Below are 72089 nucleotides of genomic sequence, written 5' to 3' on the forward strand. Positions count from 1 at the left end.
TTGGACGTTCGCCCCGAAGACTAAAATGTCATCGCTGTAGTTCAGCGTGTTCGGGATGTGATGGATTGTTTGTCTAATAGCCTCTTGAAATATCTCGGCGGCTGATGAGATGCCAAAATTCAGCCTCTTATATCTGAACAGCCCTAGGTGCGTTGCAAACGTTGTGATATATCGGGAGCTTTCGTGGAGCTCCAACTGGTGGTAGCCTTTGTTGAGGTCCAGTTTAGAAAACACCCTCGCCCCATTTAGGGCAGCTATCATGTCACTTAAATGGGGTCCTGGATGACGCTCTCTCTCGATGGCGGTGTTGGGCATCCGCATGTCCACACAGAGTCGGACCTTCCCTGGTGTTCCTTTCTTCGGTACGACCACTACCGGAGATACCCACGGCGTGGTGCCTTCTGTCCGTTCGATGATGTCGGCTTCCAGCAGATCTTGTAGCTCATCTTCCACCGCTTGCTGGAGGTGGAAAGGTACTTTCCGTGGATGCTGGGCAACTGGGCGGACCTGGTCATTTATGTGGAGGCGAATCTGGCCTCTGTTAATTTTGCCGAGCCCGGAGAACAGCTTCGGGAATTTGTGGATGGTGTCGTTGTCACTGTTGACACGGTAGAGTATCTCTACCAGTTTTAACCGTTCAGCTGTTGGCAGGCTGAGGAGACAGTCTGCTTCCGGCCCCTCGATGACATGTATCACGGCTGGAATAGATGTTGTTTGATGCCTCAGTGTCGATGAGAACTTCCCAAGACATGGGAGCGGCTTCCTGGACATCCAGGTGTAGACGCGGACATGTGCTGGATTGAGCCGAGGCCGAGGGTTCATCTTCTTATACTCTGTCACGGGGATGTAGTTGAGGGATGCCCCACTGTCCATCACAAACTTCGTGGGATGCGTGCCTATGCTGATGTCCAGTCGGGGGTATTTTTTTAGTTGGTCTGGATCGGCAATCATGTTTGCATATTCCACGGAATATTCCTGTTCACTTGATGGTGACTCAGAGTCTCTAGACGGTGATCTTCTGGACCACCTTGAGGACCGTGACTCCCTGCTAGACTGGGAGGATTTGGATGATGACTTCCGACGGTCATGTACCGCTCGTGCATGATGGCGGCGCGTCTCGCCTCTTGGCAACCTTGTTGAATCTTTGTCTTTTTCACGGCGGTACTCCCCGCACATGGTCTCAAAGTGATTGTTCCGGCCACACTTGTGGCACTGCTGCCCCAGGGCGGGGCATGCTCCGATGTGTGGGAAGTCGTACCCGCATCTGTAGCACCTTCGCACTGGCGTCTTTTTCCCATGATCCTGACGCCTGCTCCTCCTCCCCGAGTCTGGCCGTCGATGTCCAGGGCGGCGGTGTCTCGACGGCGGCCGGGCGTGTCGCTCCCGCTCTCTTGATCCCCAGCGGGGGCGTTCGGTGCGTACTTGACAGGCTAGCTCCTTGCGTTCCATGCGTCCTGCCTCCATTGTCTTGGCCTGTTCCTCTGTCTGATCGTGTAGCCTCGTGAGTTCTTCTATTTCATCTAAGGTGTGGCTCTTCTTCAGTAATTTCCTGCGAAGTGACTCTGACTGACAGCCGTCAATCACACGCAGCCGTATGGCATCATCCGTCGAGAAAGCTTCGAAGTTGCAGTGGCGCGCCAATCGCCGTAGCCGCGTTATGTACGAGCCCATGACCTCATCTTTCTCCTGTCGCGCTCTCTGAAACACGTACCGTTCGTAGTCCACATTCTTCTTATGCAAAAACTTCTTATCCAGGGCTTCTCGCACTCTAGCATACGTTCCCGCGTCTGCGGCGGGGAGTTCTTTTATCATCTTGCTGATGTCCTTTCCCACGAGATTTCGAAGTGCGATCAGTTGATCTTCATCCCCTATCACTTTTGAGCCTTTGATATAGTCCTCAAAATCTTCTATCCATTCTTCCCAGCGAGGGCCCATGCTACTCGAGCGCCAGGGGCTCCGGAGGGCGCAGATGCGACAGTCCCACGACGATCGGCTTCGCTTCTGGGCGGGCTGGGGATCCTGGTTGCGACATCGTGTGTCACGTGAAGTGAACTCTGCTTCAGCACGGTAGATGCTCTGTTATGTCTTTATTGAATTGTTATTTTCTGAGGTGTCTGTCCCTTGTATGCTTGTGTGCTTTGTTCTCTTTTATTTTTTATTTTTTCGTTTGCTCGTGCTTGTTTAAATTTTGGTGATGCCTGACTTCAAAATGGCCGCCCGGGTCTATTTGCATGGGACGTCTTGTACCCCGCCTGACTTCAAGATGGCCGCCGGCCGGATAACGTGCATGGGCTTCACACGTGCTGCCGTGCTTTCAGTTCATTCATTCCCGGTCTGCGCACTGCTCAGGCGGCCTCCTCCCATCATCCGTCTCACTCAGGGCTTCACAACAGGCAGGTGAGTGAGAGAGTCTTCACGCTGCTCTAACCTGGAGACGCGCGTGTCAGCGTCGTCGCTTTCTTTCCTGCCCTTCGAACGCCGGCCCTCTTCCGATGCAGGGCACGTTCCGCGATCTCGCTCCTCACGCTGCTGGGCTCTTCACACGCTCAGGGTGCGTCCCGTGGGTGACGATGCTTCTGCTGGTTTCCTCGCGTCCAGTCCTTCGCCAGTCTCGTCAGCGTGCCAGTGTTCTGGGAGAGCATTTAGCTCCATCCCACTCTCGTCGCCAGCTGTCGTGTCTTCGCTGTGCCAAATGACGACAGACACGATAGGTTTCTTTAGGCTCTTTATTTCTGACCTTACATCAGCGTGGCCCTACTCTCACTGCCCTCACTCTGCCCCGCTCCGCCTCTTCCTGCCGGGCAGTCCTCCTCCTACTCCTCCCACTACGCTCCACCCTCGTAACCACTAGACCACCTCATCTCTACACCACCCTCTTAGACACAGCTCATACCCTTCTGACCCCCTCTCCTACCTTACATTATATACGGTCAGTTTCGTTTTATTCTTTTGTTTTTCTGGGAACGGGAAGATCAAGTGATTTGCCTAGAATCACAGGAAGTTGAGTGTCCCTGCCGAGACTCACTACATTTACTTTTACATACCCACTGTCTCTGGAACATGTATAATTCATAATGCAGATCACATACCTTTCCCCATTACACTGATTCCTAGTGAGACTGCATGTCATCAGACAGGTTCCAGGTGGTTTGACACTCTATGGGGCTTTGGTACGTCTGTGCTTCCAACTACGCCGAGGGAGCTCGCTCACCTTTCTCAGTGAGTAGACTTGAAGTCATCGAGGGAATGACTGGTGAGCTGGTGGGGGGGCTCACCCTCCATAGGCTCTTACGATCCACCAAGATTTGGGAAAGGCTCCCTGTGTAAGGGCTAGGGCATGTTCCTACTTGTGAACACGTTCTCGGATGTACTGTCTCTGTATAATGAAGGGGGGCGTACCTATAGCAAGGGTGTTTAAAGAGTTACTCCACTTTTCACTTTTTTGCAGTCATCCACCGAGCAAGGAAATTTATAAAATATGTGGATTCCTCACAGATCAAATCTGATTTTTTTGCAGAACAGTTTTGAGCCAAAGATAAATAAAAACAAACATTGCCAAAACCTATAGCTCTGGTGCTGGGCACCAGCCTTTTGGCTTTGTCAATGCTTGTTTTTTTATGGATCTTGCACATCTTCATAGTTGGAGAATCTGGTGGCCATCACCCATGTGCTCAGAAACAGTCAGTACTACCATATTAGTTCCTGGCACTTAAGGGAACTGCTTGGTGTGTAGATGAGCTCTTCGTTGACGATTGAATACTCTCCCTCATAGTGAAGTTAGCCAGTGCAAAAATTGGCCTGAACCATCGCCCGTGCTCTATGTTGTAGTGGGCAGAAGAAAAACAGGATTGACACAACAGACCATTGAATGAAGAGGGATAGCTGAGAGCTCATATAAGTAATTAGAACATTGGCTTGTTCAGCCCTCTTGTATTGTACATACTGTATAGTAATGCAATCAATTATGGTAATGTAATCACTTATTGTAATGATGTTTACCATTGTTCCTGTGTTTCCTCTGCACTAGCGGTCAGATTGGTTCCTCCTAGAACGTTATGTTCTGAAGGATTTCAAGCTGAGCGCCTTTTCATTGTGAGTGATGCTGACCAGCGAGAGGAAGTAAATAAAGTGTCCTCTCAACAGACGTTTGCTGTTTATTTAATTGCCTGCATTACAACAACTTTTTGGCGACAAGTGAAGGGATCCTGAACCTCCGCTTTCAACATCCGTCAGGCTACTGTCATTGTTGCTGGTTGGGTATGCAGTCGCCGAGAACTGTTTGCAGAATCTGGTTGCAGCGAGGCGAGTATGATCACAGTGATGCAAATTGTGTGTTTAGGCGATGCTGCAACTGCTGACTTTGGCCTTCCCCTGCTTGAAGGAGGAGCCAGGGACCATGAAGTGAGAGGCAGGCTTGTCAGAAAGGATTTTGAAAAGGCCGCCTCCTACGCCCTCATTTTCCAGATGCTCCATGTTCAGTACGGCGGTTCAAACCTCGTTTTCTCATGGAGGCCGCCAATTTAATTTGCATTGCTTGGCCATTGATCCATGCATTCCAGCCACAATGCAGCCATTTTGAATTATATAATTTACCTCGACAATGCCGGTTTGGGTAGAGACTGTTGCTAATGGACCTGCCTCATTTCAGGAAGCAGTGGAGATAGTTACATTGGGAGAAAACATTGACATTTCTAAAATATGCTGGATCAAACAAGAATGGTTGCCACTTTATACCATGAGTTACCATACCTGCTTCAGATTTTCAGCAGAGGAGATATGTTTTGATATTACTGGTGCAAAACTGGTGCAAAACTGAACACTTTATTGAGCAAAGTACATTTACCTGTCAACTTTTGCATGCTGCAGCTTTCTGCTGCATCTCTAGTTACATTCATTATCACAGGTGAAGAGCAAACCTTGAATTCTTGCTCTTTATTTGTTAACAAAGCCAGTCAACACGAATACAGTTACTATTGTCAAACTCTTTACTTATTGCATGAGCATGACAACAACATCATGCAATTTGATCTACTTTTGATCAAATTATTACTGACGAAGGGAGATCCACCAGTTGAGTGTAAAAGGTGGAAGGAAGAGTTTACTACCTCTCTTACAGCCATAGATGCCTACAAGATGCCTGCTGAAAGGAAAAAGTGCATCTTACTCTACCTACTAGGCTCAGAAGGTCAAGAATTCTTTAGATCGGGGCCGTGGCTAGCGCTCGAGGGAAATGGCGGCGATTCCCTGACTCTCCTCGGCAGCGATGATGACGGCGAACCTGACGCGGCACTCACCATCACCAGGAGCTTCGGGATGATGGCCTGACTTCGCCCGACGAGCAGGCACACGGAGGGATACTTCTTGACAGCGCTGACAGGCATGTAGGTGCTATTTTGCTCTCGCTTCCCTCTGAGCGGTTCCGTGAACGAAGCGGCCGCCATCTTAGATACGCGACCGACGGCAAATTCTCCTTCAGTGCGATACCAGCTGTTTTTTCATCCTTCAAATTCAGCTATGGCTAATTTTTAACTTCGGAACTGTTTTTGCCTACTTGCTTTATGTGCAACAAAAACTGCATGGATGCCTGCGTTGTCTCTATGGAGCGCTTCGGATATTCCTCATCAGAGAGGGTTTTACTGGACATCTTGAGGTAGTCTGTCATAATGAGGGGACAACCTCCACTCTACTAAGTAAGTGATTAATATCACTAGTTTTCTGTTTAAAATAGTTACTGGAGCACAGGCTTTGAAGATTTGAGAATATAAATAACTCTTACTTGGTGCTTTCTTCACATGAAAGGTTGATAGCTCTGTGGCTGGACTGTTTTGTGACACTATTTCCCGGACGAGACCTCGGGTTTCCTCCTCATTTTCTCAAATTCAGCTATTTTTGAGATGTTGGTATAGGAGTTGCTCTGCTGCCAATTAAACAAGCATTGGCAAGGTCGATGATGGTGAAGCTTCTCGTGTTGCGTCACAATGTTTATAATTGATAAGGAGATTTTGTTCTGGCAGCCATTTTGGGTGTTACCTCCCATGACACTTGCGCAATGGTCTTCTTCAGCATTTGAGTAACCAGCCTCTCAACTTATCTCTAAATTTTTCATCTATGCTGCAACCTCAATTGCTATCTATTTTCGATTTCTCCACTCATTGCCTCTGATGTTGGCTCCTCTGAAACAGCTCCAAGAGTAAGGGTTGAGTAGCTCTGACGGAGTGTAGTACATATACAGCAGTACTTGCAGGGCTTCTTCCGTTCAGGATAATATCTGCTTGATATTCTCACAGGATACGTCATCCTACCTGGCTGCTCATTCTTTACTCACGTACTACATACGTCGGACTCTTCATGGGTAAAATACAGAATTTAAACCTGGCTACTTCAACTCAATTACCTGTGAACTCAGATTCGGACTCTCCTCCTCAGGACATGGAGGACGTCAGAGCTTCAAAATCAGACTCAATACGAGGAGCCATCCCAAAAGCTCGCAATAAAGGGAAGTTGGCGTCCTCTCTAGTTTCCTCTAAGTGTCTGAAAAAGGATCCACCGTCCCCAGAGAGTAACTCCTCATCCTCTCCCATGGATCTCATTTTGGAAGAACTTCGGGCGTTCAAACCCTTTATGGAGGCTACCACAAAGAACATGCAGGCTATGCAGGAAAAATGGTCGTCTCTGGAGTCTCGTGTTCAATCTTTGGAAGCGGCTACGGAGTCACTGCAATTCTCTTGCTCCCATGTTCCGTCAATGGAGTCGGAAATACTTCTACTTAAACGCCAGACGGAGGATTTGGAAAACAGGAATCGTAGGAACAATTTACGCCTTTATGGTCATCCAGAACTTACAGAGGGGTCAAATCCTACCGTCTTCTTCCAATCCTTCCTTGCCAAGATCTTAGATGCCCCAGCCATATCCTCCATCAACATCCAAAGGGCTCATCGCCTTGGACCGAGGGTCGCTAGTAAGCCTAGAGGAGTCATCATGTTATTCCTGCAATTTACTGACCTCCTGCAGGTCCTTTCAGCTGCCAAGCTCAAGAAGCAAATCATGTGGGCAGGTCATCGCCTCTATCTTTCACAAGATGTCTCCAAGGCCACTGCAGATCGAAGGAAGAAGTTCTTGGACATGCGACCTCAACTACGGGCCCTGAAAGCTAGATATGGACTACTACATCCTTGTCTCTTCAAGGTCACATATAAAGATAAAACAACCACATATGAAGACCCTGCTGCCTTGCAGGCGTTTCTCCGACGGCACAGCCCAGATGTTATGGGTGTATCCAGACCTGCTTGACGGATCTTGCTACTTCTTTTGGAAATTGCTGTTTCGTGATTCTGTTGTCTCTCCTCTATTGCTGATGTCGAAAATCCCCTACTGACCGTTTCACGCTCATGTGTTCCCTATGTAGTTTCAATTGTTTTCTGTTTCCCTATGACATGTCTATCTCCTACAATTGTATCTCTCCCTTGTTTTTTACAGACATCTCCTTCCTCCCTCCTATCTTGATGTGCCATGCTATTTTCGATATGCTGCGTTTTTGGTCCTATGTTCGTTGTGGTTTAATTCTGCTCTGGATGTTGTCGTCGTCGTTGTCTCCCGGCGCCACCACCCCATCCTCGTTCTTGTGCTTTTCGTTCAGTAAGTATGTTTTTCAGTCGTTCGTCTCGAACATGTACTGTCTTTTTGTTGGTTTTTGTCCTTTTTTCTACATTTGACCTCTTATCTTTTGCTCTTTCTTCTCTCTTTTTTCCTTCTCTCTCCTCACTTTTCCCCTTTTTACTTCTTCCTTTCCTTGGTTTCAATATTTTATTCATGGTGGTTCCTCATTTCTTTTCCTTTTCCTTTCGTCTTCCTTACTCTCTTTCCTCCTACCCTCTCTCTCTCTTTAATTGGTTATGGTTCTCTCAGTTTTCTCAAGTTATTTTTTCTGCATTATTATGCATGTTGCTATTAGCTATTTTTCTTTGTTGTTCCATTCCGTGTTACATCGTGGAACGGTAAAGGTTTAAATAGTCCCATTGAAAGGCAAAGGGTTTTATCACATTTAGCGAGACTTAAATCTGATGTTGCCCTCCTTCAGGAGACTCATCTCTCTGAAACGGAGGCTCTGAAACTCAAGCGCTGCTGGGTGGGTCATGTTTTTTGTTCCCCCACAGTTTCCAAGAAAAATGGTGTTGTGATTTTATTACATAAAAGGTTAAATGTTTCTTCAATTTCCCATGAATGTGATGTTGATGGTCGTTGGGTTATTGTTACACTGCTTATAGATAATATTCCTATCACTCTGTTTAATGTGAATGCTCCAACTGGGATCGACAGATCATTTTGGCCCTCTATTTCAACTAAGCTGTCCTCCATTTCTGGAGATTACATACTTTTCGGGGGAGATTGTAATCAAGTTGTTGATCCCTTCCTCGATCGTCATTCCAATGTTAAATTTGTTCCTTCTAGGATGCACTCTCAATTTGTTAACACCTTTCAAAATAAGGCCTTGGTAGATATCTGGAGATTGTGTAATCCTGATATTACAGAATACAGTCTTTACTCCCCTCCCCATCAGTCACAATCCCGCATTGATTCTATCTTCCTTAGTAAATCCCTATCCCAACACGCTATACGTTCTAACATTGGTTCCATCCTAATCTCGGACCATGCTCCGATTCATGTGGACCTTGACCTACTTCTTGTTTCCCCTCACTCTGGTAGATGGCGTTTCAACAATGCTTTGCTTTTGGAACCTACTTTTTGTTCAGAATTTACTGCCTTTGCCACAGAATTTTTCCTTTTCAATCACACCCCTGATTCCTCTTTTGTAATTGTTTGGGATTCGTTTAAAGCAGCTTCTAGGGGTTTTATTATTAATTTTGTAGCCCGCCAGAAGAAACTTCGTGAAGCCAAATCCAAATGCATTTTAGCTGATATTAAGGCTTTAGAACTTGATTATCATGCTTCTAAATCTGAGGCTTCTCTTAAAAATCTTATAGATGCGAAAATTTCCTTCAACAAGTTCACAACTGATGCCGCCTCTAACCTTTTGCTAAAATGTAATTCCAGGTATTATGGGGGTAAAACAAAATGGGGAAAATTTTGGCCAATTACTTAAAGATAAGAAAGGAGCGTACGAAGATTAAGTCCATTAAGACTTCCACCGGGAACTCTTACTTTAAAGATAAAGACATTCTTTCTTAGTTTGTTAAATTTTATGATAATCTTTATACCCCCGAGCACATCCCGGAGACTACGGATCTTCTTTCATATTTTCATTCGCTTCCTTCCCCCCCGGCCTCTTCCGTTGATTTTGCTGCCCTAGAACAGGACATTTCGCTCTCTGAAATTTCCCATGCTGTTTCTAAATTGCGACACGGTAAGTCTCCAGGCCCTGATGGTTTCACTATTGAATTTTACAGTCACTTCGCCTCCCTTCTTCTCCCTAAACTATTACTATTATTCCAATCTTTCCTTACAGCTGGTTCCTCCAGTGGTTCCTTCCAACAGGCTTTAATCTGTTTGATTCCCAAAGAGGATAAGGACCACTCGTTTTGCAAAAATTATAGACCAATTTCTCTGGTCAATACGTATTATAAAATTTTGGCTAAAATTTTGGCTTTGCGCATGGACCCCCTTTTACCTGATCTCATCGGCCCTGAACAGTCCGGTTTTGTCAAGGGCCGTCTCTCTTCTGACAATTCCCGCGTTTTTCTTAATATACTTAGTAAAGCCTCCTCTTTGCCACTCCCTTTTGCGGCTATTTCCTTGGATGCAGAGAAGGCCTTTGATAGGATTGGATGGGATTTTATGTTTCAGGCCTTGCGTTGGATTGGCTTTTCTCCCAAATTCATCTCTATTATTTCCTTACTCTATTCTAACCCCCAAGCTTCCATTTTTGTCAACGGGATGACCTTGGATTATTTCTCGTTACATGGGGGGTGCGACAAGGCTGTCCTCTTTCCCCTTTACTTTTTGTTTTAGCCTTGGAACCCTTTCTTACCAAAATTCGTCTGGACAACAGTATTGCTGGTTTTGAATTTGGTTCACGTCAGGTTAAACTTTCGGTCTATGCTGATGATATTCTTTTTTATTGCTCTGATCCTGTTTCCTCTATTCCCTCCTTTCTCCAACAAGTATCCTCCTTCTCCGCGGTCTCTGGCTATCGTCTAAATGCTGATAAATGCGAGATTCTACCTTTAAACCCTATTTGTCAAAAGCATCTTTTCTCTCAAATGGGCTTCTCCTGGCAACCATCTAAGATCAAATATTTGGGTATTTGGTTCGCTCCTCTCTTGCCGGACACGCTCAAATTTAATTTTGATTATGTCTTCAAGAAAATGGATACAGCTATTCAACGTTGGAATCCGCTCTTTTTGTCCTGGTGGGGTCGGCTCAATTCTATAAAAATAATGTTAGCCCCTCTTCTTCTTTATACCATCTCTATGCTTCCGATACATATTCCAGTTTCCTTCTTTAAACGGATTGATTCTTTGTTGTTGAAATTCTTATAAAATGGCAAGCGGTCTCGGATAGCTTTGGCTTCATTGCGCAAAGATAAAACCCAGTCTGGTGTGCGCTTTCCGGATTTTAGGGAATATCATAGAGCTTTCTCTTTGAAGCAATCGACCCGTTGGTTCTCCTCTGATCTTTCGCACCACCCGCCCGTTTGGCTAAGTATGGAATCTTCCTTTCTATCCCCCTTTACCTTTCGCGAGTTCCTATCCTTTACGTCTTCTTTAGTTAGTTTTCGCATGCCTGTTATTTCCCATTCCCGTATTCTTCTTCTCCCTTACTTAATATCATCTTATCCCTTCCTTCTTTCCATTCACGAACAACCGATTTGGCACAACTCTCTTTCAAAATTTGTAATCGCACCATATTTTGGAAGACTTGGCATTCTCGAGGACTGTGTTGGATCTCTCAACTAATTTCCCAAGATACTCCTCTTACATTCCAAGAACTCCAATCCTCCTTCTCCTTACCCTCTTCTGCTCGTTCGCAATACAATGTCCTTCTCCCAGTCTTGATCTTATATCTTCGCTCTTTTGCACCATCTACTGATATTCCTTTAGAACGCAAAGCTACGTCTTTATTATTGGAGACATCTCCCTCAGCCTCCGCTATTTATAACTCTTTTCGTTTCTCCACTGATAGACTAAAATCTAAAATTGAGAACGCTTGGGAATTGGATCTTTGGCCAATACCTTTTTGGGACAAAATATGGGCTAAGCTTCATAAGGCTTTTAGAGCTGCTAATACTACCCAAACCTTATATTTAATTTATAACAGAACTTTATGTACTCCACATGCTTTATCCCGTTTTTCACCTGATACATCCCCTATTTGTTGGTCATGTTCCTGTCCCGTTGCAGATCTCAAACACATGTTGTTTGAATGTCCTCCTATCTCCAAATTCTGGCACCTAGTTTGGACGCAAATACAAAAGATATTCCGACTTCAAACTCCCTTTTCCCCTTCATAAGTTTTTCTAGGTTCCCTATCACCAAGACTCCCACAATCTCCTTCCCATTATCTACTACTTGACCTTCTAGTCGCTGTGGCTTTCCATACCATTACTTCTAATTGGAAACAGGCTGCAAATGTCTCCTACCAATCTTGGTGGAACGTAGTTTGCTTCCATCATCGCTTAGATACTAATTACTTATCCCCCGTTTCCCTAGCAATTAAACGCGACCTGATTTGGCTCCCTTTGGTATCCTACCTCTCCTCCTTTGCTCCTGCGCACGCCTCTCCAGACCCTAACACAGTGGAGGTGCGTAAGCCACCATGATTTTCTTGTGTCCATAATGCCTTTTTTGTTATGAGATTACGTTCTACTGTATTATATGGTAATTTTTTATTACTATACGTAGGCTTTGTTCATGTCAGCTTCATGCTTGTTATATTTGCTTTTCATGAGAGTTTCTATTGAATTGCTTATACTTTGTATATGTTTATCATGATGACTACCCCCTTTTCCCTCCCTTCTTTCCCTTCCCTTCTTTATTTTCTTCAATAAACTCAAACTTAAGAAAAAGAAATCTTTAGATCGCAACCCAAAGTACAATCGCTGAATGAGGATTCAGATGCATTCGAGAAGGCTATGCTGAGACTAGAAATAAGGTTCAATCCTACTAGAAGTACCACTTCTCCACCAGGAGGTAAAGGGAAAATGAGTGTTTCAATGAATTCTTGACAGTTTTGAGCAGCCTTTCCACCACCTGCAAATTTGGTACGAAGACCGCTGAAATGATCAGGGTCCAACTGATAGTGAATACCAATATAAGGAAGATTCAAGAACATTCGTGGGTTATGGGTGAACCGTCGCCAGAAGAAGTGGTTAAATTACCAAAAGCCACTCAGCAATCTATGTCCTGGGTTAAGGAAGTTAATGAAGTCAAAGAACAGAAGAAGGATGTAGAAGCATGTTTTATTAAGGAGAAGAAATTTGGCAACCAAAGCCACCTACACAAAGAGAATAGGGCAGGATCCAAAATGGAATGTTACAGATGTGGAAGCCTATCTCATGTCGCTAACTTCAAAGGATGCCCTGCCATGAACAAGGAGTGAAGGGCCTGTCATCGACGGGGCCACTTTGCAAAGGTATGCAGAGAAGCAAAACAGGGCAATACTAAGGTTGCCCAAATATCTGAAGAAGAAATCTGTGAAATTAATGCAAGAAGGGAGAAAGAAAACACTAATCGAGTATTGATGATTAGACCAGATGAAAACAATGACAATGAGAATTTAAAACCTCCCAGATGCGTACTCTAACTGATGGAGGCAGAGTTGACATTCCTAACTGAATCAAGATCACCAGTATAATAGCTAGAGACATTATGGAGGCAACTTGATCAACAGATCACATATCATTGCTCCCAGCTGATATCCAAGCAGTGACGTTCGATGGACACAGGATAAGTCTGATTGGACATTTCTGCACCAAAGTGTCCTTCAAGAGTAGATCAGCAGAAGCAAAACTATACTTCGCCCATACAGGAGACCAAAGTCTCTTGAAGATAATATTGAATCCTTCTGCTGCTGAACTAGTCATGGTCATCAATGAAGATGATCCAGGAATGCAATTTCATCCATTGTTTCCAGAAGTTATCTGTGATAGGATTGGAAAACAAAAGGATGATATCAACGAAGAAATAGAATTCTAGATTAGAAATACTAAGTAGTCCTTGTAATTCACCTATTATGGGGATTAAGAAACCAAGTGGAAAATAAAGAATAGTACAAGATCTGAGGAAAATTATTAAGTTTGTAGTACCCTGTTGTCCAATAGTGCCAAACCCAGCAGTGATTCTTTATCAAATTCCTTGTGATGAAGAATGGTACACAGTGATTGATCTTGATCAAGCATTTTTCCCGATACCTTTACATCCGGATAGCCAATATTTATTTGCTTTCCGGTTCGGAGACCGTGTCTTGGCATGCAGTATACAGAGAGCCCTTTGATTTTTAATCAGATCTTGAAAAAGTGTTTGGAGTCATTGATCATGCAAGAAAATTCAGTGTTAGTGTAGTACATTGATGACCTACTGGTGGCATCAAAAACAAGAGAGGCCTGTGTGACAGATACTATTGCCTTACTGAATCATTTGGCAGAAGGTGGGCATAAAGTGCAGCAGCAAAATTACAGTTTTGTCAAAAAGAAGTACAATATTTGGGACTCAAAATTGAGAAACGAGTTAGAAAAGTAACGCAAGACTGAATAAATGTGATTTTGTAAATGAGTTCTCCTAGAACTCAAAAGGAAGTTTGAATGTTTTTGGGAATGGTTGGATACTGCAGACAATGGATCAGTGGGTTTTCACTGATGGCAAAACCTTTACAGAGGTTGACACATAAGGATGTGGTTGATCCTATTGAGTTGGATGAGGAGAGTATGACAGCTTTTATTGAATTACGCAATAGTCTTTGTCAAGCACCTGCATTGAGAATGCCAGATTACACAAATATTTGGCATTATTATGCTGTGAGAGAGATAGATGTGCACTTTCGGTCCTAACACAAAAACATGGAATGGCACGTCGTCCAGTAGCATATTTTTCTACTTTGGATTCAGTGGCTGCAGCATTACCAGACTGTTTGAAAGCAGTGGCTGCTACTTGTGTGAGCCTTGAGCAGAGTGAAGCAATTGTTATGGGACATTGAGTGAAGGTATATGTGCCACACTCAGTTGAGATTCTTTTAACAAGATCACGAACTCAACATATGACGTGTAGTCGTCTGACTAGATATGAGAGAGTGATTTTGGGTGCTGAAAATGTGATGGTGACAAGGTGTACAACATTGATTCCAGCAACATTGTTGCCAAGTTCAAATTGTGAAGAAGTGAAGGATGAAGCAGATCATTATTGTTTGGGTGTGACAGAATTATGCACAAAATCAATGCCTGACATAAAAGATACACCACTAGAAGAATCAGATAGTGTGATGTTTGTGGATGGATCCTGTCTGAGAGATGAAAAAGGTGTATTGAGTGCTGCTTATGCAGTATGTACAGTGTCTATAGTTCTTGAAGCATCCTGTCTAAAAGGGGTAAATTCTGCTCACATTTCTGAACTAATTGCTTTGACAAAAGTATGTAAAATTGGCAAAAATCTGAGAGTAACCAAATTCACTGATAGTCAATAAGGTTTTTCGATGTTGCATGATTTTGGTCAGTTGTGGATGTAACAAGGATAATTGACTTCTTCAGGATCCCCAATCCGGAATAGTAAAAATGTGAAGGATTTATTGAATGCATTACAAATGCCCAAAAAGATTGCTGTGGTTAAATGTTCAGCACACAAGTAAGGAAATGGTGAATTATCGCATCAATTATAATATGCTATTTCTTAAGCGCACGTTCACTAAGGCTTCGCAGCACTGACTTAAACAGTAAAATTGTTGCAAAACGTCTCTTCGGGTCCTGTCATGTCTTAGCACAGATGCAGGTGGGGGGAGCAGACTGGGAGGTGGAGGGTGTGGACTTATGGGAATTCATCCCAACCTGCATAGCCAAATAGGAGGTTCTCTCTCGTCTGGGGACTTGGGAGACATTGGGTGAATCCTACAGGCAGCACCCGTCCCGAGCCCTGCAGGGGGCTCCACTCATCGCGTTTGTTTCAGAATTCAGGACATCCTACAAGTTACTGAAAGTAAACACCTCATAGGGGTGAGCGTCTGTTTGGGACAGTTCATAATGACCTCGGCCCTCCACCTCCCCGGTCCTACAGAGCAGCATCCTTGGGTCCATAAAGGGCATGCACCCAGAAGGGAGAACACCTTGGTTTATACAGAGACTCCAGTAATTAACATTGTGTGTCACCATGTGCAAAAACATGGCACAGTTTACCTAGCATGGACAATGCAATTATTTGAGAGGATGTGGCATTACCACCAGAGCTGCCGACTCTGGATATGGCAAACCAGGTTCCAGTCTTGGCATTGGCTCAATAACCTGCGATCCTTGGTCAATCAGTTAGGTCCGGATTTCGAGTCTGTTGGTCTGAGGACTGCCAGACTCACTGTGGCGCAGCGGTCCGACCGTCATATTACGACTTCGGCATGTGGACCTCCATTGCACCGCCGCAGCCGCCAGGGAACCGCGGTTCCCTGGCAGTGGCACGGCGGTTAGGGCTATGTAATATGCAGGTGGTGCCACTGCGGCACCACCATGCATATTACTAGTTTCAGGAGCAATGGTGGTCTTTACTCCATGAAAAGGCTAGTGGTCCTGAAAAAAGAAGGCCCTACAGGGACCCCTGTTCCCCATGTGCATGGGGATTCAAGCAGTGGGGCACAACATGTGTTCCCCAGTGTGCATGCACCCCAGTTCCTGCACGGCATGGACTTTTCAGTTCATGCCATGCAGGATTTGTTTGTGAAGTTCCCATTGCGGTGCCCATGTTTAGAGGCACCACTTCTGGGAACTTTAAAAAACAGCCTGCCAAACAGGAGGAAACTCATAATCTGGCGGTGGTCAACCATGGCAATGGCACAGCAGGAGCATGTCTGTGGCATACCGCCCACTCTTGCTGCACCAAAAGTCGTAATCGGGCCCTCTATCACCTCTATCACCTCGTGCCTAAAAACGAACCTGCCTTTGTGTAATGTAACCGGAGCTCATGTAAAGCAGATGCCTCAAAGGCTATGAGATAAAATGTACAAGGTGAGGTGTTCAGCCTGGAAAAGGCACAAGTCTCCTGGTGATTGGTGAGCCAAAGGTTGTGAGTGAGAGAAGCCTTGAGTGAGGCACCCAGGCCTTAGGCTATGACTAGCAAGTAGGCGAATAATGAAGTTGTAATGATGAGAAAAAGTGTGACTCAGTTCTTCAGTGGTTCAGATGTGGTGTCAGGAATCCAGAAATGACAACAGGAATCTCATGGAATGGACAATCATGTTTATTCCTTACTAGATCACCAACAATTAGCTCTCAATTTACAAGTCTCTTGTGAGAAAAAGCAGCATTCTAAGAATAGAACCAGGGCAGGGGCAATTGAAGGGAGATACCAAAGGGGACCTTAAGGAAGGTGAAAGGATATAAGGGACAATAAATCAGATTTTTGAAACAAGAAAACATTACTTCTCAAGAGTACAACAAACATTTTCCCTTACGCAGGCCCTTTCACATGGGGCAAGCCCCATGTGAAAGGGCCTGCGTCATGCTTACGCCTGCCATGAGGCAGGCGTAAGGTTTTGATGCATTGGCGTCCTAGAAGTGGCGCAGCGAAATCTCATAGATTTCACTGCGCCACTCCTACGACCCTTTCTTGCGGGGGAAGTGACGCATCTGACTAGATGCGTCACTTTTTTAAATATGGCGCAACATAGCGCATTATTTACGCAGCCGCTGCCTCACTAAAAGTGACGCAACGGCAGCGCAAAAGTGATGCAGGCCTTCATAAATAAGGCCCTCAGTATGTAAGGGAAAGGAGACAATGCAATTACCAAATAAAGCCATGAAGGAGTGCCACCAGAAACCATCACCAGTGCATCATATACTGCCATAACCTGTGTCATGCCATTTTACCTATAGTGAACTAAATACTTTCAAAGCAGGCAGCAGATTATTACCAATATTTTCCACTAACCTGATCCAGGAATTGTCTAAAAAGCTAGAACCGTGTTCTTCCAACTTGTCTAAAGAAAAAACAGCCACATTTTGCAACAAACCTTATCTGCTTATATGAGTTAATGGCTCACAGATACTATTGACTGTCATGCTATAAATACCTCTATATATGGGAATTATGATCAGCACTCTGCCCCCACTTCAAATATGTACCTTCCCTGCACTCAAAAGAATTGCTCTTATCCTATTACAGCTTCATGAGAAGCAGGGATTACACAGACAGTCGACCCATAACCCAAACATCACTTCCTCACATACTAGAAGCAAAGATTCAATGTAAATAAAGTAATGACGCGACCCACCTACTGAAACAAGGAGGACCAGAAGTATTCCCTCAGTTCTCTGAACCCAATGGTGCCTTCACACACCACAAATCTTGATGTAAATACTTATTTATATATTGGGTATTAATACATCAGGTTTAGCACGTGCGCCTTGTCATGGTCCCACTGCCCCCAAGTAGCAGTGGCTCTACATACTGTCAACCCAGCCTCAACCAGAAAGCAATTTTACCCTAAAAAGATGACTCAACTACACAAAAGCGTTAACATGAGACCCTCAAATTCATTATAGCCAAACATATTAAAGATGAAGGCTTACCAGGTAAATGAAACCTGTCACCATACTACCTCCCTGAGTCCGTTGATGGCATGCTCATGCTAACAGCCCACTTACAATTACACTTACTTCTCTCTTGTGTGTCAGCTTGCACAAACTCGGCAAATAATAACCCTAGTGTCATCAAATAGGTTAGTTAAATACCCCACAGTGATTGTAGGTGTTAAACAGGTGTAGGCCTACTCACAGATAACATGACCATCACAGGTGAAATGGTCAGCATCTTAGAACTATGTTTGTCTACTGTATACCAATCCATGACCTATTGGTCCACCATCAGAGGCCCAAACTGTGAATGCATAGTCACCTAATGTCTCAACACTTATTTCCCTATAATGAAGTAGCCATCATAGCCTCAGCTTTAATTCCTCCAAACTAAAGTGGACACGTGCACTGCCCAGGTGACACCACACCAGCTGACATACTTTATGATCGCCATATTGTAATAGTGTTTTATTGGTGTATAACTGTACATGAACTGCATTAAGGCATTGTTGGTTAGAGCGGAACTTCAGCTCTAGCTGTAAACACCTTTCCTTGTTGAAGAATGCGAAGAAGGCTAATCAAGTCCTTCGACAGCCTTATCTGCCTGAGGACAATACGGCCACTGTGGCAAAGACACTGTTCCAACAGCTGTCTCGTTATTGTACACTGCTTCAGTTGTTCTAATAATGTATGTCGGTGTGAGGAAAACCAAATAAATGGCTTCTGAAAGGGCCGGTTTGGTTCTAAGATTAGTTTATTTAGCCAAAGAGAAGGGAGGGTTTCTCAAACCAATGAACCTTTCTCAAGTAATGCTCAATGGGTTGTGGGCCGGGTTCGCTGTCTTATGTTGGTGCACTAAGGTTTTAGTATCAGAAGGTCCAGAGAATCCTTTCTCAGGCCATATTCTGCAGCAGAAATCCACAGGACATATCATTGGTGCTCATACAGAGGACCCTATCTTTAAGCAATTAAGTTTTTGCCAATTCTTACTAATGATGGAGACATCTCTCGTAATATTGGTCTCTTCCATCAGTTCACGCTGGTGCTCCCTCTCTCCTGTGGGTTTGTCAGGCACTTGAGTAATTAAAGGTAACTACATATTAATTTCAGTTTTAAAGGTTATGTTTTGAATCTGGCAGTGGTGCAGAAATCTATCCCAACAGGAGTAAATTTCACCCCACCTCTTACTCGACACCTCTTGGCTAAGGGTTTTCCTAACACAGGAGTTGGGGTAAATGTCACTGTAAATACTCATGCTGCATGCTCTTTCAAATGTTTCACTCATCAGTGGAGTTTGATGCTGTGGATCCCTATACGGAGAGCTTTCATTCATAAAGAGCTGCTGCATTATTTGCTAAGTATAATCCCTACCATGACGTGGAAGTATCACTGGAATATCAAAACAAATATCAAAAACACCAACCGTGGTTTGGTGGATATCTACTGCATCTAGTTCAGAGTATCAGAGCTGGTCCTTTGAGCAATGAAGGGGCTACCTGGCACACATTAGCCGTGTATACACCATACCCAAGTCCAGATTTACAACATTTACTAACCCAGATAGTAGCCATGTATAGGCAACGCTGATAGTTTGTTTTACAATCAACTGTGATCGGGTATTTATTCCCGTCACTGCAAAACAAGTGCATCCGCCACGTGGAAGCCCCTCACCATACCTGGTGAGACCCCAGATGTCCCACATAATTCCATAAAGAATAAAGGTGCTGCTCTCAAGGGTCTTACCACGCGAGAAGGCCACAGAGCCACAGACAAATTTTAGAAGCCCTCCAGCTACCACCACCCACGGTAGGACGACAGTGGCACGTGCATCTGTTGGGTCCACAGACATGGTGATTGCAAAAGCGGCCAAAATGCTGCCTGCGTGGCCAAGCACCTCTCCATCAGCATACTTAGAATAGCCGAGGTAAGGAACATGCAGGTCTTTTTCTTGACGTAACTTGAACATGCTAATAGGTGTGAACAGTCTCTTAACAATCCCCTACCCTGTTGGAATTGGTGGCCGCTTTCATGTTGTAAAGTTTAATGAGTGTCATAAGTGCTGAAGTGACGTAAATAGCCACATTCACTCCTTGGGGTCCACCTTGGAAGAAACCAGTGGGACGCAAAGCCAAAGCGATGGAGTAGGTCACAAAAAACAGCAGATACAGCCCATCCACTAGGTTCCTACCAGTCATGAATACAGCCAAGACCATAAATAGAAGCAAAAAGACCGCCAGTAATGGGACAGGGAAAATGGGTTCAGTTGCCTGCCAGAACCGGTAGAGCAAGGAATACCTTTCAGCGAACCGTAGGATGGAGATGAAGCCAAAGAAGATGGCCGCCAGGGTATCCAAGGATCGAAACGACAGGATGTAGACCCCAATCTGGAAGAGCCCCACCATCCATAGCCAATGCACCTGCCCCACAAAGAGACTGGTGGTCACTCCCAGGACCCTGCATCCAAAGACGCTGGCGGACACCATATTCAAGGTCAGCCCAATGATGACCAGGTCGTTGCTGCTGGAGGCCATGGGTGAGCCATGGGTGATGGCTTTAGTTGTAGCCAGGTCTGTACCAGGGAGGATGACCATCTTACCAGTAAGTATATGAAGGAGCCTCCCTCCACCACAGTATGCCCCAACGAGACAGACGATGAGGTGGTTAGATGCCACAGCCGAGGCACCAAAGCTACTGTCGTAGTATGTGGCGGTTTCATGGGCAGAGTAGAGCAAGATGGCCAACGCCATCATGGCGAGGGCAGCCTCCTTCTGAAGGATGGCCACCAGACTGATGATGATCAGTCCCAGGATGAAGGCTGCAAGACCCGGGACCATGGCATTATGAAGATCAAGGGACCCACTGATGACCCCCTGACCGTCCATGATATGGATCACTCCCTTAGAGCACCATAGCGCTGAGACCATCAGGCAGAAGGACACAAACAAGGGGACTGGACCACGGCTCCTCCGGACTCTTGCAGGAGAGAAGAAGGGAGAAGTAAATAAAGGAAGGAAGAAAATTGGAGACCCAAGTAGATGACAAGGTAGAGATTGGAAAGAGAGTGAAATGTATGGAAGGAAGAAGTTAGTATAGGAAAGATGGATTTAAAGAGAAAGAAATCTGAATGGAGGGAAAATTAAAGGAATTAAAGAGATTGGGTGAGAGGAGACAGAGACTGAGAGATGGGATACATACATTTAAGTAACAAGCATTGAAAATGCAATAGTTCTCGCCTTTGATTAAGTTAAAGCCATTTGCTTTGCTAATGGTATTGTGTAGCAAAGCAAATGGCTTTAACTTAATGAAAGGCGAGACCTATTGCATTTTTAATGCTTGCTAAGTGAGTGACCAGGTTCCAGTCTGTTTAGATTAGGTAAAACCAACTGACGAGTATCCCTTTGGCAATTAGAGTAAAATTTTGTCTAACTGTCCTAGATCACCCTCCTTTACATTATATTCAACTACCAACCTTGGTAATGCGTAACGGGGCACAGTGTGGTGCAGTCCAGGGTTAGTGTAGTGAGCAGTACACATACTTCATGGCACATTAACTGACATTCCGCAATATAGATGCAACCCGTTATGAGACTTACAGTAATACGTTTGACATCATTCTGAACACCATTGTACGATTATAATCAGATCCTCCGTTTTTAAATCTTGGTTCTCTGCAACTCACCATTATTGCATTTGCCATCACCCCCCCTCATGTATTACAACCTCCTTCTTTGAAACTATACCCCTGCAACCTAGCAATATGTGATCTCCTCTCGCCTATCCACGTACCCCACCAACCATTACATGAACTCACATTCCTCACTAATGGTCACGACTCCCTCTAATTAATCTACCACAGAGAAAATTGAGTAAATGTTTGGAATGGATTACTTGACACCAGAGAATTCAAATAACCAGTACCAGGCAATATCTAGGGCGACTAGTATTATGTGCCTGGGGAGGACCAAATTATGTGGAAGGGTGAAAAAATTATGTAGAAATTATGCGGCATACTGTAGAACATTTTATGATAGTATTAGTTTATTACTTTGACATGTTTACACATGATAACACTGTCTGTAAAAATATGTAATCTTGTTTGTACCAGGTTAACTTCCAAATACAGCAGTAAGCCAGTGAAAGATGGCCTGTCGATCTTTGTGATGGGCCTTCCACTGTGCAAGAACACAGAGTGATTAAACAAATGCATTCTGGGGTTTATGAGCTTGTGTTGCTTCCGTTGAAGTAAGTGGACTAGCACACTAGAAAGCAATGATTTGGAGGTTTGGAAACAGCGTCGTTGCAAGAGTGACCCATGTTAAGACTGTACTCATCAGACAGTCTCCTTTTTCCACATGCGGGCCTATGTTTACAAACTAAAATTACAAGTCCCAGTATGCTTAAGGCTGTTGACTTAAAACTCAATCAATCTCATAGTGTGTGGCGACATGGTCGCTAGAACAGTCAAATCCATTGTTTAAAATTTGTCTACGTAAGTGCCTTCTGTCCTATAAAACCACAAGGGGTTATTGCATGAAGATGAGAGAGGAAAGGAAGCATTGTCACCTTTTTTCAGTGCTGGACTTTTAATGTATTACCCTTTGTGTTCTGGGAATTGTGAGGAACCTAACCTTTAAGGGCCAAGCGGCGCAGAGTACGCCTGAAATCCTCAAGTTCTCCTGACTTGCAATACAGAGACACTGGACACTCCGTCTGGCGTAAAAGATAGAGTTTTATTAGCTGCAGCTAGTACAGTTGTCCGTGAAGTCACACAGGGATGGGTTCACAAGAGACTGCTCCTGACCTCCGTGGCGCACAAACTTTTATACAGTGAAATACAATGGATACAATGGATAACCCAAACACATATAGAATTTGAGACATCGACAAATGTTACCAACAATGGTTTAAGCTAAAAACTGACTCGGGTTCCAGGTGATGTTTGTTGCTGGCCCCTTTAAGCAAATTGCAAAGAAATCCACATGATACAGTTTACAAGGAAAGAAAACATGGTTGTATGTTCTAGAAGGACAGTCGTGAGACCAGAGAATGCATGAGATGTGTAGCGAAGGGCAGTAGATAAGATAAGCGGGAGGAAAGAATGGTGTGAGCTAACAGATAGTTCGGGCGGGGATTATCCGGCTCAGACATGAATTAGTGTATTCGGCCAGACCCTGACACTAGTTAATAAACACGGGACGAAAAGCTACCTGACACGCAAGGGCAGAAATGACAAAAACATCTTGTTTAACAGCTGCCTGAGTGAGGGCAACCTAAGATGGCGGAAAACACAAGATGGAGTCTGGGTACGATCGAGAAACGACAAATTTCAGAACCTCAGACCCTCCTTTAGCCATTACTCAGGCAATAACACAATGACTGGGCTCATGTTAGTCTGAGTCGGAGTCGATATCAATTGCCATAAGGTCGTTTAACTGTTGCTGGACCATCATCTTAATATTCTCTGTTTGTTGGGTTACAGGCTTTGATACACATAAGGTAGCGAACAGACCTCAGATAGCAGGACCACAGTGTATGCACAAGCAACAAGAGAATATGATGGCCAGAATTGCTCCAAGGAATGTTAGTATCTTCCATCCCCAGGTAGATAATAATCTCCATAACCATCCCATGAGGGACCAATCTCCTTCGTCCTGATGGATCGATGCGGAGATGGTATGTCATTTTGAGATGGCCTAATATACAGTCGGGGCGTCATCAGGAATGTATATACAGCAGCTTGATCCAATTAATTTACAGACTCCTCCTCGGTCTGCTAGGATCACATCTAGCGCAATTCTGTTTTGTAACGTCATGAGACGGTCCGCTCGGAGTTCTGCAGTGATGTTACTTAAGGCACCTGCAGTAACATCGATGGTTGTCTCAACCACGCGAACTAATCGCCTAATGTTTCCGCTGTTAATCATTGGTCCCCAGAAGGGAATGAATCCTTTGAAGAAATCTCCTCCCTCCTGGCCAGCTGTGTCTTTGGCATCAAATACGCCTCTACCATATCTGTGTCTGTGATGGTCTGAGGTAGGCCTGGGCGGTAAATTCCGTTCCGTTCGCGGAATTTGCGGAATTTGGGTAATTTTGCGTTCTGCGGAGAACGCGAAATTGCCCAAAATTACGCTTTCTGCGTCTTCATGAAATTTTTGCTTGTTCGCGTTCTCAAAATGCGTGTTCGCGAGATATTTCTCCCCGAGCACGCAAACAGCGATTGTGAACAGGAAAAAAGCATCGCGAACAAGCAATTCCGCGTGTTCGCGGAATTTCTGCGTGTTCGCGGAGATTTTTTACCGTTTCGCTGAGATTTGCGTAACGCGATTACGCAAATTCCGCCCACCCCGAGTCTGAGGGTGCAGTATACGTTGGGGGAAGCAAGAATGCTATGTAACATGTTCCCGAAAAGTCAGAGGGGAGCCATGTATATGCTTTGTCATAGCAGACAAAATAGGTTCCTTGTGATGGGATCAATGGAGGGTTATTTTGAGGCGTGAATACATATATCTGGGAACAGTTTTGTTGAGTGTCATTCTCCTTGCTATTGATTCGGAGGCAAAAGTTGCCTTGGTGGGGTACAGTCCATGCTGGGGAAGACTTCTCTTGTTTGGTCTTGTTATTAAGACTGGAAATGTAATGAGTTACATTCCAACCTTCGTAGGCTTTCTTTTCATCAAAAGGAATCTTACTCTTCCCTAGAATTTTAGCCATGGTCACTATACCCTTTATCAAAGTACCGTGGCTAAAATCCATTCCATTCTCAAATGTACCTATCGGATATCGAAGTCTGTTGTGGTAGGCAGCCGAAAACATGGTCAGGTAAGCCCATGCTGAACCTTCATATGAGAAAGGCAATACTAAATAGGGCATCCCTTTATGGGCAGTGTGAGGCATGAGTCCACATTCCCAACAGTCAGATATGTTGACAACTAACTGGTGTTGGTGTAACAGCTGGATAAACAAATTATTTTGATACTCCATCCTTCTTATTTGTTCATGTGCGGAAAGGGCACTTATCTTGTGTTGAATTTTAGTGGGACGAGAAGGTACAGAAGTAGATAAAGGAACAGTTTTTAGTTGTAACACATGGACAATCCAACCTATACATGCTAATAAAACACATAGAATCAGCAACACACACAAGGTTACGCCAAAACGACTACGTAATAATTTACAATATTTGGTTTGCATATTCTGTCTCCTATCTACCTGACGTGATGTACCATCCATCCTGGCTAGAAAAATTTGTCGCTCGCAGCAATCTTCCCCAATCACTTGGCTATTTGATAATCCTGAACCTAGCGGATCTTGACCATAAACCAGGTTCAGTCCAAGACTCCTACCGAGAGCCTGCGATGGGGACAGATGGCACAAATACTATCTAAAAAGGAAAAATAGTTCATTGGTGGCAAAAATAACAAATGTTCAAGTCTTTGCTTCAGGCCTGGTCCTCAGGTTGTATCGTTTCTTTGTTGGAATCGTTTGGTCCTGAAAGATTATTTCCGGATGAGTAGTGTTCACTTGTAGATGTAATGGAATGGTTCTTCGAAGAGTGTCATCACTTTCTTCCTCAGTCTGGGTGTCTTCCAGCCGTGCGTTACTAAATGGTACGAACCGGGGAGTCTTGTCTCCTTCAGACTCACTTATGCCACCGCGGACCCACTGGTCAAAAGGCAAGGGCAAGGGTACCTTTTTGCAATGCACGGCGTGGACCCAGTTTTTCTTGCCTTCTATCCTTACTGCTGTCCGCGTAGCCAGTAGAACCTGGCGAGGAGGTGACCAGCGAGGATCAAGATTTTTCTTTCGTTGAAAGTTCTTGGTGCAGACCCGGTCTCCCGGTTTGATAGAGTGACCTGGGTTTGTTGAGGCCTCTGGCAGAGCACTTTGAACCTGTTGGCGAAGAATACTTAATTTAGCAGTCAAGTCATGAAGGTAATCAATAAGCATAGGGTACGGTATGTCTGAGTACTTCCTAGGACGAGGAACTCCCCAAATATTGGCGGGGCGTCCGAATATCACTTCATATGGACTAAGTCCCATATGAGAGTGTACAGTAGTTCTGGTGGATAGTAAGGCCAGTGGTAAAGCGTCAGGCCAGGCAAGACCTGTGCTGGCCTGAATCTTTGCCAATTTCAGTTTGAGAATGCCATTGTAGCACTCTACCAAACCCGCTGATTGTGGATGGTTTGCCGCATGGAATTTTTGTCTAATACCAAGACCCGTACATACTTTCTGCATGATTTTGCCTACAAATTCACTTCCATTGTCACTCCAGACAATTCGCGGCAAACCGAATCTAGGAAAAAACTCTTTCAGTAATACTTTAGCAGTTGATACAGCTGTGTTATCTTTTAAGGGGTAAGCCTCTATCCATCTAGAGAATGCACATACTACCACCAGAACATACTTGAGATTGTTGCATCGATCCATGTGTATATAATCAATCTGTAATACTTCAAAGGGGTACGTAGGGGGAGAGAAATGGCCTGCAGTAGTTGGAGTACCCTTCCCTGGGTTATGCATTAAGCATATAATGCAATGTTTTACCACATTGTCTGCACATTTTGGAATTCCTTCATTTTGCCAAACTGGAGCCAGAAGTTTGCATATGCCTTTAGCACTAATGTGAGCTGGTCCATGAGCCATAGTCACTACAGGTAATACATATGCATCTGGCAACATCCATCGTTGATGCTCTGACAATTCTGTCCAACATCCATTCGAATCCAACATTCCCGTACTTTCTTTCCACTTACTCAATTCTTTCTCTGTAGCCTCTTCCTGAATCGTTCTTACGCTCTCAATTGTGTCCTCACACATTCCTCTTTCTGGGATCTGATTTGCAGGGCCTGCAACGTACATGTGACTTGTGATGTTCCTAGCTGTGTTTTTCGCTACCTCGTCTGCGAAAGCATTCCCGCGACCAATGTCATCTGTGACTCTTTTATGTGCACTACACTTGATGATGGCAATTTGGGTAGGTAATGTGAGAGAGTCAAGAAGATCGGTGACCAACTGGCCATGCTGAATCTTCGTTCCATGGGAAGTAAAGAATCCTCTTTCCTTCCATAAACGACCAAAACTGTGTGCCACGCCAAAGGCATATTGGATGTCTGTGTAAACATTCACTCTTTTCCCTTTCGACAGCACACATGCTCTAGTCAAGGCTATCAAATCTGCAGCCTGGGCTGAATTGTATCTGATACATGCTGTCTCCACTACTGTATGTAATGTGGTGACTGCATAAGCTGAGGTAGTCTCGCCATTGGGTAATTTGAAACAGGAACCGTCAACCCACAAGGTTCCATCCGGATCCTCGAGCGCAGTATCCTTTAAATCTATTCTTCCTTTTGTTTCTTCTTCTGTGCGAAGAAAGCAATCATGATGATCCCGAGGATCTCTTTCATCTGGGAGTGGTAACAAAGTAGCTGGATTCAAGGTGTTACATTGCTTTATACGTATGTGGCTTACCAAGAGAGTCAACTCGTAACCAGACAACCGAGCCCTCGTGAGATGTTGTGTTTTAGTTCTATTCAATAAAGTGTCCACAGCATGTGGTACCATGACAGTGAGAGTGTGGTCCAATACTACTCCAGCTGATTGACGAATAGAGATTGCTGTCGCCGCCGTAGCTCTGAGACAACTAGGTAACGCTTTAGCTACCGGGTCTAACGTAGCAGAAAAGTAGGCACATGGCCTCTGTTTGTCTCCAAATTGTTGTGTCAAAACTAACAATGCACAACCTTCTCTCTCATGGACATAGAGCGTGAAACATTTACTGTAATCAGGGGTACCTAACACAGGAGCAGAACACAGGGCTGATCGTAAGTCAGAAAAACTCTTCTGACATTCATCAGTCCATGGGAGTGGATGGGGCGTGTCTTTCTGTGTAAGTGCTAATAAAGGTTTGGCTAATAAAGAGAAATTAGGTATCCATTGTCTGCAGTAGGAAGTAATGCCCAAGAAAGCACGTACTTCTCTCTGGGTCGATGGTACCGACATGTGCGTAATTGCTTCAATGCGTTCGGGGGTCAGTCGCATTCCCTCCTTTGATAAGAGATGACCTAAGTATGTAACTTCTTGGCACACGTACTGTAATTTAGAAGGTGATACCTTATGATTGAGATCAGACAAATGCCGCAACAATGCCACAGTCACATCTTTACACACATCCTTTGAATCAGTCGCAATCAACAAATCATCCACATACTGAATAAGAGTGGCTCCGGGAGGCAAAGGGAATGTATCAAGCTGTGACTTAAGAGCTTGACTATAAATGGATGGACTTTCACAATAGCCTTGTGGTGCTCTCTTGAATCGGAAGCTTCGGCCTCCTAAACAAAATCCAAAAATATCTCTGCTCTCTTTAGCAATAGGAATGCTGAAGAAAGCGTTCTTTAAGTCAATCACGGTGAACCAAGCTGCTGAAGCTGGTATCATCATCAGTAAGGCTGTAATGTCTGGGACAACAGGGAACTGTGGTGAAACAATTTTGTTCACCTCTTGAAGATCAATCACAAATCTATAGACTGGTGGTTGAGAAGGATCATTTCGCTTAAGAATCGTAAGAATAGGGCTGTTACACACATTTCCTCTCGTTTCTTCCACCACACCCTTCTGGACCAAATCTTGAACAATAGCCAATAATGCTTTTTCACCTTCATTGGAAATCTTATACTGAGCTATACGTGGCAGTTTAACATTAGGCTTGAGAGTGACAACATATGGTGGAATCGCAAGACGACCCACATCATTCGCACCCGTAGCCCAAAGACTTTCAGGAAGAGATAGTAATTCAGGTGGAAACTTATCTCTAGACAAATGCATTGACGATGTTAGTTTCTTACCTAGTGTAAGATACACACCAGAAGGGGAGCAGTGTAACGTGGCATGTAACTTTTCAACAGATCCAAACCCAATAGATTCTCACCACAACCAGTTGTAAGGATAAGTGATGCTTCCAGGTCATATGGACCAATCGAAACAGGTAAAGGGCAAGAGACTGGGTTACGAACTGGGGCGCCGGAAAATCCTACAGACGTGTTTATTAAGCCAGACAAAGGTGCCCCAGGGAGTTTAGAATAAATAATAGAACTTCTCATTGCACCAGTATCTAAAAGAAATGGCTCTGAAATACTCATTGCATTGACAGTGACATAAGGACCATTCTGATCTACTGGAATTGATACTACTCCCTTACTTTGTCTATGGCTGGCCTATTCATTTTGGAAACTTTCGTCGCCACCTTCAACATAATAGTCACTATAATATTGTGTAGACTGGACTCTCTGTTGGTCAAAAGATTTCACAGCGTTAAGAGAGGGAAAGGAACGCTTCTCTTGGAGGGACGAACCTCTACCTCTACCCCTGGAGACTGACTGGAAATGACCACGGCCTCGTGGGACAAACACTCCATTATTACGTTGGAGCAAAACTGGACAATTACTCTTAAAGTGTCCCTCTTCCTTACAGTAAGCACATTGGTTTGGACCTAGCATAGATCGGGGTACATAATGTTCGGGCTTCTGAAACACTTTCTGAAACTGTGGGGGCTGAGAAGACTGGTGCTGAGCAGGACGTGGAGGATAAGCCTGCTGTAAAAGAACCTTTGTTTTTAAATCTTTATTTTTCTTCTCCTGCTTATCTTTCTCTTCCTTGTCTCTGTTTTCATAATATTGTGCTGTAGCCAATATTTTAGCAGTAGAAGAAACAGCCCATGCACTCTCGGAACTTTTTAATTTATTCGATAATTCGGGAAGCAAGTTAAATACGAACTTGTCCACAAATAAGCGTTGTCCACCTTCCGTGCTCATATCCTGACCACTATGATCCAGAAAGGTCTCCTCAAAATGAGTGAAGAAATCGGAGACGCTCTCGTCTTTCTTTTGCTTACAGGCGGTTAACTTATCCCAATTTACTCGTACTGCAGGCATAAGAGTCTTCATTAAATCAATGATTCTACCAGGAAGTGCTGTAATCAGATTGTCAGGCTTTGCGCCGCCAACTTATGCTGTGTCAGCAGCTCTAATAGCTGCCCAAACACCACCTAATTCGGCAGCATGTTCTTCCCTACGAATTTTCGCCCATATTGCTTGTGGAACAACATTCCCAAATAACATATCAATGTCAGCTAAGTTCATAACGCAAGCCTCAACTGTCTGGGATAGCTCCTTATAATAGCCAGCAGGATTTTTACGTGGGTCTGGAAGTGTTTGTTTAAGGGCTAAAACTTCGGCTCTTTTCCAAGGTTCATGTACCCATATACGCTGGAAATGAGCAGCTACCGGCTGAGAACCACCTACTGCCTCTCTCCATACTGGGGGAACTTCACGCATTGGATAATGTTTAGTTTTGTCAATAAGATCAGTTTCGGGGAGTTTTAGAGAGAGAAATTAAGTCCTAAATTCAATCAGCATAATCACCGCTTTCTCAACGTCTGCTCCTACTATAAAACCTTTATCAAAATCGGCTTGGAGCTTCATCAGTTCCATAGGAGCCGTGTCTAATTCCATATCGTCCCAACCCTTAATGAGAGTGTCGCACATTATGTCAAAAACATATCTTTGAATGGGCTCTGTCCATTGACAAAAGGTGCTCAAAATATCCCGTGCACTATATATTGGACCTTTCTCAATCCATTTACGGGCGAGGGAACCTAATACTGCTTTTTCTTCCGTAAGAGGAAGCTGACAACGAGATTGTCGTCTAGAAGAAGACGGAGACAGATTCAGGGCTCCAATTAAGGGAGAAAAGAAACTTGTGACAGCATTTGTGAGTCTCCTCGGTGTACCTGGAGAGTTTCTCACCAGAACAGGGGATAGAGAGTAATTTAAAGGAGATGGAATAACAGGAGAAGGAGAAAACAAAGGCTGGGGAGGAAGAGAAGTATTATTTGGCTGAGCTGGTCGCTGAGCAGCTGCTGGCTGAGCCATAGGAGGTGCATTAGGAGTTTGCACATAGGGTGGAGGAGAATTCAACAAACAAGACATTAAAGGGTCTTCCTCTATATCTTTACTCTTCTCTGAAGGGGAAGTAGGCAACACCGGATAGCATCTATCTACTGCCAGGCGATGTTGTCTTTCTGATACCTCCCTAGCAGAGTCTACTTCGTTATTTCTTAACTGCTGGGCAGCCTGTAAAATCGACATATTTGTATCTTTTTGATCTCTTCTTGCTTGTTTCATTTCTTTCTGTTTGGCTTCCTTTCGCCAAAGGCGGAACGAGTCAAACATTGCCGGCCGGGCTTTTCTTCTAAACCAAGTGGTTTCTAAATTGTCTAATATATTGGACTCAAAACTGCCATTTTGTGGCCACTGCAAAACACCATCTCTTCTGGTATATCGGACCCATGTTTTGTTAAAAGTAATGGGGCCAATACCATGTTTTGAATAGAGCTCATAAGTGGGAGTTCCAACCGGAGGAATCGGACAAGAGTCCTCGAGCTGGGAGTTCCTAGTACAACCTAAGCAACAAAATCGACGAAACTTACTTAGACCAGGCATCGTTATTTCTCTGGACTGTTCTACAAACTTCAAAAAAAAGGGGGGGGGGGGTGTCAATTCTTAACAAAACAGCACAAACGTACTCACCCTTGGCTTCAATTATTGCAACAATTGAAATACAAAAAGGAAACTCAAAAGACCCAAAAAGCAAAATTTGTGGGAGCGACCCACCAATCAAATACTTAACTAAGTATCCTCTTACGCCAACCGGAAGTCCGTCTATCGTCTCGCTCTACCAAATCTTCACAAAAACTGGGGCCAAGGCAGGACGGCAGTCAGGGCAGCAGTCACAGCAGCCGTCTGAAAGGAGAAGCCACGCCGCAAAATCCTTCGGTCCACTTCCAACATACAGGGGTCAATCACGTGGGGCGCCTCCTCCGGATTTTCCTTGTGGGGCCCCTCACGATCCTCTGGCTGCACCGCTACCACTGAAGCCGTCCCTTCGTGGTCGCCATTTGAGGAACCTGACCTTTAAGGGTCAAGCGGCGCAGAGTACGCCTGAAATTCTCTAGTTCTCCTGTCTTGCAATACAGAGACACTGGACACTCCGTCTGGCGTAAAAGATCGAGTTTTATTAGCTGCAGCTAGTACAGTTGTCTGTGAAGTCACACAGGGATGGGTTCACAAGAGACTGCTCCTGACCTCCGTGGCGCACAAGCTTTTATACAGTGAAATACAATTTATACAATGGATAACCCAAACACATATAGAATTTGAGACATCGACAAATGTTACCAACAATGGTTTAAGCTAAAAACTGACTTGTGTTCCAGGTGATGTTTGTTGCTGGCCCCTTTAAGCAAATTGCAAAGAGAATCCACATGATACAGTTTACAAGGAAAGAAAACATGGTTGTATGTTCTAGAAGGACAGTCGTGAGACCAGAGAATGCATGAGATGTGTAGCGAAGGGCAGTAGATAAGATAAGCGGGAGGAAAGAATGGTGTGAGCTAACAGATAGTTCGGGCGGGGATTATCCGGCTCAGACATGAATTAGTGTATTCGGCCAGACCCTGACACTAGTTAATAAACACGGGACGAAAAGCTACCTGACACGCAAGGGCAGAAATGACAAAAACATCTTGTTTACCAGCTGCCTGAGTGAGGGCAACCTAAGATGGCGGAAAACACAAGATGGAGTCTGGGTACGATCGAGAAACGACAAATTTCAGAACCTCAATTGTAGTGTAGGAGAGTAGGATCTGCTTCACACTTTTTGCTGGTGTTTCACTGGTTTTCTACCTTAGTCTGGCTGTGGCCCTGCTAATCAGGACCACAGCCTAGCTGCTTCCTCTCTAAAATAGTTTCCATGTACATTAGGTACATATCTAATTGGATTCTGGAGTGCCTTATAAGCCCCTAGTATATGGTATACTATGTACCTAGGGCATAGGTACCTCAGAGGCCTCCCAGGGACTGCAACATATATTATGCCACCCCTGGGAAGCACTCCAAAATGGCACCACAGGTCTGCTACTGCAGCCTGGGTAAGGGTGTGCTTGCACCCTTACAGTGGTATAGGCTACCTATATCCACACATATATACAGACACATATAAACCTATAAGCCCCTCCTATGGCAGGCCTTGACAATCCTGAAGGCAGAGTGCTTGGTTTTATGTGAGAGGGTGCCCAAGCATGAGCTGAGCCCCTCTGCAGCTTTCAGAAATACTTCATTATGGCTGTTCTGTGATACAGCCATACTATATATTCTTAAGTGCATTATAACCTCGCGGTAAATGCTAACTTTGGAATGGTTGCATCAAAACATGTTGTGTTTGGTGACAAACGCTTTGGAATACTACCCCACCCCCAGCCAGTTCTGGCGGCGGGGGTAGCATTCCACCCTTCTAGAGGGAGAGACATGTTCACACTGGCTAAACCCGGTAGGACTTTGCTGAGCCCGGGCATCACAATTGGATGCCTCTGCCACAGACACGGGTCTGGCCTCCTGCTGCTGACTGAAACTCCGGCAGGGGAGGCCTGGACAATAGGTTTTCTGTCGAAGGGAGGTGTGACCACCTCCCCAGACAGGCAGATGTGTATTGGGGCTGGGTGGGAGCACTCTCTGGTGCTTGGAAGTCCTGCACTGGGGGCACGTTTGCTGTCCCTGTGCATAGCCCAGTTCAAACCGGTTGCAGGGGCTACCTGCCCCTGATCTGGCGTGAAACTGGACAAAGTAAATGGGTGTAACCACCCCTCTTTCCAGGCCCACCCATAGGTGGGGCCTTAGAGGTAGTCCATCCCCTCAACTTACTATAAGTATAGGAATCCAGCCCCTAGGACTTTAGATTACCCTGGACGAAACTCTGCTACAGATATCCTGGACCTTCGACGTTCTATCCTGACTAGAAGACTGAAGAAATCTCCCTTGGGGTCAAGGAGTGACTTCCCTGCTTGGCAGGCACCAAAGAAACATCTGACTGGTCTGCATCGCTGAAGCTCCCGCCGGATGCCGGTGTCTTTGCATCACCAGAGGTGGATTTCCAGACTTCCCCGAGGCTACCCTGAGTCCACAGCAAAGCCGAGGCCCGTGGATATCGTGGGTGACGTGGAACCGTGACCCCAGGACACCGTGAACTTTTGCAGCAACACTATCTTCCTGGTCCTCCTTGAAGTTGTGCTTTAGGCTCTGAGTAGCCCCAGCCTGGCTCACCTTCTGCACCGAAGATTGTTGGCCTCCACTCCACGAGTGATCCGTGGGCCAGCTTCAAGTGCGACCGCTCAAGGCTCCTTCGCGATCACTAGCCCGTTGGCTAGCAGGTCCCCACGAAGGCAACTCCATTTCTGCTTAGGCTTTCCTGGTTGCTCCAGATGTGCCCTGACTTACCCTTGCTGGGTGAGTCCCTCAGACCTTCTGGTCGCCAACACCGCAGTACTCGACAGACTTTGTGGGACAGATTGAACCCGGCTTGTGGACTTCGTCAACACCTCCTGGACCTCGTGGCTGAAGAGTCAAGACACCCATCAACTCACCTGAAGCACCCGACATCTGTGGGCATTGGTCCATCCTGCCCTAAGTCACTGGCAAGTGACCCAGACTCTGTCCCCTCTGCTTTCAGGTTCCTTCCATCCTAGATCCGGCCTTGGATCTCTGCGGACACTTTTCCTCTTCACGGCAGCAGCAGTTCTTTGCAGGCTCCCATTGAAATCGACAACGCGACCCGACACCAAAAGACACCTATGCACCCGGTTTTCCTGGGTGACGTAACGCGAGTACTCCAGTGCTCTCGTGGGTGCTAGCCCTAGAACTTCTTAAGTACAAAAGGGTTTGGTCCTGACTCGATTAGAAGTGTCCCTAATCTTTAAATTTCCAACCGCGACATTGCCCATAGAAGATAACGGGAACCCGCGGTTGTGTTTACAAACTGCATACAGTCCCCGTGGGTCCCCTGTGTCACTACCTTGGGTGGTTCCTTGGGGTCCCAGCGATTGTAGAGGCTATAAGCCTAGTGTCTATTCCAGTCGTGGTTCTTATACCACTTTTTTGGTATATGGTTTGGTGCGCCCCTAGGGCCCAAACGTGTATTTGTGCTATTACTGATAATTACTGAGTTGTAAACTAAGTACTTCGAACTCCAGTCTCATAAAGAGACTAAAGGGTGTGTTTTATTCTAAATACATATTTTGAATATATACCTGGCGTGGTTGTCTTTTCATTTGATCATTCAAGAGATTATAGACAGGTAAAACAAGCTGCTTTACATTCCTTCAAGACTTAGCCTGAAGGCTGCACTCCATAGCTACCACTAGGATAGCTTTCAATAAAGGTTGTCTTTAACCTATCACCATAAGGGGTTGTTTGGACTGATACAAGGTGCCCACTAGAACTAGTGGACAGCATATATATCAGGCTACCTTCTCACATGTAGTCTTGGGTTTCTTCCTTTGAACCAGCTGGAGTAACTTCAAAGTAAGAAGAGCCCAGGTCTAGAGACATGGATTCCTGCGGTGACAAGCTTAATGGAAGGCTGACCACACTGCCCAGTTACACACATACGGTACCGACACCAATTAAAACCACGTGTAGCTTTAACAATACAGAAGTAGACAGTGGAGCAAAGATCACATGAATACGAGGCCTGTTATTAATTCTGGGGAGCGGGAAGGAAATGTCACCTTGGTTTCGAGTAGCACGGGGCCGCGTTCCTCCGGAACAAGCGTGACAGGCAATGGAAGTGAACGGGCAGATTGGCACATCAGAAAAAGAAAATTCACTATAAATTGAATTTCACTCTATCAGCGCTCTCTCAAAGAGAGATCGGAAGATGCATTCTCACTTCAGACACTTGGGCACAATGGTGAGCACTCGGCACAGTGACGGGACAGGGGAGACAACTCGATGGTAGGTTTGGTCTCTGGCCCCACCTTAGAAGGGGGCTATTTTAAACGTGCGCCTGTGTCGCAAGTTTGCGACGAGGCGCCGAGGGAAGCGTCACCGTCGGTCTGTAGGGATGCCCGCTCTCTGAGGAATAGAGGTCAGATTGTCAACAAGCGCGGCCCGTCATAGGACGGACAGAAGATGTGGACGCGGGGACTGCCTTTACTGGCGGCGAAAAAAAAAGTCCCCAGTGTATCACGCCACCAGTAAAGCATCCAATCCCCGCGTGCACATCTTCTGTCTCGTTTGTCTCCCCGTGTGCATGCTGGAATCAGGTGTGCAACACCCTATGGACTCAAAGGGCTTCAGCCCCCCCCCCCCCCCGTCGTGTGTGGCAGCCCGGGATGAGACAGCTTCCCGGGCACACACACAGACCCGCCCGAGCACTTCACAGGTCTTTAAAAGACCATTTGCATGTTAATGAGGCCTTGTTGTTGTTTCACCCCTTCTAAGTCCCCTGCAGCTCCACTCTGCCTATTGCTTAAAGATTCAGCCCCCCCTCCCCCCCGAAATCAGCTCCACTCTGCCTATTGCTTAAAGATTCAGTCCCCCCGAAATTTTTTCTGTAAAATCTCAGCCAGAGACGGGGTCAGGCTTTATTAGTTCCTAGACTGCACTTGTTTTGCCCGCCATTAACCCACAGAACAGGCCGCAGGTTTTTCGACATGTTTACTTTCCTATCATTTTCCGTAAGAAAGGGTCTCTTCTCACTCATGACCCCGAGGCCCTCCCACAGGGTGGGCGAGGGAAGACTTCCTCTCTGGGCATCTCCACCTAGCATTAGTTTCAAGCACTACATTCCCATATCGAGTTGTCATAAGCGCATTGAAGCAATCATTATGTATTTAGGCACTATGTCGCACAAAGTCTCAGCCGTGTGCCTCCCTCCCCAATTCCCCTGAACCCCACGCATGTGATCTCACCTGTATATCCCAGCAGAGCTGTCAATATGACCAGCAGGACCCCCAGGGATTGTGCTGGGGATGAGGGCGTGGCTCTGGAGGAGCTGTATGACGTCACTGACAGCAGGAGGGAGCCTGGAAGAACAGCAAAGACAGCCATTATGCAGCGATAAATAAAACACACGCCCGCCAGGGTCCCTCTTTAGGAGGGAATTTGGAAACACAACAGAGACAGACATGAAATGAGAACTTTCACTCACCCCAGCCTCTCTCCAATCTTGGGAGGAGCCGGATACACACCAAAGACATCAGTGACACAAACACACCTGTTCCTTTTAGATCTCGGCAGCACGCCCGTTAACCCAGGAAACACCTGTTCACCTCATTATTCCAATATTAAATATTGATCGGTTACAGGTGAGGAACTGTGGAAAAGCGGCCTACATGGCTGTATTCAGACATGAGCTGAGCTATAGGGGACCCAAGACTTCCCGAGACGCTTCTGCCTCCGAAGGCCGGTAGAGCTGAAACAGTCAGTCACACTGAGTTGTGAAGATAGCATGTCACTGACTCTCGCCAGCTCTACCGGCACCCGTAACCCATCCTAAACCATTCTCTTAGGCCTCAGAAAGCAACTCAACACTAATATGATTCCCCAACACCTCATCTAAAGAGAACCCATGACTCTCCATTCACAAAGCGCTTGCCTGCCTCAATCGGATTTTAGCGCTATTTAAACGAAGCAGTCTGGGTCCTACCTACAGAGATGGACAGGATCCCAATGGAATAGTGAAGGGGCTCTGGTGCCTTTCCTGGCTCCGGCATCCTGCGGCTGGAGTAAACCTAAAGGGCGGGCTGAATCCGCAGTGAGTCTGGAGTATGGGCTGAATCCGCAGAGTCTGAAGTGTGGGCTGAATCCACAGAGAGTTTGAAGTATGGGCTGAATCCGCAGAGAGTCTGAAGTATGGGCTGAATCCGAAGTGAGCCTTAAGTATGGGCTGATCCTGCAGTGAGTCTGGAGTGTGGGCTGAATCCGAAGAGAGTCTGAAGTATGGGCTGAATCCGAAGTGAGTCTTAAGTATGGGCTGAATCCGCAGTGAGTCTGGAGTGTGGGCTGAATCCGCAGTGAGTCTGGAGTGTGGGCTGAATTCGCAGAGTCTGAAGTATGGGCTGAATCCGCAGAGAGTCTGAAGTATGGGCTGAATCCGCAGTGAGTCTGGAGTGTGGGCTGAATCCGAAGAGAGTCTGGAGTGTGGGCTGAATCCGCAGTGAGTCTGAAGTGTGGGCTGAATCCGCAGTGAGTCTGAAGTGTGGGCTGAATCCAAAGTGAGTCTGGAGTATGGGCTGAATCCGAAGTGAGTCTGGAGTGTGGGCTGAATCCGCAGTGAGTCTGAAGTGTGGGGTGAATCCAAAGTGAGTCTAAGTGTGGGCTGAATCCGAAGTGAGTCTGGAGTGGGGGCTGAATCCGTAGTGAGTCTGGAGTGTGGGCTGAATCCGCAGTGAGTCTGAAGTATGGGCTGCATCCGAAGTGAGTCTGGAGTGTGGGCTGAATCCGTAGTGAGTCTGGAGTGTGGGCTGATTCTGAAGTGAGTCTGGAGTGTGGGCTGAATCCGAAGTGAGTCTGTGTTGAATCCGCAGTGAGTCTGGGCTGATGAGTCTGGAGTGTGGGCCGAACCCTGAGTAAGTCCGTAGTATGTGCTGAATCCACAGTGTGGGCTGATGAGTCTGGAGTGTGTGGGCAGATCCTGGAGTAAATCCGTAGTATGGGCTGAACCCGGAGTGAGTCCGGAGTGTAGGTGAATCTGGAGCCCGTCAGGCTGGGGCAGCTGGAGTGCGCACGGGTCAGTCACCGCTGGTGTCTCACTCCACACCCGGCCCCAGCAGCTCTTTATGTTTCTACATCTCACCAGCATTCTGAGGCCTTGGGTCACTAATTGCCATCAGACGTGTGCAACACCCGGTCCGACCATCTCTACTACCGTTCTCCGTGCACCTTTTATGTCATGGCGCTGTGAGGTAGCATTAACGTGCTATGTGCGCTTCTCAAAAACCCAAAGAGCTGCATTGTCACTGCTAGGTAATGGGTGCCAACTTTGTGCACATTATTATTAGCATTATCACTGCTAGGGTGACCAACTGGCATGGTTGCAAATTCAGGATGGTGAATGTAAAAATTCAGGACAAAGGGTCAAAATTCAGGACAAAAAATCAGGACTGAAGGTCAAAATTCAGGACAAAAATTCTAGACAAAAGGTAAGTTTTACAGACACATCAGAGGAGGTCGCGCAATATTACATAAGTAAATAGACAACCAACACAAGTACAAGTCAAAAATAGTTTATATTAGGTTGAGACAATCGTGCATTTCATGTTGTTTTTGGTAGGCATGCAGCTTTGATCAACTGTGCAGGTCTTTTTGTGGTATTTCATATGATCATGATATATTTATATGGTTACTGCACTGGGTTGTACAGTCTGATATTTTGTTTACAGTTCATGGTCCTGAGCAGGCATGTTTGGTGAGAGAAGTGGTCAGGAAGATCTGCTCGGGTGGACTTAGTTACTAGCATCTCATATCTGAGTGCCATTGTGAGATATAAAGCAGCATGCATAGAATATAGGTAATTGGGACCGCTAGTGGTGGACTAGAGAGCAGTTCTCCAAGTGGCCAGCCAGAAGAGACTGGGTTTCTGGTGCAGTGCCCCCCACCTGCCCCCCCCCCCACATTTTGCCTGGCTTTTGATGCAGGTGTACTGGGTCCCTGCTGTCCAGGTTCCCAGTACCTGTGCTCTTTCCCTACAGTCATGGCTTAAGGTCAATAACAGCTATAAACTACCTTCCCTTTTTGTTCACAGTTGAACATACATGTGTCCGCCTGCTCTAAGTCATCACTTGATGAGTGCAGTCTACGGTAGTGCACAGATGCTGTACAGCACCTGCACCCAGCTGCACATGGAGGCCTCCTTGAGAAGCAAAGACATGATAATTTTAAGTTCTAAAACAGTCAACCTCTCTTGCCGCACCCACACCACCTCTCACCTCAGGGAACTACACTGGCTCTCAAGCAACAAACGAACCTGATTCAAACTGCTCACACACGTACACAAAGCACTTCACAAAACCAGTTCTGCATACCTGAATATCAACACACACTTCTACACACCTCCCAGAAACCTCCACTCAGCCAGACTCTCACTAGCAAGCCGGAGGCCTTGCCTTCTCCCATGTAACCCCCAAAGCACGGAACAACCTCCCTTTCCACGTCGGAGCCTCCGATTCTATTCTCGTGTCCTGCAAGAAGCTGACAACCTGGCTCTTAATGTCTCTGCTGTTTTTTCTTTCCATCCTGGTATCTGTAGTTCACCTTTCATAATAGAAAATAAATCACAAATATCAGATTTAAATGAAAACATGTATAAATGGATTGTTTACTTGTTTGCCCTGGTTTATCTTGAGTAGTCCCTTTGGTTTTCACTGTGGTTCTAAATCTGTATCTGGCCACATCAACAGGACTGGACTGGGACAGAAAAGAGGCCCAGGCATCAAAAATAAAAGTGGCTCCCATCAGCGAAGCAGATAGCCAAAAAACAGGGGTCCATATTTACAAAGTGGGACAGTTTTGATCTTCTGAAGAAACATCAGCAGAACAACATGCCCACCAGACATTAAAACAGGCCAAAAAGCAGACAAAAACACTGACCCGTCCGGCCAGCCCTTCTCCACTGCCAGATTGCCCTAGTTTGACCCTGCATGCCAATCAATGCCAGTCAGTCAGAATGGTTCAGCAAGAAGTGTGCGGCTAGGAGAGTGCTGGCCCAGCCCACCCTGATTGAAGTCAGCCAATGGAGAGTTAGTGTCTCTTCCTGCTCGCGAGTGTGGGGCTCGGGGGGATGGCTCGGGGGCATTATTGCCGCTCCTTTACTGTAGTAATAGTGACATCCTTGAAATACACTCAAGTGGCCCTCACAATAAGCAATGCTGCTGCCCGCAGCAGTCCTTTCATGCAACGTGTGTGACTGTATGGCCTTTTACAATCATCAGGGCAATCATGAAGGCACATTCTTCTTTGAAGAACAGGTGATCTACTAAAGTTCTGGTGCCCAACTCTGGGACATTCTCAAATTCAGCATTGCAAAGAGGTCTGTGAACTCTGAAAGTAGAAGATGCCAAAGACTGTAGGAAATGGACTTCCAATACTCATTTTATAGCTGCATGTATTGCCTTTTATGCTTTGTTTGGCATGCTGTATTGCTTTAACAAAGTTTGGTTTTGGAATTTATACGCTTATACGGCAGCATGCCAAGAAAAAAATCTCCTTTCAGCTGGGCTGCTTTCAACCTGTGACTTGAAACATCCAGGAGGTTTGTGAAAAGCCGATTTGAAATTACTTTCACTAAACAAACTCTTCCTTAAACTTCCCTCTTCGGCACGGCCCAAGGTGTTTTAGGGGCATACTAATGTACAAAACACAAGCAAGCGGTGTGATGTGCCCAACACACCCCTTACAACCGACATGTGCCTGTTTTATCATTTCAAAATGCTTCTACAGCTCGCACTGTTTCATAAATGTTGCTAAAATATTCCCCCCTTTTTTTATTAATTTGTTTTTCACTTATCCGCTTTATTTTAAAATGTTTCTTTACCCATTTTCAACAGGATTTATAAAGTATGGCTTTTTTTTTTAATCAACTGGATTTTCAATTGACCCCAGCCACTAAACCAAAGAAAAATGCCATGCCTTCCGCTGGGGCAGGAGGAGACACAGCAAATGCGTCACTGCAGAGAGGCCCAGTATCATTCTGTATGTACTAATTAGGCCGATATACAGATGATAATGGGCCGATAGTAATCTGTGTCAGGTTGGCGAGGGGGCGCTGCAGGCCACTGACCACTGCAGGAGCGCGAGCTGGCCCTGCAGTGAGTTACAGAACTCTAAGGCGCTTGCAGGGGGGCGGCCAGATCACTCTGAGGTCCCAAATTACGGACAAAAGGCGCCCGTAAAGGAATTCACAACGGACAAGAGGCCCAAATAACGGGCGGTCCGTGAGACGGTTGGTCTCCCTAATCACTGAGGTAATGTGAACCATCATTGTGCACACGGTGACGTACAATGTTAATCACTTGAGTCTCTGTATGAACGGACGTGGTCTCCTTGTGTGTCCGGTCCTGGACCTGTGGAGGCTGCTCTGTAGGGGGCGGGGAGGGGGTGATATGAACTGTCCCAAACGGAGGGCGACCCCTAGGAGGTGTTTATTGAACTGAACCTCCAGGCTTTCCTGACTTCGGAAACAAAGGCAGTGAGTGGAGCCCCCTGCAGGGCCCAGGGCAGGTTTACTTGGAGGGAACCCCCATCTCCAGCCCCCCAAAAGAGACTGAACTTCATAGTGGAAAAGTCAAGGTCATTATCATGGGGGATTCCAGCAGGACCCTCTCCTCGCAGACTCCCGTCCCCAGCATCAGAGGTATGACATCACAGGTTTCCAAAAAGAATCACTTCCTCTTACTGTTTAAAGCCGGTTCTCATTAAGAAGGCATTCCAACAATTAAAACAAGAGAAAAATATCAGTTGTTTTAATGTATTTCTGATGAAAAAATATGTATTATTCCCTCAAATTACGAGTGAGGTTTGCGAGAGTTATTCAATTGTTCATATGTGTCAATGTAACAGTTCGATTGTAACTAAAATTGCAGTTTCATTTATACATACATATATGCTCAGATTTAGAAGCATACAGAAGAGGAGCTCTACATCTCAGCGCGCGCACACGCCCTCTGACATCACCGTCAGGTCCGTCACTATTATCTAAGTCCATCCGCCATCCTGGTACGCCAGGGGAGGGCTCGCGGACACTTGGAAGCAGTCTGGGATGTCTCCTGGGGTTTCCCACAGGCCCCTCCCTCATCTTTGTTCTTTTCTCCAGTCTATGGCCTGCAGGAATTTCCTAGAGGTCTTCCCGGTCTTTCCCAGAGAGCGATGCCTGGCCCAGGTTACACCTCGCCCCGCCCCTTTTAGTGATGTCACTACATAGGGCTTTTCTAGGGGAGGTCACTTCCCCCTTAAGCTATATAACCCCTGGCTGGAGAGAGACACAACACCTGCCAGCACTAAAGGCACAACCTGCCCCTTCCTGTCAGCACCAGAGAGAGAGAGCGAAGGACTGTCCCAGGACAGGGACAGAAACGACCCCTCCCAGGTGGACAGAGAACATCTATCTCGAAAGACAGCGACTGATTGAGACCTCTCTTGGAAGTAAGACTGACTGCAGAGACAGAGGAGACCTCCCCGGAGACTGACTGACGCACCAGAGAAAACGTCACTTAGGACAGCAGCAGACATCAGTGCACAACATGCTTCAAGGCGCCTTCCAGGTGAGCCCCTGCTACAGCCATCGGGGTTTCGCATCTGTAACCGCTGGATTTGTGTATTTTGCGTCAGTTTGGGGGCATCATTTGTTTCCATTGGTTGAACGCCCATCTCTAGATCCCGAAATTCAATTTGTTGTCATAGAGAGATTTATTTTAAAATAGAGCAGAGAGTGAATTCACTTATTAGAAGATGTACATGGCCATAATACTCCTTTCACACGTTTACTCGTCTTTTATTTCACGTTAGCATTCTCGTAATTTTAAAATACTTTTTATACGTATATTTTTTAATGCTTTTCCGTTTTTAAATGAACCTTTGTGAATAAAAGGATGGCACCTTTTATTCTTACCTCATGTGATTTTCTATCGTCTGCTCTGAGTCCATTAGTCATGTGTTTCTGTGCTGTTCATGATATGAATGTGCATGTCTACCGTGAGCAGAACAGGAGCATTTTAGGTAATTAAGGTCTGTTGTAAGAGGAGTTTGGGACTGGATTGTAAGTTCTTCTTTCCCAATGTGTAATAATGCACGTTACGCAACGTTTTCAAATAGCCATTGTCTTTACAGGCAGCCCTGAGGGGAATTTTCAAAATAGCACTGTACTTTAGCCGATCCGAAGTCTGTGCCAATAGATACATGGGGTCCCAGATGACATGGTTGTGCCATTTGGTAAAAACTGGTGCTACACTGTGCCCTAGGGAACATTGTCCATTTCACGCCCATGACAGGAGCAAGATTAACAGTTTCATACTGTGCCAACTGATATCATAAGCACACTGTTCCCGTGCCAACATCTCACCAGAGTGCCTGCACCAGAACAGAGACCACCGCTAGTGCAGACAAGATGTGCCAAGGTGCTGGCATCATCTCCCAGCGCGCTGGCGATATAGGCCAGAAGACGAGCATCCTTTGTCAGAGTGCTGTGACCAGATGTATGCCATCTTAAGGTGCTGGCATAACACCCCAGTATGGTTCCTATAGTGTCGGGTACTTTCATTGTATTCCAGTGTGCTGACTTCATTTGCCAAGGTGCTGGCATAATTTATCAGAGTGCTGACATCACATGTGTGTCCAGATGTTTGCATCATATGCCAGGGTGGTGCCTATAAATCCCAGGTGCTATTCAAAGCGCTAGCGGCGCTGTTTACATAGATCAAGTTTGACCCTTGAGACAGAGTGTCTACGGTGCCAGCCTGCAGCCAATATGCAAGTCAAGGGCTGTTTATAAACCAGGCGTTAACTGCTGATATGGCAGGCAGTGATGTCTTATCTGCCATGCTAGGACAGGGCAGGTGCCCTCCTAGGATTGCTTTTATGCAAATCTGGGACTGCCCATGGGCCAGCCGGAAGTTTCTCATTTGCCAGTCTTGGACTGCAGCTTGACAGACTGGAGCCTCTAACAGGCACCACCCTCAAATTTCTCCTCTGTTATTTCTCCTTCTCTGTCCTCTTTCCCTTCTGAGCCTCGTTGCCCTCTGCTCTTCTAGCCCTTCCCTCTCCTTTCCATGTTCTGATGCACTGCAACAACTCAGCTAATGTCACTCTCTTTCTTCTTCCAGAAGCCACAGGCCATCCTCAGGGTGTCTAGGCGGGTGCACACAGCGGCAGTGGAAGGTAAGTGTCTCTGCACTCACAACCCCTGGCATGAGGTCTCTCTGTATTTTGTGCCCAGGTACTGGTTCTGGTGTTAACCCCCCACCCCCAGTCTGAGACCTCTCTCTATGTCCTAGGTCCAGTTACAGGTTCTGATATCACTGCCCCTGGTCTGAGACCTCTCTCTATGTCCTGGGTCCAGTTACAGGTTCTGATGTCACTGCCCCTGGTCTGAGACCACATTCTATGTCCTGAGTCCAGTAACTGGTTCTGGTTTCAACCCCCTGGTCTGAGACCACATTCTATGTCCCGGGTCCAGTTACTGCATCTGGTGTCACCCCCCCGGTCCCAGACCTCACTTTATGTCCTGGGTCCAGTTACTAGTTCTGGTTTTACTCTCCCTGCTATGAGACCTCTCTCTATGCCCTGAGCCCAGTTGCTGGTTCTGGTGTCACTCCCCCTGGTCTGAGACCTCTCTATGTCCTGAGCCCAGTTGCTGGTTCTGGTGTCACTTCCCCTGGCATGAGACCTCCCTCTATGTCCTGAGCCCAGTTGCAGGATCTGGTGTCACTCCCCCTGGTACGAGACCTCTCTCCATGTCCTGAGCCCAATTACTGGTTCTGGTCTCACTCTCCCTGCTCTGATGCCGCTCTGTATCACCTGGGCCCAGTAACAGGTTCTGGTGTCACTCACACTGGCTTGAGTCTTCTATGGGTCTCCACTCCAAGGGTCCTGAGTAATGATTGTCCCATATACACATGATCTGGTTCTAGTCCGGACACGCTGGACCCATGTCTCATGTCAACCCAGAGTGTCAGTAGTTCTGATCCTGTCTCTTCTTCTCATGTAGCGCTGGAGGGGAGCCCCCTGGAGAAGGCGGTCACCAGCAGCTTCGCTTCCTTCATACATGGAGTCCAGGCAGATCACCTGTCCCAAGCTGTGCGGCACCGAAGCAAGCGTATGATCCTGGACAGCATCGGGGTTGGACTGGTGGGAAGCACGACCCATGTGTTCAACATCGCCCTGGGATACTGCCAGGTAAGAAGAGGCATGGAGCACACCAAGTAACATACCATGCAACACACGTGTGTTAAAACCCCCTCTAGAAAAACAGTGTGAAAATCAGCCTGGGATACTGCCAGGTAAGAGAGACATGGAACATACCAAGCAAGGCATTATGCAACACACATCCATAAAAACACTTAAAGGCCAACAGTGTGGCCATCGCCCTGGGATACTGCCAGACAAGAGGTGACATGGTACACATCAGGCAACACACGTTGCAACACACATCCATAAAAATCCCTTCTAGGACAACAGTGTGCACTATCTCCCTGTAATCCGGCCAGGTAGGAGGAGACATGGAAGACACCATAGACCACACCATGCAACACACAGCCTTAAAAAAAAACCTTTTTAGACCAAGAGTGTGACCATCTTCCTGTGATCCTGCCATGTAAGTGGCAACAAGTACCGCACCATGAAATACACCATACAACTCCAAAGCAACAATCATCCATTAAACCCCTCTAGACCTATGCTGATCACCATCTCTCTCTGATCCAGCCTGAGACATGAGCCACAACAAGCACACCCACTATTCACCACCCAGCCATTAAAAAACAACTATGTCATAATGTCCTCGGGAGTCCATGTTTTAAAGGGAGGCAGGGTCCAAACCAGAAAGCACACCATGAAGTACATGTCCTCTAAAACCCCATATATCAGAAGAGGGGACCATCTCCCAAGGGCCCTCTCAGTTAAAGTGAGACTGGGAGCAAAACAAACACTACAACCTGTAACACACCACCATTAAAACATATTATCAGGACCCAGAAAATTAGCATGACCTTGAGATTCTCGAAAGGAAAAGGCAACTTCGACAAAAAACGCAACGTCTCATGAATCAAACCATCCCTTAATCAGAATCTCTTCAGACTTTAGTTGTTCAGTATCACCATCAGATTTTACCTGCTTATCGGAGTCTTGGATCTAACCAAGCATCACACCATGGACTCCCCACCCATTAAATAACCCTGTAAACCAACAGTGTGACCCGCTACCTGAAATAATAGGTAAGAAGAGAGAAAGACCAAGTCATAAAATCCATCTTGAGTTTTCACAAATCACACCCTAAGCTCCCTGCATATGTTAAGCAGTTAATATCTCGAGAGAATACCAGGAGAGAGAGTATCATCTAGGGTAAGCAGATAAACACGGGGACCTCTGATCTCATACACAGCTGTCCTTCAGGAACACTACTCCTGCTCATGGAGATCCCTGACCTGCTCCTGTCTTTCTCCTAATAGACCCCTCCAAGTATGAGATGTCCCATCCTGTGTTTAGAGTTGAGTTACCTATCCTCTAACAAGCTACCTTCTTCCTCCACTAGGTGTCTAGGAGCACGGTTCATTCATCACTTTATTCTCTCTCCAACAGGACATGTTCTCCTTGTCTGCGATCAGCTCTGTGTATGGAAGGAAAAGAATGAGACTCCCTCCCACACTGGCTGCATATGTCAATGGAGTGGCGGTAAGGAATTTGACAGCTGCTTATCAATGTATCTATCAATCGTAGACTAAAAGTGGTGACATTCTGAGAATTGTTTTAATGCTGTCTACTTCAGTGTTCAATCTTGTCGGTTTCCACTGCTGTAAAGAGACAGTATTGGGCAATTGTGCAGTCAATAAACAACATTTTAAAATATGGATCCTCCAGGTCTGTAAATTGTTTCCATAGGTTGATGACACGATCTCTCTGTTTAACATCACTTCCTGGTCCCCTTCTTGAAGGACCTCCTAACCCTCTTCTCCTCTCTTACAGACTCACTCCATGGACTTCGATGACACTTGGCACCCTGCCACTCACCCCTCGGGGGCTGTGCTGCCGGCTCTCATGGCAGCTTCCCAGATGCTCCCCGTGGGCTCCCGACCGAGTGGCTCAGACTTCCTGTTGGCATTCAACATAGGCATTGAGGTGCAAGGAAGACTAATGCGTTTCTCCAATGAAGCCAGCAATATCCCCAAGAGGTATGTGTGATGCCCACAAAGGACCTTAATACCCCATGATTAACACAGACTGCCCTCAGGGGGCTGCAGTGTCTTAAGGCCATGGTGATGATGCTAAAATAGGGTAGAAATAGCTCTTGAGTTATGAGTGTGATCCCTAGAGGGGGTAATGTTATGACCTGTGCCTAATGTGCACGGAGGGCAGAAATATCCCGAAGGAGAGCCTGTGATGCAAACAGATTCATGTATGTGTATAGCACACAATGTAAACATGGTAAAGATATTTTTTCTGTTCACTGTAACTGGATGATATATTTATGTTGAGTGCCTGATTAGATCTTAGCATATTGTCAATGCCTCCTCTCACTGCATGATGGCATTAATGGTACATGTCTGACATGCTCCTAGCATATTTCATTACTTCACACTTATTATTAGTACTATCCATGCAAAACTATCTTTCTATTGTCCTTATTCCATGTCTGACACTGTTCTTTGTATCTCCAATCAGATTCCACCCACCATCTGTTGTTGGCACCATGGGCAGTGCTGCCGCTACAGCGAAACTTCTTTCCTTGAATGCAGACCAATGTGCCCATGCTCTGGCGATCGCCGCCTCTCTGGCAGGGGCACCTATGGCCAATGCAGCGACTCTTGCCAAGCCTCTCCATATTGGCAACGCCACCCGCCTTGGCATGGAAGCAGCACTTTTAGCTGCCCGTGGAATGGAAGCCAACCCACTCATCTTGGACGATGTGCCCGGCTGCTCAGGGTTCAGTGCTTTCTATGGTGACTACCAGCCCTCGCCCCTGGCAGTGCCAGATCAAGATTACAGCTTTCTGTTGGAGAAACAAGACATCGCCTTCAAGAGGTTCCCAGCTCACTTGGGCATGCACTGGGTTGCAGACGCTGCCATCTCAGCCAGAAACCGAGTCATCAATATAATGGGCTCCATCAACCCCGCTGCCATCCGCTCTATTCTTCTGAGGGTCCCAGTCTCCAAGTACATCAATAGACCCTTCCCAGAGTCTGAGCACCAGGCCCGACACTCCTTCCAGTTCAACGCCTGCACAGCTCTCCTGGATGGCAAGGTGGGCATCTCTTCCTTCAGTGAGGACAGCCTCAGGAGACCTGACCTCATCAACCTGCTGAAGAAGGTGGTGGTGGAGCACCCTGAGGACAATGTGGCTAACTTCGACAGAATGTACGGAGAAGTAGCGCTGCTCCTGGACAGCGGAGAGATCGTGACAGGAAGATATGACACCTTCTATGGACACTGGAGAAAACCCCTCAGCCAAGAATCACTGCATGAGAAATTCCGCTCCAACGCTAGCTATGTGCTCCACCGAGACCAGGCAGAAGCCATTATTGAAGTGGTGGAGGAGATTGAGAGCCTGGAAGACAGTTCACAACTAGCATCCTCTCTGTGGTAAAGGTGTAGACAGCTCACACCTGGTAGCCTCCCTGCACTAAAAGTGTTCAATCAAAATACATCCCTCTCACAAACTTTGAATGACCTACCTGGTGCACTCATCTTTAACTTAAGTTGTTATACACAAAATTGAAAATCGCCTCAAGGAGAGGAACAGTACCTAAACATTGCATAAAACAATGAGTGACAGCCATGTACTCTCCTCTCATGAAAAGTGCTGTCATGTCTCACCGTACAACAAGGTCCTATTTTTATCCGTACAAACACAGAAGCATCTGGCTGGTCAAAAACAATAGGATTAATATTCCTAGAACCTCATTAGTACTTTCTAAGGACTGTAAAATTTTATTTTTTATTTATTGTTATTTAATGTTTGTTTATTGTTTAATAATAAGCCCTGATCTCACTGAAATATCATCTCTGCTTCACAATGAATGATCCCCCCGGGGGCCAAAGTAAGGGTCAGCTGGATGTTCAATTTTATTCCAGTATTGAATTCCCTGTGTCCCCCTCTCTCACGTGTACTTTTCTAAAGCCACAGGACAAATTACGTCAATGCAAGGACTTTCTATTCGTCTCTCATGTTTTATTCGTGAAACATATTTTGTGCTTTCTGTTGTCATTTATTTAATTTTGAATAAACGCTCTGTATTTATTTTACAATGATTGTAATTTTTGATATAAAAATAAGTTGACATTATAGATGCTAACTTACATGGCAGAAACAGGTTCTTGCAGGGAGAATGGAGCCTCTCACACAAACTCTCATTTCCAGCTGTCCTCAGCATGCTGCCCCCCTTGCTAGAGTTTCACAACCTGTACCAAAAAGCTTCCCTGTTATAAGAAGCTTCCCTCACATGCACAACTTCTCAAATAACAACTGAATACACACACCTGAACAAGTACTTAAGATTGATCAGGTCATGGCACAAACTTAAAATGTTAACATTCTTCGGCTGATGTCATCCAGTTTGCACCACTGTGGTCATTCTCCGCTCTCGACAATCTGCCATGTGCGCTGGAAAGCAGAGCATATTGTGAAGTAATCATACGTGTGGGAAATACCAAAAAGATCATAGATTTACCAGCCAATTCTGTGACCCACTCCACTTACTTAAATGCACTCACCATATTTAGAAACACCATATGGCAAACCTACATAGTAGAGTCTTTCGATATTAATTTATTGATGAAGATCAGTAAAAGTGACCATCCCACATCCTCTATGATGCCATATATTCCCAAATAAAGAGCTGATTGATTCTTGCAAGGGTTAGCAACTTCAGCTGGAATTTCAGGTTGAGCAAGACACTCTCCTAGTGCATGGTTTGTGGTCTGATGACACCAACCGCTCCCTGTATTTTGACCAAAGTCCACAGATATCTTTCCAAAGGAGAATGACATGATTTTGTGTCCTTCAAATAATCTGTGCACACATTTTAGGGCTTCAAGGAGCTTGATGCATTTTACAAATAAATCACCCCTGATATCGCTTTTCATTCACAGAGTTTTGAACAAACGCTTTAGTGATTTTAGTGATGTTTAATTAATATTAAAGGTCAGAGACCCTCATTCAGAAATAGCCTGGTTCGGTGTCAGAGAACATAATAAACTCTGTTTCATTCAAATTGGAATATCTTCCAATTAGTCCCCTGTTCCATTCTCAATGTATGTAAAGACAGGTCATTTTAGGTCATAAAAACATAAATTCAAAATCAAGAGTTTCATGACATGTTCTAAATATATGTTATTATTATACTTTTGAGATTGTCCAGTGCTCTAATGGTGGTCTTGTAATATTGTGCAGCCATCAAGCCTGGACTGGAGCACTCTCTGCATTCTGTAGCATGCTTGGTAAAATGTCCAAAAATTACAATCCTTTTGAAGTTTGAATTTTGCTCCTCCAGCTGCTGCTGCTTCAAGCACTGATTGGTTGTATATGTTACAATATCAACACCAGAAATATAGTTTGACATAAATATTGTGGCCTACATTTTGTCTATAAAAATATTGGTGCACATGGGGCAGACTTTCTATTATTAATTCCAAGGAGGTGATACTTTTGTAAATCATATTTAGGACACAATACTTTTGTTAGATTATATTTAGTCCCCAATAATATGGCATCATACCACACTGATTGCGTAGTTATTTAGAAGAATTCATATTGTAAGTAGGATATTTTGTGAAAAGAGAAGGACATGGACAGAAATGATAAGAATGAAAGAGTTTGTACCATGAATTAAGATAATTAAATCTGGAATCACTGACAGAATCTTGAAAGTCAGTCATTAGAAAAAAGGTTGAGCGTCGGGTAGGTGCTCGACATCCAGCTCTGGATGATGTGCGGGCAGTATCTGAGACGTTGGGTGTCTGAAGCAGACTTGACTTTCAAGCAGAGATGAGTGTCTTCATCATAGTGGTGAATCTTGATGCTGTTTTCTGTGAGTAGAGCACCAAGCAGCTCCATGTAAATGTTGAAGAGGACAAAAGATAGAATGAAACTATGGGAGACTTTGCAGATAATTGGAATCTTTTGTGACCTGGAGGTGCCCGTGTGAACAAGTTGGAACCACTTGGAAAGGTAGAAGGAGAACCAGTGAAGGACATTGTCGGTGAATTCCAACGGGGCTCTAGAGTGTGTACGAGGGTGGGATCGTCTACTGCGTCAAATGCAGCTGAGCGGACCAGCAATATCTGGAGGAAGAGGTCATCTTTATCTTTGTTGTCAATCAATATCTGGAGGAGGTTCATTTGTGGTCAAGAGGGAATCATCTACAATGTGTAATTAGGCATTCTCTGTGCCGCAGCGTGATCTGAAGCCAGACTGGTAGTCGAGCAGGAGATGGTTAGCTTTGATGTGATCTCGGAGCTCAACATATACTGCGTTTTCCATCTGAATACCTTTATTGGGATTTTTACATTAAAGAAGTAATATATCCAATTTCAATCCAAGAGAATTCAGAGCCTGGATTACTCAGGTAGCACTGGCCCAATACATAGAAACAATACAAACATTTTTCAAAGAGAAAATATTAGGAAAAAGAAGAAAAGAGAGAGGTTAGGCTTGGTGACCCGAAAAATCTGCGATTTACTTTGCCAGCCTCTCCGTGGTCGGTCCGGTGGTCATAGCTGGCAGGGATTCCCAGAATGTGTAGCTGGAGAGGCCTGAATGAGCAACTGAAGAACAGTCATTAGAAGAGACGCAGTTATATGATCAGCTTATGTCACCTATAGATGTGCATCACTCTTCCAGGGATATATATTCAAGTAAGCCCCCCAAATGTCTCCAAATACTTATAGCTGGTCATTCAGCTTATATATCTCTCGTTCGTGTGTGGCCATTCTTTTCCTTGTGTTGTACCAGTCGTCAGTATCTCATAGTAAGGGCTATTCACAGTGTCTTAGAATGCAAACCATTATGAAGGCTAAGGCTGCATCCAGCCATCTTTTCTTGTGGTTATTGATTCTTATGACATCCTGAGTGCTGTGTAACAGGGCAGGTTGAGCTGTTGACTCATCTAGCGGAGGTGTCACCGTACTGACTCCCAGTTTGATTGCACTATGGACAAAGCCATAGGGTGTGTATCATGTCTCCCTTGGGGTGTGTGCAGCACCAGCATTCTGCAGTTCTGGTGGGTTTTGCCCTGCAGTATTTATAGGGAGACCTGTGCCATTGGTGCAAAATTTTGAAACAGCTGAATTTCAGCCGTGCTTCTCACAAACATCTCTCATGAGCGCAAATCAGTTCTTTCCAATCCTCCTAATCATAATGCTTATCAAGATTTGATTGCTATCTGTTGTTGAGGTGCTCTGGTGTGTCTCTTGCACTGAAAGTCTTGTGCTCACACACGGGCAAGGATGATATTGCTGTGCTCCCATCTGGGTTCCCAGTAATGCAGCGATGCACACACAGTGTCTTCCACAGTTTCACGGGGCAGTTCTGGGTCAACCCTTGTCGCTTCGTGGTGACCCAAGCGTCACAGCTCAGATTTCTCAGGTGACGCCCCGATCCTCCCAACCACTTAAATATCGGCAGCCTCTCCTGGAATCCGGGGATACCACTAGGCTCCAAACAGGCTTTTGCCCTTCCAATCTGGCAGTAACTTTCACAGCGGTCCCTCCTGGCATTGGGGGTCACTGCCACAAGTGCCAGATGGCTTCACTTGACGTGCATGGTACTCCGCTTATGGCTATCTTCACAGCAGCCCCCTTCTGGCATACGGGGGTCGCTGCCTGGAATGTGCAGATAGGAAATTACCCTATTGCACCGGGAGTCCATTTGGCTGAGATCCCCACGGGGCCTCACTCCCTCCCCACTGGTCTTGGCAAGCAAACAGGTGCTGATGCTCCAGGCTCTACAACAGGTGGTCTTGGGTTCCCTGGGTAATGTCGCCTCAACCAGCAGGGAGACTAGCAGGCCTTGGCCCCAAATCCTTCTCTCAGATAGAAGTCTTACAGAGCTTCCCCTCCTCACACAGCCCTTCTGGCTGCTTGGCAGCTGACACATTTTGTGGTCTGAACCTCCTCTTCTTATAATACATTTCCAGACACCAAATGTTATTTAGGATATGGGTCTCTGAAGTTTTATGTTAAGGATTCTGCTTCTTTTGAAGTGTACACTTCTCTCTCTCTTCTTTCTCTTGGGAAGCTGTCTGTCACAGCAGGAGAGACTCTGAAGTTGATACTCCCACAACACAGGCCATGGGAGTGACTAGAGTTCATACCTCGATGTCAGCCACAGTCATACGTGCATCAAAAGGTTAATCCCTGGCTCACAGCCCTACTCTTTATGAATCCCTTATAAGCCCCATCTCCTTCCTGAGATGTGTTCAGGCACTTTCCTCGGGATCTATCACCGAATCAAAGAGCACCCCTTTGAAGTGTACAGGGGGAGTCTCTCTCTCCCTTCCTCCAGTGTGTCCCACTCAGCTCTCAGCAATGCAGCACTACACAAATCTGTCTGGAGGGATTCCTCTACTCCTCAAGTCTTCACCAGTCAGGCCTGCGCTTCCCAGGATCCTCCATGTAATGTATCTTTCCGGCCACACTTGCACTTATTGTACATATACAGCACACATACTGTCCAGTATTGTCATCTCCATGTATCCTTTCTGTATTGTGCAATGGTGTGCTACATGCAAACACACCGATTGCTAGTACACATATTCCCCATACACGCAGTGCACAACACTTCACCCTTCATGTATTGTACTTCTCGCAAGCACACACACACCCAGCACATGCTTTCACTGCACACACACCGCACTGCATCTCTCATGTAATATATTCCTCTCTGTTATACATACACCCAGTACATGCACTCACCATGCATGTACTGCTCTATACACTCCCCACACACATCCACAGCCCTCAGAGCCCAAGCTTAGTGTGGCTGCAGAGTTTCCCCATCTTAAAAATAACTAAAGTAGGTAGGGTTTGCCCCAGGATCTTTTACCTCATTGGTTAAGCCATGTTCTGGAGTCATTCCCACAGACTAGCTCACGGCAGGCATAAATGTGGCATTGCCAGGCACCCACTTCTGAACATTTTCCAGACCTGAGGACAGAAGAGGACTGGGCCCGTTATCTGCGACCTGAGACCATCTCTGAAGGACTGGACCTGCTCCCTCTTGTACCCAGCACAAAGAAGTCTATTCCAGGGGTCATAAGGATGGCCTCCTGCTCAAGCTACAGGGATTCAACAAGCTACAAGAGGCGGAGGGTGGGCGCACACTGCCTCACATCCCAGCACTCAGTTTGCCCCGATGCATCATAGTAAATGCAGTGCATGATAACATTTAACTCGGTGTCATGCTTCAGTTTTTCACCCTATTTGGTGCAGCCAGTGCTGTGTATCTCTAGACACGTGTTTCAGGATAGTTGTCCTTCTTCAGTAGAGAGCAACACATTCTTTTTGGGGGTGCTGTAAATGATACTCAAATTCTTCTCAGGTCTCTGTACCACTCGCTTGGCGCAAGTGCATCTACCAGAGCTCGTCAGCTCATTAGCTCAAGGGAGCCTTTTTTTCTTCTAATTTTTTTAATTTTTTGATTTATTAATTTATTCTTTTTTTTTTTTACTAACCCCTTCCCCACCCCCCACCCAGTCTCACTTCCCTTACAGTGAGGACCAGACCCCAGTAGACAACAAGGTGTGGCATAAGAAAAATCCAAGTCGGAACAAGACATAAAGATAATGATGCACCTGGTTTAGAAGCACCATGCCAATGGCGTACACCTTGAGGGGAAGCAACGCCACGTCAGTCGCCCAGCTATTGAATATAATGCCTGATTACATAGTGAACTTATCCCAAGAATTCGCACTACACCAGTGTTCATTAGTACATAATCATAAACCATTAGCCTGTGCCGTTGTTAAAAAACAGTTTGATGCTTGCATTGGAGCTTCTGCATGGGGTGGGAGGACCCCGTACCATTCACCTTCACCTGACTGTTGTTCTGTTTATACTTATGGCAGAACTCCTGCGCTTCTGTAGGTGTGTCTAAAATGCGGGCACGGACGTTGACGTCCACCCGCAACCTAGCAGGATAGAGCATACCGTATTTTAGGGCGAAGTTTCGGAGGGTGGCCTTGGCCCCATTATACTTATGGCAGAAATCCTGCACCATAATGGTGAAATCTGGGTAGAGCGACAACTTGGAGCCCTGCCATGTAGTGTTGCCCCGCTCTCTTGCCAAGTGAAGTGCAGTGTCACGGTCTCGGTAGTTCATGATCCGAGTAATGATGGGCATAGGGGGAGAGCTGGGGTTGGGTCTGGGGCCCAATGTACGATGTACCCATTCCACTACAAAACCGGGGGTGAACGATTCCCTTCCAAACAGGCTGATGAGCGCAGATTCAACAAAGAGGTCAATGTGCCCAGTGTTCGCCGATTCAGGAACTCCTAAAATGCGTATATTGTTACACCGACTGCGTGCTTCGAGGTCCTTGTTTTTAATGTAGTAATCATCAAAGGGAATGGATCACTTGTAGCTGGCACCAGGGTTCGGATAGTTGTTTCCGATATTGGTAAAAAACCCTCATTCACGTAAAATAGTTCGTGGGCGGTATATCTTGGTTCTCCGCCTTGATATTTAGATACGTGACAGCATCATCATAGGGTTTTTCCCATGCTTCCTCCAACACGGAGGGAACCACTGGCCGTTCCAGTAGTGATCAGGGAAAAAAAGGGGAGAATACAAAAAAGTGAGAAGTGCTCAGGTGTTGTGATAGGTTAAAAAGTTCCTCTGGCTACCTATATTTAATTTTATTCCATTAGGTGCAGGGAAATAAAGATAAAAAACAGCTAGTTGCAGAAAGGACAGGTGATGTATCCGCTGCAGTTTTAGTCTGTGTGGTCGGTCGACATGTTTCAGCCCCTAAAGTGCCCAGGTGGGTCGGGGGGCTTTCATCAGGACCTTAGGGAATGTGGGATTGGATGGTATCCAATGTCAGGTGGAAGTTCCAAAGTTAATTACTTGGACTTCTGAAGGGTTAATACCTATGTATAAGGGGGAAGGAGGAGAGGTAGACAAATGCGTCCTAAGTTAGTATAAGGAGGACGAAATTATCAAAGGTCTAGCTGAAATCGTAATACATAAGCAATTATAAATGGCAAATCTTTGGATACATATTGGTACACATCTTTCACCAGCAAGTGGAGATTCAAACCGTCTCTATTGTAGACATGTGAGTTTAAGAAAGAAATGAAAATAATAAAACGTGGTTAAAATTAAGATTGAAAAGTTAAGATTTAAAAGTTAGCACAGATAATTATTAGGAACGTGGTGAAAACACATTATCTTGTTGTGAAATTAGTGTTTTGTAAGGTATGTTAATTCTTACAAATGATGCCCTTAGATAGTGGTAAAGTTACGCCCAGGTCGTCATACAGCGTAAGTTTAACGAGGTCGAGGGAGAGCTGTCTCGGTTCAATGTCAATATTTCATAATGCGCATAACGAAAATAAATAAATAGGTGTAAACCCCTGGTCGTGTCAGAATCATAAGTTAATGCAGACATTGAGCAATCAACAATAAACAATAAACAGATAGCGAGGTTACGGTACATGGCGTGTGTAAAGTACCTTGGGGGTTCCGATTTAGAACTCCGTGGAGCGGAACAGGCAGCGATATTGCTGTTAAGGAAAGAGAACAAATACAAAGAATGTAGAGCATGTCATGGTGCTCAATAACGTTACGTGTCTTCTATGGCGCTCCTCGGACCGCAGCTCTGGTGCAGTCACGACTTGTGCTGGCACTGGTTTCCTGTTTACGTGACGTGCCCGGGAGGCGGGATTAAGTAGTGGATTGAGTGCCGTGGAGGAAAGACTATTGGTGTATGTTCATCTCAAAGAACTTTATTGAGCTGGTGGATGTCATTGGTAGCCACGAGTTCCAAGTAATTGAAATACTTAAAACAAAAGTCAAGGTCAGAAAGTATATTTCAAGTATAAGTGATCGTGGTAAATATGTAACAAAAGGGCAGTGTTGGTATTGAATTAAGAGTGCTCATGTATAGTCTTCTCACGCATTAGTGCCTCGCGGTGCTGATAGCTCCTTTGTTGACATGTGAATGAGAGGGTATGAAAATTCATATTCTCATCTCCCAATTTCTAATAGGGTGTCTGTGTATATTAACATGCAGGTACACTACTACACGCTCAGCCATGGGATGTCGTCGTTTAATCCTTGTAAGTTGGTCTTCAGACGGTGGACCCATCTTTGCTCCTTCTCGAAAAGTAATTTTTCTGCGTTAGATGTTCTGGAAGGGAGGGTTTCGAGTATTAACCATTTGAGATCGTTCACTGTGTGTGGGTGGTCAATGTAGTGACTACTCATTTTTGTTGTTCCTCGTCTGCATTTTACATTGCTTCTGTGTTCGCAGATTCTCTGTTTGACTTTGCGGCAGGTCATCCCGATATATCTGAGATTACACGGGCAAGTGATCATGTTTAGGGTCTCTACGGCCCATGCCGCTGTGTGTGGCGAACAGAGAAATTGGACATGGGTGATAATAAAAGTCAATGCTATGTTAGGTAATGAAAACCCATATCCCAGAACCCACCAAGCGTAACAGACAAACTTATTAACAGAGGCCAGGTCCAGGATCGGTGCTGGAGCAAATGGAGCCATGCACTAGATCAGACAATCTCAGTTAATGAAAAGGCTGAAGCACAAAAAATGGATAGTCTGTCGAATGCGGTAGGCCGCAGCATTAATGAGCTATGGAGACCTGCCAGCTGGGGCAGGCCCGTTCTCCTTGGGATGTTGCAGGCCAAAGCAGCGCTACTCCGCCCAGAGCGCCAACCAGGATGCCCACCGGACCCATCGGACTGCAGCGAAAGCGGGGAGCCTTTTCAAACAGGAAGGTGGGTGGGCGCACACTGCCTCACATCCCAGCACTCAGTTTGCCCCAATGTATCATAGTAAATGCAGTGCATGATAACACTTAGTTCGGTGTCAGGCTTCAGCTTTTCACCCTTGTTGGTGCAGCTAGTGCTGTGTATCTCTAGATACGTGTTTCAGGATAGTTGTCCTTCTTCAGTAGAGAGCAACACATTCTTTTTGGGGGTGCTGTAAATGCTGGTGCATCTTTTTTGCAACTGCCCAGCTGACCAGTGGCAACTGGACTTGGAATGGACCCTGCTGTTGGACCCTGTGAGTCTCTAAGTGCCTTCCCTGAGGTCTTGGTGGCTTTAGAAGTGTACTCCTGTGGTGGATTGGGACTTAAAGGACTAAGGGGCACATGCATCAAGCATTTTTCTCTTCACAAATGAGCAGATTTAACCCGTTTGCGAATGCAAAAAATGCTTTCCAGATGCAGCAACACTATTTTGTAATTTGGTGACCTGTTACCGAATCGCAAAATGGGTTTGCGATTCCCTATTAGAAAAGGGCGTGTTTAGGGCATACCTTTCTAATACCGAATCACATCGGTATGTAGGAATGTTTTGTGACCGGAATGTGGTCGCAAAACATTCGCATTTTACCACCTACTTTAAGTAGTTGGTAACTCATTCGCAAAGGGACCCCTTCCCCTTTATGGATGTTTGTAAAAGCATTTTTTAAGAGCAGGCAGTGGTCCCACGGACCACTGTCTGCTCTTAAAAAATGAAAGGAAAACTTTTCATTTTTATTTTTGTAAAGTATCCCGTTTTCTTTTAAGGAAAACGTGCTGATTTACAAAAAGAAAGATTGCTTTATTAAAAAGCAATCACAGACATGGTGGTCTGCTGACCAAAGCAGGCCACCATCTATGTGATTTTTGCGATTCCTAGGGAGTCGCAAATTGCGACCTACCTCATTATTATTCATGAGGTAGGTCATTTGCGATCCCCTAGGAATCACAGAAAGTGTTTAACACACTTTCATACATGCCGTTTTGCGATGTCCTAATTGCGAATCGCAATGATTCGCAATTAGGGAATTGCAAAAAGGTGTATTGATGCATCTGGCCCTAAGTCATCAGAATGTAAAATCTTTGACTTAGAAAAAACAGGTTGGTGTATCTCACCTGTGCTAGATAGCGCCAGCCTCAAATAATGCCTAGGTCCTGTTAACGATGACTATTTACTATCATGATATCTCACAATGTCCCAAGGGGCATCATTTAAAATAACTAGCTTCTATCATTCGTACAATACTATAAATCAATATATTGTGTATATAAGTTACCAAAAATATATAGGCAACCATGGGGCACATGCATCAAAGGTTCTTGCGATCGCAAACGGTGCGATTCGCAAAAATCGGCCGTTTGCGATCGCAAATTAGCCTTTGGAGATGCATGAAAGTGTTTCCTATGCGCAATTTAAGAATTCGCAATTATTTGTGAATTCCTAAATTGCGATTGCATTTAAGAAATCGCAATTTGCGATTCCTTAAATGGAATGCTAGAAGCACTTTCAAATAGCGATTTCGCTATTTGAGACCGCAAATTACAGACAAATCAAACTTGCCTGTAATCTGCAAAAACTTTGAAAAATGCACTAAATGCATTTTTTTAAGTTTTAGGTTACACACACATATGCCCTTGGGGCATGTGTGTGCGCAACATGGGTGCACATCACAATTTCAGGGGTGCAACAGGGTGTCATTTTGACACCCTTGCACCCTTGAAATTGCATGAGCAATTTACGAGTACCTACTGGTACTCCCAAATTGCGCATGCAATCTCCCATTCATTCCTATGGGCCTGTAGGCCCATAGGAATGAATAGGAAGGCATTCCTTACTTGTGACTCGCAATTTGCGAGTCGCAATTAAGGAATGTTTAGGAATCGCTATTTTTATAGCGATTCCTACATGCATAGGCTTTTGCGATTCCTTAATTGCGATTCCTTAATAATCGCAATTAAGGAATTGCAAAAGCCTTCCTTGATGCATGTGCCCGCAAAATCCATTATATGTTATTTGGGGAGAGGATGTGGTCCTATGGCCAGAGCTGCCGACTTTGGAGCTGGGGAACCAGGTGCGAGTCTCAGTTTTGGCTCGGCCTCTTGTGATTCTGGGAAAATCACTTAATCACCCAGTGCATACAAAAAATGAATGTGTCCTTGTGTAACCTAACTGGAACCGTATTACAGATGGCTGTGCCAGAGCTAATTGTCGCTGTGCGCCAGAGTATGCGCCCGACGCCATTACAGAGGATCGGTCTGTAATTCTGTCGTGATGTTGGTGCAGTCTTTGAACTTTGTGTTTATGTACGTTTGCGTCTGTGCGCATATTGTATTAGCGCACAAAAGCAAATGTATATAAACACAGACATACTCTGGCGCACAGTGACAATTAGCGCTGGTGCAGTCATCTGTAGAACACCTGGTGTTCATGTAAAGCGCTCCAATACCTTCGGGTCGAGTTTGCGCTATATAAATCTGCACAAAAAAAAACATTTGATATTTTTCAATTATATCTATATGTATATTTAAATTGTGGAAGGTCGAAAAATGCCATCGACAGATTTCCCGCTAAAAAAATATTTTATATTGCAATGATTGATTGATTGATTGATAGGGAATTTGTAATGCGCTACTTTACCCGAAGGCGTCAAGGTGCAAATGATGGGAAACAATCAGCCAAATCCAAAAAAAGAAGGACTTTAGGGGTAAGCTTCAGAGAAAAGGAAGGTTTTGAGGGCTCGGCGAAACAGGAAAAAAGATTCCTGATTCCTGAGATCAGGGGGAAGCTCATTCCAGAGTCTAGGGGCAAGGGCAAAGAAGGCCCACCTCCCCACCTTGCTTTCGCAAAGCGGGGGACAGTTAGCAACTTCAGCCTGGCGGATCGCAGGGCCCTACCTGGGGTGTAGTACGACACCAGAGACCTAATGCCCTCCGCCCCTGCGTCATGAAGAGCCCGGTAGATGATGAGAAAGGTTTTGAATTTTATCCTGGCATGGACCGGGAGCCAGTGAAGATGTTTCCTAATGGCAGTTCCAGAGGAGCGTCTAGGGGCGTTAACGACAAACCTTGCTGCCGCGTTATGAACAACTTGCAGCCGATGGACCAGATTGTTGCTCATCCCAAGATAGAGGGCATTACAATAGTCTAAGCGTGAAGATAGAAGGGCAACCGAGACTTGTTTCCGAGCATCAGGGGTAAGGTAGTGGGTGAGCTTTCTCAATACCCTTAGAACCCCACAGCAGGTGGAGACGGTCCTATTCACTTGCTTGTCAAAGGCAAGTGAAGTATCAAATAGGACTCCCAAGTTACGGGCAACGGAGGAAGGCTGTGGGCATACTCCCAGAGCCGATGGCCACCAGTCGGCTGACCAGACCTCTTTGTTTCCCCCAAACACAAGGATCTCAGTCTTCTCCCCTTTCAACTTTAAGAAGTTTGACGTCATCCAACCTGCCACGGCCCCCATGCAGTTCCTGAAGTTAAGGGCCATAGACCCAACAGATTGTGACAGGGAGACCATGATTTGGGTGTCGTCGGCATACGAGAGCACTTCCAATCCAAAAGATCTGACAAGCCTGGCAAGTGGAGCCACATAAACGTTGAAAAGAGTGGGGCTCAAAGAAGATCCCTGAGGGACCCCACACTGCAAAGGCTTGGCGGTGGAGAGGAAGTCACCCAATTTAACCCTTTGCTCCCTATTATTGAGAAAGGAGGTGAGGAGACTGAGAGCCGGCCCCTCCACCCCCATCTCGCTAAGTCGGGAGGCCAAGATGGTAGGGGACAGGGTGTCAAATGCGGCTGTAAGGTCGAGCAGGATCAGAAGCGTAGTCTGCCCCCTGTCGACCTTAGCGCGGATGTTATTGACCACCACTGTAAGGGCTGACTCGGTGCTATGCTCCTTTCTGAAACCGTGCTGAGATGGATCAAGCAGGCAGGTTTTGTCAAGAAAGGAGCTGAGATGGAAATTCAAATGAGCCTCCAACATCTTGGCCGGGGCAGGAAGGAGGGAGATGGGACGAAAGTTCTTTAGAGTCCCAGGGTCCAAAGTGGCCTTTTTTAGGAGGGGCTTCACAATAGCAGTTTTCCAGGAGGCTGGGAAAATCCCACTGGATATAGCCCTATTCATAACCACCAACATGGGGGGAATTAGAGTAGCCCTGCAATTTTTTAAGATTTTGAGCGGACAGGGGTCAAGAGGAGAGCCTGACCTAAGGGAGTCCAACAGTCTCTCAAGGTCAAAGGCCGTAAGAAGAGGAAAGCTGGGGAAAGTTTCGATAGGGGGAGTCATATTCACTAAGTCAGAAGAGAAAGGGCGAGTGAGATTATCCGCTTGGAGGGCTGTGTAAATATTTAATATTTTAGTGTGGAAAAAGGAAGAGATCTGATCACAAAGATCTTGTGAGGGGACTATGGGATCAGGGTGATGGATGAGGGATAGGGTATCCACAATTTTAAACAAGTCACCGGAGGAAGTAAGGGAAGAAGTAAGATTGGAGAAGTATGTTTGTTTTTCAGCCTGCACCGCCGCTTTGTAGTTCTTAAGGAGGGTTTTGTGCTTGGTCCGGCCTTCGACATCGGGCTGAGTTCTCCAGAGCCTTTCTTGCCTCCTACATACCTGCCTCTGAGTTCTCAGGGAGTCAGAGTACCAAGGTGCTGAGGGACGTTTCCTGGCACTGTATACAGATTTAAGAGGGGCCAGGTTGTCCACTGCCTTTGCGATAGTGCTCGCAAGCTCCCGTGCTGAGAAGTCAATATCCTGTGAGGGGAGAGGCTTGAAATTAGCAATAAAGGGGCCCAAAGATTGGTCAGTCAGGCCCCGGAAATTCGTCTTCTGCACCCAACAGTTTATATCTTCTCTGGGGACTGGAGAGGCACAGGGACTAAATTCCATGGAAACCGCATGGTGATCAGACCAGGAAAGGGGAAAAGTGGACCCAACTCTAACCTGAGATCATTCGTAAAGACTCCATCTAGCGTGTGACCAGCAATATGGGTGGAAGATGAGACCTTTTGAAGTAGATTGAAGGAGGCCAGTGAATCCACGAGGGATAGCGTATCGCTGGAGTTGCTATTTTCAAAGTGGAAATTAAAGTCCCCAAGAATAGTGAGGGAAGGCCTGTTTAAGAAAGGCTCTATGACATCCAAAAGGTCAGGGCCAAACGAAGATCTGGGGGTCTGTAAACAAGAACACCGGAAAAGTTTTCTGAGGGAGAGGAACTAAGAGAGAAAAACATGGCCTGAAAAGAGTTATTGGGAGAGGGAAGAGACTCCATACGGCAGGTAAAGGTGATCTTATGTATTATACCAATTCCGCCCCCTTTACGGCCCTCTCTATCCTGTCTTACCATAGTATAGCCATCAGGGAGAGCGTTGAGCAAGTCAGGACCTGCTGACTCAGAGCCCCACGTTTCTGTTACAAAGACCCAAGAGGGTTTCCTTTGGGACACAAAGTCTCTGAAGGCTAAATTGTTTTTAACCAGGGAGCGGGCGTTGATGAGGAAGCCTAAATCTTTCAAGGGGGGTGGGGGCTCTTGAGTCCCTTTTTTCATACGGAAATTAGTGACAGGTCCCGGGAGGGCTGTCCTCGACCCCTTCAGACATCTACAGTTTAGACTACGGTGCAGCTGCCCGGGAGAGAATGTGTGATGACAATCTAACTGGGGGGGTCTGAGAGATTTAAGGGTACTCAGAGGATACAGCCGGGTGCAAGCTGAAGAACATAAGAACCGGGCAGCATCCCTGGTACCTTGCGCCTCCTTAGCGCTGACAGGCGCAAACGGGCAGGACTCTGGCATTACTCCGGCCTGAGTCCGGCCCGTCCGCAAAGCGCGTCCGCTGCGCGGAGGAGACGTCATCCCCTTATATAGGAAACTAGAGCATGTCCTCATGCTACAATCCCCCCAATATGGCCGCCAAAGCCAGGTTCGCCTCTCCGTGTGCAAGCTCTCAGCGTCGATGCTCAGCTGCGAGCTGCCCGAGAGCGACTGGTCGAGGAAGCACCTAAGAAAGTAAGGCACACAAGTTGCGGTCCCTGGGGGAGATTTTACACACCAGGCACCAAAGCTACCACAAACGTGCAAATCAAACAGTGAAATAAAAAGCTTGTTCGATCAGGCAAGTCAAAAAGTATAAGTTAAAATACACGAGGCAAGGGTGCAAGGAAGAACCTCCCGGCTTATCGCCTCAGGAGGGGAAAGTGCGGCTGGCAATGATTAACATATATGAACAGTCTCATCTATTTATTTTCATGCATAATATTCGACTATCGTTTCTTTTCACCATTGCCTTTGTTTTTGGGGTGTATCACTTTGCGCCATCCACTTCAATTTCACGGGCATTGTGTGTTCACTTTGCACATTGAACACTTTGCATTCACACTTGATGCTGCCATTAATCAAATACACATATCGATATAAATGAAAACTATTAGATAATACCTTCTGGATTATAGTTGGTTATATCTGTTTTGTAATTTACTTACATATGCAATATAGTGATTTATATTAATGTACAAACTATAGAAGCTGGCTATTTTAAATGATGTCCTTTGGGACATTGTTGTGAGATGTCACTATTACTCCGGTCCCTCTGGGTCTATGGGTTGCTCCTGTTGTCTATAATATATTCAGTATCATGGGCACCTTGCGCTTCTTGGCGCCATTCCTACGTTAAAATTTATGAATTCATATCTCCAATTCCCCTTTTTGGAATTTTGCCCATGTGGTGTATTTTTGTTTATTAAATTGCGTGCTGTTTTTCTAATTCGATTTGGGATTTTTATTACTTTCCATTTTCACATTATTACTATGTTTGTACTGCATAAGTACTTTATGCATTGCGCTAAGTTAAGGCTGTCTGCTCTCATGTTGATCTCATGTTAATTTAGTGACTTGGAGGGCTCACGCAGGCACGGGTTGTAAGTATTCCTCGGGGGTGGGGGGGTAGTCCCCCACCCCAAATGATCATACAATTTCTTGCACTTGTTGATTACAGAAGCGTGCCTGTAGTTGCTGCAGTAGAGCAGGCCTCTGTTTGGTCAGGTGTGACTCTGATGTAGGCTCTATCGTAGGCATGAGGCATTTCCTCGGCAGACATGATTCCTCTGAACATCTTTCCTGGTGGAGAAGCTGTGAGTGGTGCTGTCAGCGTATAATATTCTGCGGGAAAGCAGTCTTTCCTGGGGCTTGTCCTGTAGGCATATCACCGAAGGATGTCAGCACTTCGGCATCTATTGTTTCTTTATCTAGTTTTTCTCGTGTTAGTCGTGGTGTGCGAAACCCTTTAAACTGTTGTTTTGCAGCCTCGTTTTCAGAGCCTCTGATGTGTGCAGAGTAGCAAAGAAGAAGGCAAACTCCTTTGTAATGTCCCTGGGAGGGCTGAGTGGACATTCTTGGGGTTGATAATCCTCTGTTGTGCTTCACAATGCCTCACCTTCTTCTAACTGAAGAGCAAGCAGCCTGCCCGCCTTTTCTCCTTGTTCATAGTGATGGCTCTTACTTCCCTGAGGACTTTCTTAACCTTCACCATTAGGAGCGTGTTGAGTTTGTATTTTGTTTACCATAAGTAAGCGGTGCATGGCATCGCCGGTTGTTTGTGAAATGTTTGTGTTGATTTCAGATTCCAGGTTTAGTTTTTCGCTTCGGCCACTTTGCCGGAGTCGATGAGTGTCTTAATGTTATGCCTCGAATATATGGTTTTCCAGCGGCTCTCTGGGAGTGGGCTGAGGCTACTGAGTTTTCTTGAAAGGCAAGTATTCCTGGAGGTAGCCAAGCCTCTTTTCCTTGGAGAATTTATATTTTAGTATGTCAATCCTCCAGGTCTTACCCCATGGAACCTTTATTCAGAGATCTAATGGCAATGCAATCGGGGCGTGATTCGAATACATTGGACACCTATGTCGCACCCTGTGATTGTATCCAATATCGCAGGACTCGTCAGAAAGTAGGAGATTCTGCTCTCAGTTCCAAGGGGGCATTAGAAGAATGGATAGTCGTTGTGTGTCTGGTACATGAGCCTCCAGGGATCAATAAGGGAGTGATCTGCCTCAAGATCCCACAATAGGCCTCTATCTTTGTTGAAACACTGGTCCGGGTGGCTGGATCCATCAAGGGTGGGGTCGAATGAGGGCTTACAGTCTCTGCCGATCACTAGCTGTGTATGGACTGTCTCTGTTATCACACTGTTGAATTTGGGAAAGAATTCCAGTTTTCCAGCGTTTGGGGCTTAGATGGATCCAACAGCACAGGTGTGGCCCTGACACACCAGTTTTACAAGGACATATGAACCCTGTAGTTCGCACTATGGGGGATATTCTCAAGAACGTGTGATAATCATCGCCAAAATAGGTTAACACAATTTTTCATATCGCCGTCCATCGCGGGAAAATAACTCTGTTAACGTCGGATTCACAACACGTCGTAACATGCAATAGTTTCCAGATAGCACGTCAAATGCCAGAGATAAAATCACCTGGACGGTGATAAAAATCTAAACCAAAACATGAAAAAACTTGCGATGGGCACAACTGCGATAAAAAATCCTGCAAGGAGCAGCGCCAGACTTGCAAGTCCCACCAGTCAGGCGGCCAAAATCAGTATAAAAGTGGCAACCAAAAACACAAACAAGACACAAACAACTTCGAAGCACCATGGAGGTAGCCAGAGCAAGTACAGAGGACAACCAGAACCCCACAAGCCCCACGGAGGACCAGCCTGGGACCACGATTGGGGAGACAGTGGCAGGAGTTGGGGTACCGGACACTGCACAACATAACCTGAGCCAACAGCAACAGGGTGAGAAACGACCAGGGACTGGGGGGATGGGGGTAGATGGGCACAATGGCACACATGCACAATTAAGTACAGCACATCTGCGGACAAACCATGCCCAAGATCCACAACTCTGACCAAGAGCCCAAGTTACCCAAGTCAGCAACATCTCAGCACTGCATAAGCACAGAAGTGAAAGGCACACCGCCTGAAAGGGATAAGGGCCAGCCAAATCAGAGCTGAAGGGGCAACTCACCCACAATGCAGCACACACACATAAGAATCAGAGCACTTCTACATTGACAACAATGTGGTACAAACTGCAACACTTTCACAACAGAACAGAGGACACAACTGCTGCTGCTTGTGTGTAGAAAATGGCCATTCGCATTTGGCATAGCAGGAAACTGCGAGATGACAATGTACAAGTACAACCTCAGATCCCTGATGGTGTAGAAATGTCAACTGTCCCGCCTCAAATAGGCATCTCCTCACAAACAGTCACAATGTACATTGCCATGCAGTCTGACAGTAAACTTGTACAATGCGTGAACATATATGTGAACACAATGTCAATCTGCATCTACCCTTCACATTGCAGAGGGAGAATCAACACCTCCTGCAGGGCAAACCCAACAACACAGCACTGATGATGAAGAGGACCTCCCCAACATCTACACCGACGCACTCCAACAGCTACCCCTACGCTGGACTGGCGTACGCCGGCCCAGCCCACTCCGCTCACGCTTACAGAGGGGGACGACAAAGCTACATGTCCAAGGTCTTAGCCACTGCCTGAGGTGACATTGTTGCATCCACTGTCCACAGCACAGTGTAATGTGGTAGGGCCCGGGGCCATCATGCATATATAAAGACCACACGGGCACACTTAGATAGATAGTGGAACTGGCTACGGGCACGTGCGCCGGGCCCCTTTTTATTACCAAGGTCACATGTCCAGTGATGCCTGTGCTGGATGGGTGTGGGGTGAGTGTAAGCCAGTCCTCAGGGAGTGGTTGGTGCTGGCAACAACTGGAACAGTGATCTTCGGATCACACAGACAGAAGATTCAATCATAAAGGGTCCATGACTTGCAGTGCACTGAGGTAGGGAAAGCAGAACTGGAATCACACACAGAAGATTCAATAATATAAAGGGTCCATGACTTGCAGTGCACTGAGGTAGGGACAGCAGGACTGGAATCACACACAGAAGACTCCAACATAAAGGGTCCATGACTTGTGGTGCACTGAGTTAGGGGCACCAGAGATGTGCGTGCTCATGTGAAGTAATTGTTAATGTGCGTGTCCCTTCGGGAGATTCTTGCTGCAGCTGCAGTGAGGTGTGGTTCACCTGCCTCATCTTCATCATCATTGTCCCAGGTCTTCCCCACTGCCTGACGTGACATTGTTGCATCAGCTGTCCACAGCAGAAAACTCAATCATAAAGGCTCCGTGTCTTGTGGTGCACAGAGTCAGTGGCACCTGAAGAGCTCAGCATGTGCGCATCCTGCGATAATGCATTGTCCGGGCGGGCCGCACTGGAAGCACTGTCTGTTACCTACTGGCCTGCACCATAAATAAATCAAGACTGGATTCGAATTGTGAGCCCAGCTGACCGCAGTGTAGGCTAGAGGCAGTGGTCAGCAAGGGCCCACGGCCACGTGGCGTTGACTTGAGCTCCACAGAGTTAGTGGCACCTGATGAGCTCAGCCTGTGCGCAGGCAGCGGTAATGTGTCGTCCGGGCGGGCCGCACTGGGAGCAATGTCTGTGGCCTACTTGACTCTGCCATAAATAAATCAAGACTCAATTTGAATTGGGGGACCTGCTGACCACAGTGTAGGCCGAAGGCTGTAGTTGGCACACACATGACTCCACCGTGCTGTCCCGCTGAATGCGCTGGGGGCCTGTGTCGTGGAGGCCAGCGATTGGCTGAGGATGCTGGTGGTCAAGGCGGAGGATTCGTGGCAGGGTGAGGTGCGCCGCCCGGACAGACGAGTTGGCCATACCGGAAGTGAACCACGCCCAGAGCCCCAGCCCATTTATTCATGCTCCTACACAGTACTGACGTACGCCGGACCAGCCCACTCCGCTTAGGCTTACAGGGGGGAACGACAATGCTACATGACCGAGGTATTCCCCACTGCCTGAGGTAACATGGTTGCGTCCACTGTCCGCAAAACTATAAACACCAGCAGTATATGTCCACATGGACATGTCTGTGCTCTGCATACGGAAGTCTGTCCAGCACATCACCGCCACACTTGGCATTGTGTACATTGTTGTTCATGGGTGACTTGCCTCCTTGACACATACTTGGTTCCCACCTCTCCCCAAATTCTACAATTGTGTGGCTGAGGGGCCATGCCGTTTTAGGAAGGTCAGCTGTCTTGTTCTGCACTGCCTGGGTGGTAATCCGGGGGTGGGGCCTGGGGGTGATGGAGGTGGGTGTTGTGGCCCTCTTGGGTCTCCGAGCTGCATGATCAGTAGCTCCATGACATGTGTTGGTCTTCAGATGTGACTCTGGGCTGGGCTCCCTTTCATACTGCAGTTTGTCGTCCTGCTTAACACCAGTAAAAGGCAGGTGTTAGATCCCTGCTTATAATGCGCCTTATCGCCTGTTTTTGGTTCACATCGCAGATCTGGCTGATTGTTGTGAATGTCGCGCAGTGGTGTTTTCCTGTGTTTTTGCACGGGAACGCCTACTCTGCATATCTTTAGCGTTAGCTATCGCTCTCATCCGAGGCGATTTTTTTTGTGGCAGCTATTGCCGGAAATCTGCGGATATGGGCAGTTTGCACCAGCTTGGGAATAGTGCGACAAACCCATCGCCACCTTTGCGACGCTAAAGTGCAGATACATCGGCGATAAGCACTTGAGAATATGCCCCCATGTTTTTGCAGCTTTATGGCTAGTGCCTTTAGCAATTGGTTAGCCACAATGCTTCCCTATAAGGAGGGCGAACCGTGTTGGGGAAATCGGGGGGAGGGAGGCATCCAAGACTGATGCTGCCACCACCTGTACGACCCACCCTCCTTTAAGCTTAGCTACTTCTATGATAGATAAATGAGATTCTTGCAGTAAGACAATGTCTGACTTCTGGGAACCTTGGTAAGAAACTACCATTTTCCATCATATGTCGGTTGTAAGATGACGAAAGATCAGCCTCTCGTTGAGTGCATCTTTGGTGAATTTTAGGGGGTTCGTTTTCACACTGTCTGTCTACATTCTGAAATTCTTATTTGCCACAAGTGATGTGGCCGGATATCTCCAGCTGCGCTGGGTGTAACCCATGGGCAATGGTATATAGTTGGGAGGTCTTGCTATGCATACAAAGAGAAAGGGAAACGTGTTCAGGCGATCTAGAACAAGTCTGCGGGGAACTGCCTCGGTGTTTATATGGGTGAACAACCAACTGATCACACTGTGGGTCGCTCCCACTCCTAATTAGCAAAGAATGAAGTGGGCAACTTGATTGTAGACTCTGGGCTTTGAGGGGGATCATGATTTATATCTGTTTCTTAAGAAGTGGCCTTCCTGTGATTTGCCTCTGAGGAGAGGATTCCTGGAGGACACAGAGGCTCGTGTACTAGATAATGCAGCGATAGGGTCTAACGTGTCGGACCATGATGATTCCTCACTTAGGAGAGGAGATGTTACCACTTCCATTTAAGTTTCCTCCTGTGTTTCCAATCAGTCTTCGGGTTCTTGTGGGTCATAGTATTCCCATGTTTTGACGAGTATCATAACTAGCATACTTACAGGATCAGGTATGCCATACTTGATTTTGATTTTTTATTTTAGGTGCGCATCGTAGGAGAAGTCACCAGCAAAGTAGAATGTTCTCTGTTTATAGATATTGGGGCTGTGTTGCTCGACTTGTCTGAAGAGTCGTTTTGGCATGGTGGTGGCATAATATATACATCATTACTGGGCAAGATCGGTCAGTAGAGATTAGTCACTTAATTCTCAATCAATTAGCTCTCTGGAGCTCTATGGCTAAGCCAAAGTCACTAGTCATAAGTTTAGGCAGGAAGGTGGTAGGTTGTCCCCCTCACAACTTCAGGCAAGCCATATAAGTGGTTGTTGTCCCTCCTACTTCTGTCCTCGGGGTTAGCGACCGTCTGCCATATCTTCCATATTTCAGACCCGAATAAGAAGCTTCTGAACCCTTTTTTTTAGTTCTGGTAGTCATGTTTAGGAGGTGTTTAATTGTAGCATGAAGCCAGAAATTTCAGATTGTATAACTTTCGATTCACATACAGTTTCAGCAGTGGCTTGCTACTCTGAATGTATTGAGGTTTTAATTTCCTTAAGTTCATGCATTAGTGTCTAAAATAACGGAGAAAATTATGTGATTTGACAGCGTAGCGTGCGCATATTTTTATATTAATTATTAAAGTACATTTATTTCATGTATTTACTTTAAATGTAGAGAAAAACAGAAAAAATGCTACATATCCATTAAATTAATATTCAGTTAAACCTTAATCAATTGAAATATATTAAATTAATTTACAATTACTTTTCCATAATTCAAATTGAAAAATCATTTCCCACCTGAAGAAGAAAATGTTTTTAATGTGCATTAATAATTATTAAAATTGATGATTAGAATTAATTAAAATTAAAGCGTGTTAAGGTCCTCTTTGACTGCTCCAGTGCTGAAGCTATTGAATTATTGAGCCTGTTGCTTCAATGCTTCCAGATGTGCTCAGTCAATGGCATGGAGCAGATCAACGGCAATGGCTGTGTTGTCAGTCCAAGTGTTGTGGATTGTAGCAAAGGAGGCGGAGCTAAGACAGAAAGTTTCAAGGTGTCACTCGAGTTATATTGTTTCCCTGTTCAATTGCATCTGAACTTTGCAGGATGACTTATAGCGAAATGCATCCACAGAAATGAAGACATATATTGGTGGGATTGTTAATTAGGGTGAGAAGAGTTTTATAGGGATTAATGAGTAAATGGTCGGTACTGCATCCACTTAAATTATTCTCATATTCTTGTGTGACAAGGTCTGATT

General features: G+C 45.8%; 1 protein-coding gene and 1 pseudogene across 1 annotated transcript; one reads left to right on the plus strand and one right to left on the minus strand.

The window, feature by feature from the left end:
• Positions 1–13031: 13031 nt before the first annotated feature.
• On the minus strand, positions 13032–39306 carry LOC146789101 (uncharacterized; annotated as a pseudogene).
• A 3542-nt stretch (positions 39307–42848) lies between these two features.
• Positions 42849–49096, plus strand: LOC146789102 (cis-aconitate decarboxylase-like). Its single transcript, XM_085630000.1, has 6 exons — positions 42849–42869; positions 44427–44481; positions 45311–45498; positions 46900–46992; positions 47284–47489; positions 47980–49096. The coding sequence occupies exons 1-6, from the start codon at positions 42849–42851 to the stop codon at positions 48899–48901; spliced, it is 1485 nt and encodes a 494-aa protein (XP_085486126.1). The 3' UTR covers positions 48902–49096.
• Positions 49097–72089: the final 22993 nt, after the last annotated feature.

This window comes from Triturus cristatus, chromosome 10 (assembly GCF_964204655.1).
Source record: "Triturus cristatus chromosome 10, aTriCri1.1, whole genome shotgun sequence".
NCBI classification, from domain to species: domain Eukaryota; kingdom Metazoa; phylum Chordata; class Amphibia; order Caudata; family Salamandridae; genus Triturus; species Triturus cristatus.

What these genes read in the sequence shown, in the direction of transcription:
- LOC146789102 (XM_085630000.1), top strand. Translation starts at nt 42,849, where the DNA reads ATGCTTCAAGGCGCCTTCCAG. An exon ending in GCACACAGCGGCAGTGGAAG is followed by an intron (nt 44,482 to 45,310) that starts GTAAGTGTCTCT and finishes CTTCTCATGTAG; the next exon opens with CGCTGGAGGGGAGCCCCCTG. An exon ending in GCCAGCAATATCCCCAAGAG is followed by an intron (nt 47,490 to 47,979) that starts GTATGTGTGATG and finishes ATCTCCAATCAG; the next exon opens with ATTCCACCCACCATCTGTTG.